This window comes from Poecilia reticulata, chromosome 3, assembly GCF_904066995.2.
Source record: "Poecilia reticulata chromosome 3, P_reticulata-male-v2, whole genome shotgun sequence".
Taxonomy (NCBI): Eukaryota; Metazoa; Chordata; class Actinopteri; order Cyprinodontiformes; family Poeciliidae; genus Poecilia; species Poecilia reticulata.
In genome coordinates, this window is record NC_088832.1 from 27,394,095 (window position 1) to 27,453,858 (window position 59,764).

At 38.7% G+C, this 59,764-nt stretch overlaps 2 protein-coding genes and 1 long non-coding RNA gene across 4 annotated transcripts; all 3 read left to right on the forward strand.

Moving 5' to 3' along the window:
• Window positions 1-892: 892 nt before the first annotated feature.
• On the forward strand, window positions 893-8,456 carry nod2 (nucleotide-binding oligomerization domain containing 2). Its single transcript, XM_008405555.3, has 11 exons — window positions 893-1,014; window positions 1,271-1,826; window positions 2,987-3,113; window positions 3,593-5,369; window positions 6,457-6,540; window positions 6,632-6,715; window positions 6,825-6,908; window positions 6,993-7,076; window positions 7,197-7,280; window positions 7,416-7,499; window positions 8,143-8,456. Exons 2-11 carry the CDS (start codon window positions 1,317-1,319, stop codon window positions 8,213-8,215), a joined length of 2,991 nt encoding a protein of 996 aa, XP_008403777.2. The 5' UTR covers window positions 893-1,014; window positions 1,271-1,316; the 3' UTR covers window positions 8,216-8,456.
• A 1,526-nt stretch (window positions 8,457-9,982) lies between these two features.
• On the forward strand, window positions 9,983-33,555 carry cyld (cylindromatosis (turban tumor syndrome)). 2 transcript variants are annotated; one of them, XM_008405556.3, is made up of 17 exons: window positions 9,983-10,338; window positions 11,724-12,260; window positions 14,656-14,958; window positions 17,224-17,329; window positions 17,876-17,971; window positions 18,414-18,530; window positions 22,256-22,638; window positions 23,940-24,105; window positions 24,194-24,335; window positions 24,460-24,582; window positions 25,829-25,920; window positions 26,196-26,262; window positions 28,278-28,410; window positions 28,512-28,620; window positions 28,758-28,876; window positions 29,167-29,383; window positions 30,531-33,555. In XM_008405556.3, the coding sequence occupies exons 2-17, from the start codon at window positions 11,775-11,777 to the stop codon at window positions 30,713-30,715; spliced, it is 2,844 nt and encodes a 947-aa protein (XP_008403778.1). In that variant the 5' UTR covers window positions 9,983-10,338; window positions 11,724-11,774; the 3' UTR covers window positions 30,716-33,555. The 2 variants fall into 2 exon arrangements, with proteins under 2 accessions (XP_008403778.1, XP_008403780.1); XM_008405558.3 differs by lacking the exon at window positions 18,414-18,530 and having other exon boundaries at window positions 9,984-10,338.
• Window positions 33,556-38,253: 4,698 nt separating this feature from the next.
• Window positions 38,254-59,124, forward strand: LOC103462650 (uncharacterized). The gene is made up of 3 exons (XR_533366.2): window positions 38,254-39,695; window positions 51,352-51,496; window positions 54,633-59,124. It is a non-coding gene; the product is annotated as an uncharacterized LOC103462650 (long non-coding RNA).
• The last annotated feature ends 640 nt before the right edge of the window (window positions 59,125-59,764 follow it).

Consider the following 59,764-nt stretch of genomic DNA (forward strand, 5'->3'; position numbering starts at 1 on the left):
ATGTTGATGGGACGGTTGAAGGAGATAAATTAACAGACCAATAAACCATCATGTAGGTGATTTTTTTTGGCAGAGACAGTTGACCTCTTTTCCCCTTTCCGCTTTGTAAATGTGTACATTGCGTTGATCAATGGGAAAAAAAAAAAGAGAAACTAAGGTTTGTGTTTTCAGCGTAACAAGTTGTGGAAAGGTCTAGTTATCTTGCAGTGCTTCGTAAACAGAGCAATGTGAATTGAAGTCTCTGTTTCCTCATCAGTGTCATCACTGTTGGTGTTTTTGTGATGACATTTTACTCAAACATGCTTAATTTAGTCATCTTAACATAAATTAAACTATTTCTTTTATAGTGTTTGCAGGATCTACCACATCATGTGAATACAGTCTGAATGTGTATGCACAAACAGGCAGAAAGGAAATCACATAATTGAAAATAGAAACAAGGAAATGTAAAAAGAGGAATTAACAATAAAAGCGCCCAAGATTCTGAGTGTTTCCTTCTTATGCAACACTTCCATCATGTGGCTCCAACTCTAAACTACAACTAGTGTGTATCTCAGACATTCAGTCTGCTCATTTTCTATTTTGGACAAATGTAAACATCTAGTGTTTCCCCTTCAGCTCCTCCTAAATTACTTCACGATAATTGTGCTGCAATTACAGTGAACATCTGCAAGAGGATACTAAAATGTCACTACATTGTAACAAAGGGCTTTACCAGGTGGCAAACTTCCTCTAAATATTACGTAGTACTAGCTTCTAAAATCATTAGACAAGTGACATAATCGTGTTGCCTTTCCAGTGAATCTGACTGTTTCAGGGGGTGTTTTAGGGGATATTTTAGATGCTGTGTTTCGCTTGTAACCAGTAGTTACTTTTGTTCCACTTGACAGACATGGCATCAGAGTCTGTTTCGCTTTCACATGTGGAATGAGGAAGGGGCAGGTCTTAAGCTCTTAAATGTATCTGCCTAAATAACAGATGGAGAGAAAAGAGGTCAGTTGTTGAGACCTTACAGTGAGTACTATTCCGTTTTTACCAGCTTCGTTGTGTTTTTAAAGTCTTGAAAGGCAAATTTTGTTCATTTCTTGTTAAGAGTTTTGTATATTTGTATGATAAAATCGAATGGGATGCAGCCAGTGTGTGTCCCAACAAAACAGAACAAAAAAAAACCCGTTCTTGTTTGTGTGTGAAAGTCATCTGATGGGAAAGTAAATCTTTAAGGAGAAATTCTCGGTGTAGATTGAAACCACAATTATGCTTGCTGCGACAGGATGTGACTCCAGAGGCAGCAGAGGATCAAACTGACTGCCACAGGCATGGGAGCTGACATTATGAAGGCATGCTTGCCCCAGGAACTTATACTGAAACGACGTGCAGAAATTCTCCACGCCCTCTGCAGCAGCGGGTCTGCCGAACATCTAGAAAGGGTCATGGACATGCTGCTCGCCCAAGGGGAGCTCGGATGGGAGGACTGCCAGAATGTACTGGTACCAGGAAGGGCTCTGTACAGCAACGCAAGGCAACTGCTCGACTTGGTTTATACAAAAGGTGCAGACAGCTGTGAGCTCTTCTTCAGTGCAGTCAAACAGGTCTTGCCAGAAGCTCTGGGAGATGTGTTCTTCTTGTCAGGATGTCATTCCACTTTAGATTACACAGAAAAGCCTCAGAGAACGTCCACTGAGGAACTCTTGAGTCAAAGGCCGGACCTCGTCCTCAAGCTCCAAGGCTGTATTGATGGTGCTCTGAGAGCGCTTGTTGAATCAGGCCACTTTTCCTCCACAGACTGTGATGGAATTCAGCTGCCTATTTACACGCCCTCTCAACAGGTATAGTGAGAAAACACAGCAGTCTGAAAATATGTGCTATGAAAAATTATTTGTATTATTTGCTCTCTTTTTTTGGTTAATCTTACATGTTTCATATTATCAAACAAAAATTTCAATGAAAAATCATATTATGATTTTATTTATTAAGGGAAAAAATCTGTCCAAACCAAACCAACCTACAAATAAAGTAACCAACCCTTCTTGTTAATCTTGAGTTAAATAAAATGAAAACAGTGTGATTGACTTCTATTGTTGTTTAATAGATTTATTTCAAATGCTCAGTGACTCCAGCTAATTACCGTGAGAGTTAGTATCTCCAGAAAAGGAAAACATGAAAAGTAATGAAGCACCCTAAGAGTGGCAGACCCTCTCAACACCACAGCACATTGGTGTTGGGAGAGTAGAGAGTAGAGGGGTCACAAAAGAACCAAGAACACAATCGAAAGCATCATAGGTCTCATTTTAACTAAGGTCAAAAGGAAAGAGCACGAGTCTGAGGACAGTTCCAAAGCAAAAGCCACAGCTTGTCAAAATGAAAGCCAAGGCTTAAATTTTGCATTTGTCACAAAAGATATGATTATCCCCAACACTTTGGGAAAATTAGACTTTTGAGTGACAAGACAAAAGTGGCAGCTTTTGGACAGTATGGGTCCTTCTACATCAGGTGTAAAAGAATGACAGTATTTCAGAAAGAGAACATCTTCTACTGTCTGAAGTGGTGGTGGTGTGGGGCTGAGGTGCTGCTGCAGGCCAAGGCCTATGAAATATGAAAAATTAATAAACTGTCTTGTCTGACCTGCCAGCAATAACACTTTTCTTGTCTACATCTATGGCTAAAATACATCAACACATGCATTCAAAAAATACCTATTACTGTTATGATGTACATATGTGCCTGTCCCTTTTGCAGTAAATCTCAAACTGGTATCTGGAATTGGTATTTCCTTCAAAATTTTAGAGATATGACGTGTGACCTAAATGAATCAAAGATCACTAAAAGTGATTCTTGGCTCACTTTCAAAGGATATTTTTGTACATTTCACCATGTGACCATCTTTCTATTTTAAAGTGTTCACATGACACCTCAGAAACGTTTGTGGTTTTATCTATTTAAGTCAAATTCTTCCCCAAATGTTAAGCTGTTTCTGTTGTTTTCACAGGCAAGACGTCTACTTGACCTTGTCAGATCCAAAGGAGAGTCGGCGTCGTTGGTAGTCCTGCAGTTTGTTCAGCAAAGTCTAGAATCTGAATCAAGCCTGGAGCAGACAAACCCAAACCTAACTAAAGGTATGTTGACTACAGTGGTTAGATTTTCAGGTGTGGTTCCTTTTTAAAAATGTGTCAATAAAGTATTGTAAAGAAAATAACTCAATAAAATGGTAGCAGAGATAGTTTGAGTAACTTTATGGACTTTACAGTTCAATACATAAAGAAATCAGGTGAAATGTGAAGCAACTAATGGTCCACTCATATTGCTTCAATCTGTTTCTATTAGTGAAATAATGTACTGCGACAAAACACTTCATCAGATCCCATAACATGTGAGCAGAAATTAAAGTCATTGCTCCTGAGTGCATTTGTAAACTACAATCTGACCTTTTGTGTAATTGTTGGCGTTTTTGCTTCCATCTTGCAGATTGGTCTTTGAGCTTATGTCAGTTCAGAATGTTCCCTGCAGAAAATGAAACTCTTATCAGTACAAATACAAAACTCACTGGGGTTTACTATGTTTCTCATTTTGTGCATCTCTCCTTCTTTTCCCTCAGAATTTGTGAAATACCAGAAGAAATTGAGAAGCTCTGTGTCGGCACAGTCACGCTTCCTTAGTACTTATGGAGGGACCAGCCACATGCCCTTAGACGACATCTACACTGAAGTCCAGATGGAGCTACCAAACAACAGTGCTAATAACTACAAATCTATGGGATTCGAGGAAATAATTGGACCTGTGGGGACGGTTAATGATGATGCAGACACAGTGCTGGCATCCGGGGAAGCAGGAAGTGGAAAGAGCACCTGGCTTCAGAGGCTACACCTTGTCTGGGCTCAAGAGAAGGCCCTTCAGGACTTTCTCCTCCTGTTTCCATTCAGCTGTCGCAGGTTGAACTCGGAGCAAAGGGATCTGTCAGTACAAGAGCTGCTGTTTCAACACTGCTGTTGGCCGGACAGGGGGCAGGAGGAGATCTTCCAGTTCATTCTGGACCACCCTCATCTTGTCCTTTTCACCTTTGATGGTCTAGATGAGCTCAAACAAAGCTTTGCGGACGAACAAAGGATTTGCTGCCCCAGCCAGCGTGCACCTGTTCATGTACTATTATTTAACTTAATCCAGGGTTCTCTTATGAAAGGAGTGAGAAAGGTTGTCACCAGTCGTCCAGAGGCGGTGGGTCCTGCTTTGAAGAAGCACTTACACAAAGAGATCCATCTGAAAGGCTTTTCCCCATCTGGCATTGACTGCTTTGTGAGAAAACATCACAGTGATCCAAATGAGGCTGCCAAAGTCTTAGAATCACTACAGGCAAACACAGCTTTGCTTGGACTCTGCCACAGTCCAGTCCTCTGTTGGATAGTCTCACAGTGCCACAAGGAGCTGCTTGGATGTGGAGAGGGAAGCCTGCAAACAATCACTGATGTTTACCTGATGATCTTACAACATTTTTTCCAGCACCACAGCACCGTTAAGAGTCCCATGGGAGTGAATTGGGTGCAGGAGAACCTTGGGACAGTCTTGCATCTTGGACAGCTTGCCTTTGAGGGGATATCAAACTCCAGTTATATCTTTTCAGTCACAGACATGGAGACATGCGGTGTTACTGAATCAGATATCTGCATGGGCTTTCTCATTCAAAGCAAGGATATGTCCCTGGCCAACAGTAAATGCTATGAGTTCCTACATATTACATTGCAATGCTTCTTAGCTGCTCTCTTTGCCATTTTGTCAAGAAACACTGGTTGCTCAGCTATCTCTAAACTCTTTGAGCTGCAGGAAATGAAGAAGAAGAGGCTTAGAGGAACATGCTTTGGAGCTTGTCTGAATTCAACTAATACACCGAACATTGCTGAGGAACATTCTACATGGCCAGAAACACCAAATCTGCAGATCACAGCCACCTTTGTGTCTGGACTTCTGTCCCATCGCTATCAAAAGCTCTGGTTTCAGTGCTGCTCTAGTGTTCTGATGGAGAAGAAGACTAAACATGCAGAAAAATGTCTTTCAAAAGGCATGCAGCAACATTTCAGGTCAATTCCTCAACCTGTGCAGGGAGAGAAGAAGAGCATGCATGCAATGCCAGAATTTGTTTGGCTCATCAAGTGCATCTATGAAATGCAGAATAGCAGACTTGCTAAAGACGCCATGAGTAAGCTAGAGGCTGAGCACCTGAAACTGACATACTGTAACATCGGCCCTGTGGAATGCACTGCACTTGCTTATGTGCTCCAACACCTAAAGAATCCTGTTGGCATCCAGCTGGACAACAATTCAGTTGGCGACGTTGGAGTGGAGCAGCTTCTACCCTGCATGCACATTTGTAGCTCTCTATAGTGAGTCCAATGTTTAATTTTTCTTAACTTAAAAGGTTTGATTATTTAATCAAACAGGGTCAATCTCAGCCGTTTTTTTCTTTTTTTTTTTTTTTTTTACTTATTCAGATATTTATTTCAATTACTTGAAATTATTGGGGATGGAAAGAGGGTGTGATTAAAATCAACCCACCAATATTAAGCTTTTGATTCACCTTGAGAGGTAGTTGAGGCTCATAAGGAGTGTGACGTTGTTTAAGGATAAGTAAAACAGAACAGCGCAATGATGTGATTTATTAAATGGCAAAAAATACAAGCTGTAAAAAAAAAGTCTAATTACAGCTGAGGTTGCCAAAATTTGCCCTATACATGCTGTAAAATTCTGGCACCCACAAAATTTACTGTTTTTATACTGTAAAATGCTGTGAACCACAGCTGCTGGTACTTTACTGTAAATTAGAGACACTATTTTTTTTTAAGTGCAGTGTTCAGCCAACAGTGAAATAACTTATACATACCTTCATAAGGAGACTTGTGGTTTTGTGTTTACTGTGAAAAAAAATCCATGACAAAGCCAAGCGGCTTGTAGAATTGGCCCTATTCCAAAAGTGGAAATTAGACATCAAGAATCTAAAATATCTCAAACATAAACTTTGTTACTGTAGTTTAAGTAGATTATGTGTTATTATTAAGCAATATTTTGATTTCAGGTTGTGATGAAGACTGCATGAAACAAGTACAATGCACCATACATGAGCCATATTTAATGAAAATAACGATTTGAAGTAAAATTGTATTACAATGAAATTTTATAAAATAGCAAGCCTTTGCCTGTTTATAAAATTCTCAACCTTTTGTTGCTTTAGATGGCCAAAATTTGCTCTGTAATTGCTCATGTTCTCACTAGTTATTGTCAGTAGAAATTGATTTTTCAAACTGAGACTGTTCTATCTTTTTTCTGTTATCACACTAGTTTTCCTTTTTGACCATATCGGTCAGTTTATTAAGTTTATTGAAGTTTGATTGTTTGAACTAAGACAGTAAACAAATGCAACATATTAATGTAAGCTTTCATAGTTAACATAGATGCATGTTGTTTGCCTAACAGCCTCAGGAATAACAACATTACAGACGAGGGCATCCGCAAACTGATCGACAAAGTCATCCACCTTCAAAACTTCCAAAAAATTGCGTAAGTATATCAAGAACAGTTACCAACTTAAATATAAATCTAAAAGTGAAATGTTATCAGTTTGTATAATCACTTTGTTTATTTTGTCCAGTCTTTTCAACAACAGGCTAACTGATGCTTGCACAAAGCATTTTTCTTGCCTGCTAAAGACCAGACAAAATTTCCTGTCCTTAAGGTCAGCTCATGCCATCATCAAAAGTGAAACCAGACCACAGATTAAATTTGCAGTATTCACAATGTCTGTGTAATGTGATAGAATAATGACAGTATATTTTGTCTTTCAGGCTAGGTAACAATAACATTACAGCAAAAGGAGCAAAGCAGCTGGCAGAGGGACTGAAATTCAACCATTCGCTGCAGTTTTTAGGGTAAGAAAATGCTTGTGCAAAGTGTCATGCATTCTGTTTTTCAGTTATTATAAGGTACTTAAGAGTATTTCTTTGTATTCAAAGGCTATGGGGCAATAAGATAGGCGATGAAGGAGCAGAGGCCCTTGCAAATGCTTTACAGAATAGCGAGTCCATTGTGTGGCTCAGGTAATATTTGCTTCAAACATTCATAAACACTTTGTAAGCTCTAACAGTTCATTGTATTTCCACTTGCTTTTTCCAAAATAAAAGAATACAAAAACTAACAGTACAATAATGCTCTGGCAGTCTTGTAGGCAATGGTGTTGGAAGTGCAGGGGCTTGTGCCATGTCTAACATCATCAGGAACAGCACATCACTGGAGGATCTCTGGTAAGTCTTAGCAAAATGTTTTGATCCATTTAACAAGTGCAGAGGTCATATGCATGAGCTAACTGTCTGGTTTGCTATTTTGGCAAATTGTGCAGCAGTGCTTAAATGACTGTGCATTGTTATTTCCTTTAAAAGGTTGACTGAGAACTGCATAACCAGAACAGGGGTGGAGTCTCTGACTCAAGCCTTAAAACACAATCATCATGTCAAGTCAGTATGGTAGGTGATGCAAAACCATACGCATACACACAGTCTTGCAATACCGCTTCAACAACAGGCTAACTGTTGCTTGCACAGAGCATTTTGTTGCATTACAACCACAGGTTCGAATCTACTAAATTCTACTGAATATTTGCTGGTCTTCCTTCACATCAATTTTAACTTGTATAGAAGTTTGCTTTACAGTGTGCAAGCTGAAATATTTTTAATGATGAAGCAGGTAATTTTAGACATTTTCCACAAAGCACTTTTTCTAGGTCTAGCACTGATTTGGGGCAAGAAGGCTTGATTTTATCATCTGCATTCTGAACTGAAAATATGAAATCTCATTATCCGAGAGTGTTTGTGTGCAAAAATATACAGCCAACATGTTTTGTACAGCCCATAGACATATCCTATCCAGTGTCACTAAGTGCATTATGATGCTGGAATAGAATGGGGACATTAACAAACTGTTCTCACAAAATTAGGATAGTAAAATTATCCCAAATGTCGTGGAATGCTAACAAGTTGAAGGTTGAGACCACAGGTTGGTTGTGATGCAAAAGTCAAAAACACCAGCCTTTTTTTTTCTTTCAATCACCTGACATAACATCATGCTTTTTGATGATGAATACTTTCAGTTTATTCCTTTTCTTTCCAGGTTGAAAAATAATGACCTCACTTCAGCAGAGATTGAAGAAATGCAGCAGACTGAGTCACGGCTTGTTTTCTGATTTGGTGTGATGTCATTCAGAAGTTATGTTTTGGAATATTCCCATTATTGTCATATAATTGTTGATGGGTTCATGTGTACAGCATGTATCATAATTTGTACAGTGTGCAAAGTGAAATGTTTTTAATGACTTTTTATTCTAATTTATTTTTATTTTAGTGTTTTTGTTTTTACTGTTGCAACTTGATGTCAGTGTCATTTTGTGCCTAATGTGCAATAACTATAAAGATTTTTATATTCAACTCTTTTGTGTCATAACTCAGTCATAACTCATTGAAAATCCCAGAACTAAAAATAGATCAAAAGGGTTTTTTTTTTTTTTTTTTTTTTTTTAGAAAATGAGGAACCTGGTTAAACAAAGAACCAAGCTATTGGTGTTTCAACTGTATGTGTATTTTTTCCTGTAATAGGTCAGTTTGAGAGATTTAATATTTCCTATCAACTGCTAATGATTTAACAAAATTTTAATTCTCAATGGTGTAAAATATAATCTTTTATATTGGCATAGTTTCATGCATGGCACGGAAACTATGCCACGCTGATCTTTGTAAATCCTTGTCACTGGATGAAAAGCAGCTAGTAAAATCACATTCATGCCTTCACAACTATTATTTGGTTCAGATATGATTACAGTCTTATGGAGGCCAGAAGGAGGAGCTGGCCGTTTTGTCGGGGTCTGGGGTGGGTTACCCTACCGTGGTGTCAGTTCTCGGACCTGGGAGTATAGTTTATCTTTCAAGTCAGCTAGATTTCCCCTTCCCCCTGAATATCTCAGGCCCCCACCAAATGTGGGGCCTATTTCCTTCTGTAACACTCCCTGTGAGTGGCTGGTGCCACTACCCACTGGGACATTGGTGGTTCTTGGCGTCTGGGGATGGGTGTTCAGGTGTGTGCTGGTTCTCTCCTAGTAGCTACTTGGTGGGCCTGGGCTCCCTGACTTTATTGGACCACTGCTGCAGGGCACGCCAGTTGTCTGGGTCCCAGCTAAATCTTCTGCAAGGGGTGGTCACTGCAATTTCCAAGTCTTTCAAGAATTTTTGAATTAGATTTAGGTCTGAACTTTGATTACGCAATTTTAGCAAATAAATATACTTCGATTTTAATCCTCTACTGAAGCTCCAGCTGTATGTTTAATTGTGTTGGAAGGGAATCTTCTGCAGGGGTCTTAAATATTTTGTTGTCTCTAACAGGGTGTTACATTGTCCTGATTACCCTGTATGTATTCCCGTCCACCTTGTCTGCAACTCTAATAACCAGCTTCTATATACATCCCCACAGAATGAGGTTGCCACCACCATATCACACTGGGCATAGTGTGTTCCAGGTGGTCAACCAAGCCATTTTGATACTGCTTTATGCATGTGTCTAATTTGATTTTGATAGAGTGACTCAGAAAATCTGTAACATCTTGAATTCACTGTGAATTCACTCCTGTTGGGGTGAGAAAATAAGGAATTATGGCAAAATACTGGGAATGTATTAATAATAAAATAAATATTAAGTAAACCCAAATTATTGTTTGCAAAGTTTGAAGACCTGCTTTATGACAATGTAGCCAATTTAATTAAGATTTAAAGATTTATATTGCTGAATATCACTGAAAAATGCCTTCAGTGTGTAAGTGTATGTGTATGTACTTCAACCTAACTATGTTTTCCTGACATAGTGGGAAAATCCCTCATACTAGGACTTCCTTAAGCACACAGAATTAACCAATCACAGGTCAAGTAAAAAGATAGCTGGCCAATGTCTATGAGACAACGCAGTGACGTCACGCCATACCAACGGTGAGGTCGTCTCCTGTAAATAATAAATGTAGTCTATGTATGCTGCGTTATAGCGTATTATTTGAAGTTTTTTTATATATAGAACCAATATCTAAATGCTTTTAGTTAATTTTAATTGGTGGCAGTCCTCTGCCCGCATCCTTACCAGCTTTCACGGCTAACTTTAGCCTGACACTCAGCTGTTTTGAACGCTAGCGTTAGCTAGCTAGCGGCTGAGCTAGCAGAGGTTATAGGAGAAGGAATTTATCATGCTTTAGAAAGCGCTTTCTATCTGATGGATGTATGAAATGATCTGTCAATCACCCACAGCCTCCGAGTAACCTGCCTTGTCTCGAAGGTAAGCCGTCTGCCTCGCTTGCATTGGTTATGAATGACAGTTTGGTTCATTTTAGCCATTTCCTTCAAAAAGGGGGCATTGACTGGCTGTTTCTGCCTGGTGATACAATCCTTTATTAGTTGTCAAGGAAAACGTTAAATAACAACCTGTACAAAATTTGTCATGTGGAGCTTTTCTGATAGACAACATAAATAAATGTCATAGAACAACTGCTTCCCCGTTTCAGGTTGAAAATAGGCTACGCTGGTACAACGACGTCTTTTATTGCTGTCCAACTCTATCCGTAACAATAGTGAGTTAACGATTTGTCCAGATGCTGTGTCAGTTCTTGTAAGCAAAAATATGTGAAGTAAACTAGTGTTTTAAATATATGTTTTTGCTGTCATTCTTTCAACAAATGACGGATGCGGTGCAGGAGATATGCTTAACACCATCATATCTGAGACGTGATCAGGGGAAATCCACCATGCTGTTGTTAGTCCTACCATGCGTAGCAAAAAAAAAAAAAAAAATCCACTGTCTGCTTCCCGGCTATTTTTAGTATTTTCAAACGTGTATATTTGAGTAACAAGAGGTGCTTCTGAAAACAGAGGTGTCTTACAGGGATGAATCGGCTGCATTGATGGACTACCTCAGAAAATAAACTGAATATCAGATCTATCAAATATACACTCACCAACCACTTTATATAGCGCTGGGTTGGAGCCCCTCTTGCCTTCAGAGTCATTTTAATTCTTTATAGGATAGGATGGGCAAGGCATTGCACATTTCTCAGAGACATTGGTCCAACTTGACATATTACTCAGGTGCTGCATCAGCTCCACATGTATGATGTGGAATTCTCCTTCCACCATCTTCCAAAAACTATTTTGGTTTTACTGTATTGAGTTGTTGTGACTGTAGGCCTTGGAGAACAGTTAACCTCAGTGTGATGGTTAAACATAAAACAGTTTCAAAGGAATTCATGTTGGCTGATTCGCTATTTGTATTAACAACCAATTAAGTGGTTGTAATAAAAGGCTGGTGGGTGTAGTATTTTGACCAATCAAAAAGCAATATTTCTGACTTTCTGATTTCTGAAAACTGAAATAACATCTCCACTTTATTTTGCATGTGCTTTTGCTTTATTTAATGAGCTAAATCTTTGAGTCTTTCTGGTATCTGTAAATCCTTTGTTTTGTAACGCTACACATAGCAAAATGCTGCACCCATGCATATGGGACATTCACTCATCCGGTCTTACCGCTTTTAGTCATGGCAAAGATTACAGATAACGTCTTTTCTTGTGTGATGTGTTGGATTAGATTTATTTTTAGCTTCTTCCAAACATTTTAATTTTATTCTTATGGACTGCTCCTGTGATACTATTTTACTATTAATTTCAGACCGCCAGTCAAGCTTGTCTTGGCGCTGGGCCCCCAGTCTGCCATGCAGCCATGAGCTCTGCCCTGTGGGAGAAGCCTAGTGGGGGCTTCAGGGAGGACTGGCGCTTCTACATGGTCGTGAAGGAATGCACTGTGGAGAAGCCCACCCAAAAGACCCTGAGGATTCCCCGCGGAAGCCTCGGCCAAGCCTGCCAGGAGCGCAACAGCCTGGGGCGGACGCTGCCCCCGTGTAAGGGCAAGAAGAGCCTCCGCATCCTGGACCAGACCAACGTGGTGCTGAGCCTGGATGAGCGGGATGTGGTGGAGCTGGATGAGAAGCTGGCTGAGCTGCTGTTCCCTATCACTAACTGTGAGGAGCGATGCAACTTGCTCTGCGACGAAGACCGGCTCGAACGGGTCCGAGACATCGACTGCGGCTCCAAGGTGCGCGTGCAGCTGCGCTCAGGGGATGAACCTCTGCCCGGAGTGGTCCGCTTCAAAGGCTCACTGCTTCCTGACAGAGCCCTGTCTGGAATCTGGTTTGGAGTGGAGCTCCTGGTAAGAACTAGATTGTTAATTTTTCTTTTATAATAGATTAAATACTAATAAAGAAAAAAAAATAATTCAAGTCAGTTTTAAATAATACATTTATAAAGAAGGGAAAATAACATTCAATTTAAAAATATTCTGATAACTTAAGGTACATGCAAAATAAATATGAAAATGTCTGCTAGAACCACAGACTGCACTGCACAGATGTTGAACAAAATTAGGTTAAATGAGAACTGCACCTCATCAGTAGGAAAGAGTTTGTGGTTTTGCAACTTAGTGTTTTATTTTAAGATTTGTGAAAGTAGGAACCTGACTTATAACGTAGGAACCTAGCTTATTTCAAATGATCTCACACTACTATGTTACTTTTTTTTCTTAAAGTCAAAAGCTATACAGTTAGTTAACCTTATAAGTTCCTGTCAACAAAGGAATGAATAATAAGGGCTACCATATTGCTTAATTGTGAAATTATTAGTTTATTTTGGTAATACTTCTCTAAATTATTGTTTGTTAGAAAATATTATATGACTAATAAAAAAAAACCCCAACAAAGATTAAGTATTCATAGAATAAACTCTGGATCAAGCCATATGTGACCTACAAGTTACCATTTTTAAAGCTAAATTATTGAACTAAATGAACTTTTCAGTGATCTTCTAATTATTGAGCTGCACATGCAAGTGGGTAGTTCAGATTTAGAAAGTCAAGTTTATGTGAAGTTCGCATTTGCAACAGACAAATGCCAAGTCACAGTGAGTTGGCGGAAAACAAAAGACATTCTTAGAGTCGTAAGTGGCTAAAGGTGCATTTTTTTTGTACTCAGAAGTCAGGTTTTCCCAGTTCCCACTGAATTGAAACTAGTAATTGTGACCTGGAAAGTCAGAGGTAACCGAGCAGTCCCACTTTCAGTATCGAGTATGGCTGCCATGCTCAATATAATATATTGAAAGTTGTAGGAATAAAGAATTTGTATTTCTGGCAGTTTGTATCTCATTAAACTAAACATACATTTACTGCTGTATTTGTGAGCATGTTCCTTTAGTGCTGAATGCATAAAATGGACGTAATGTTTTTATCAACTAACTTTGCTAAAAGTAGTTAACTAAGAAACGAATTGACAAATCATAAAAATGTCCGTTCTTTCTTCCAAAGTCTACTCAACTAGGGTGGGACGTTATTCCCAAATTAATCCGATCTCCAACTTCCATATCTAATTTATCAAACTCTATCAATCAATAGGTTGGCCCCATTAGAGGATATTAAATGTGACAAGATAATGTTGTTAAGTTTGTCATGGTCTTTTCTGGTTGTGTTATGATATGAACCTACTCTGGCAGAGGCTACTGGTCGTATCAGTGACTCTGACCTGCTGCTGTAATCCTCAAACATTACAAGACCTAAAAAAAACACAAGCATGTACATTTTTGATGCCATTGTACAAATGTCAGCATGTCACAAAACCTAAACATTTACTTTACTAGTCTAAGCCAGACTGCTGAATCGAAGTAGATCAGGCAAATTAATGCATCCAGCCAACATTATAAGACAACAACAAACTTATGATTTGTTAGCAACAATCTTGAAAGTGTCAAGATTTAATCTCCAGTAAAATTGTGTTTTCTTTTGTGTTCTGAAAATGTTCCTTTTTTTTTGGTTATTATTATTATTTCAAAAATCAGATTTGACACTATGGAAAAGGAAAAGAAATTCTGATTAAAACTTTACAGAACCTCACTCGAAAACAATCTGAACTATACCTTTAAAGCAAACAAATGAAAAGCATTGTAAACATGATGGATGTTTAAAGTTGTTTATACAGAGCGCTGAACTGCAGAGATTAAACTTGCAGCTATTTTTAGTAAACATGTCAAATGTCTTTTCATTTTCATACATCAAATCTGTGTTTTCGACATCAGAAAGCAGTTCATTTTTGGCTTTTTTTTAATTTGGATTCTTTTTTTAAATTAGTTGACTATTTAAATATAAAGATTTTTTCCTTTTTGTCCTATTGGTGTTACATTAATTTAGTGTTTTGACTGAAATAGATGTAAGCAAACAATGCATCATGGCAATTGTTTTTTTGTATAATCTTGGTAGTAAATCTAAATCCCTGATGTGATGCAATTTGTTCTGGACCATATGTACAGCAGCAAGGTACAATGGGTTGCCTATTGTAGCACAATGTTGTTTTTATTCTGCTCCAGTGTTTATGAGGGGGCTGAGACACATAATGCATTCAAGCGCTACCTCCCTAAAATGCCATAAAAGAGTGCATGTAAGAAGACATTTTGGGTAAGAATTGTTAAACCATGCAGGGTGAACAATGCATTGATCTCCCGCTTTCAGCTTTGTCCCGTCTCTCTCTGAATTAAGTTTGATATTCTCTCCTTTCTTGTCCCAGGAGGAGGGTCGGGGTCAGGGCTTCACGGAGGGCTCCTACCAGGGTCGGCAGCTCTTCCGTTGTGAGGAGGAGTGTGGCGTATTTGTGGCGTTGGACAAGCTTGAACTCTGGGAGGATGAGGATGACGAAGGTTTGGGACAGCTGGAGGAGAACCAGGTTAGACTGGAGGACGACCAGGACTATGCTCCGCTGGAGATCAACTCCAGGGTGGTGCTGAGAGAGGAGCCCGAGAGAGGAACCGTCATTTTTTGTGACCTGCTGCCAGGGAACGAGAGCCTGGGTTACTATGTGGGAGTTGACATGGTAAGTATGGCTCCAGTTAAATAGGATGCTGTACCTGCTATTTTAAATCCAGACAGAAGTGGGATGGAACATGAAAATGGGATACTTTTAAACATATATGGCTAAAATAGTTGTTTTAATTGTAAACTGCTTGTACAGCGAAGTATACGGTCAGCACCACAAATGCTGATGGGGTGACCTATAAGTCAAACCTCTGTCACGTCAGAGGAAAAGAAGACAGTGGCTGATTTTTAGACAAACATGGAACTGTGCATTATGCCTAAATGTTTCGACTTTGGTCAGTTTTATCTTAAGGAAGGAGAGATTGAAATAAACTTTTTCTTTCTAACTACTGTTCCCAAAGTTTAAAATACCGAGCAGTCCCACTTTCAGTATCGAGTATGGCTGCCATGCTCAATATAATATATTGAAAGTTGTAGGAATAAAGAATTAGTATTTCTGGCAGTTTTTATCTCATTAAACTAAACATACATATACTGCTGTATTTGTGAGCATGTTCCTTTAGTGCTGAATGCATAAAATGGACGTAATTTTTTTATCGACTAACTTTGCTAAAAGTAGTTAACTAAGAAACAAATTGACGAATCATAAAAATGTCCGTTCTTTCTTCCAAAGTCTACTCAACAAGGGTGGGACGTTATTCCCAAATTGATCCGATCTCCAACTTCCATATCTAATTGATCAAACTCTATCAATCAATAAGTTGGCCCCATTAGAGGATAAGTATGATAAGAAAACGTACTTCGAAACGTTTTCTTTCTAAGTATGCTACTGTTCCCAAAGTTTAAAATATCTTCAATGAGATACTGGAGAAGTGCTAGAGAGTGCTAACGCTCTTGCTAATGCTATTGATGAGATTAATGGTGTGCAGTTGAGGTGATGCAGTGGTTAACCAATCAGATATTGGGGTTTATCTGTTGATTCATAGTGACAGTTTAAATTATGCCGCGATGGACTTTAGCAGGGGAAATATATGTAACATTTATTTTCCTAAACTTGCAACACCATTTCAAACCACCGACATTGTCCTTGCTTCAGTTTAACCTGTATTGCATCACTATCACAGTCACAGGACCAAACAAATGCCACATGGCCAATTTTGGCCCAGTTTTACTTATTAAACAGATACTGATGTTGATGCTGATATACTGTGCATCCCTGCTGGTTATGTTTGTGTTTCTCTATTAAGTGCAAAATGGCAGAAAGGTGTAACATTCTGTGCAATATAAACTTTTAAGAAAATTTCTAAATTTAGTCTGTCTTTATACATTGTTTTTGTTAGAATAGCATAAAAATAATATGTTATAGATGGTGTTATTGCTGTAATATTTTACAGCATATTCGTTTTAGAAGATTAATTTTTGCTTTTTGATTTGTTTTCGTTTTTTTTTTTTTTAAATACAAGAATTATGATATTTTGTTATCACACCTGACCTGTACTCAGTCTCTGCTCTGACTGATAAAGAAAGTTACACTTAGTCAGTGACATACCAGTTAAGGCTGTTGTACTTTCCTCACTTTATGATGTCTTTGTACTAAGTTAGTCATTCCATGCCATGAAAAAAGACTACATATTGTGGTATTGGGTAATACGTTGACAAATAAGTATGTAATATATTGACTCGTTTGTCTTAGTTTTTGTCCTTCAATGACTGTTCCTTTCATTTAGTATCCATGGTTACTGTGGCGTTGTACTCATAGTGAGATTGAAGCATTTGACTACAGATTGCTAGCAGCAGCCGCAGCGGCAGCAGCCCACTCAGTGCATCTGAGCCTCCCACACAAAGGCAAGGCAGTCACGCGGGGAGTGAGGTAAAGACTTGGAGCTGTATGACCCAACAGCGTGGCAAAGGGCCAACTGGGAGCTGAGGAGAGCCCACTGCTCTGCCTCACTGTTCGCCCAGCCTCGCCCTGCCTTCTCTTGCTAGTCGCTCTGGTCTCAACCTTATTCCACATAGCCCTCTGGAGCACAAGCCTAAATTTGAACCTGAGGAGGAGGTATAGCAAGCTTCTGCTTGGAGCTTTCAAAAGAAACAAACTGAGTTGGAAGATCTTCTATTTAGGTAGTCAAGAGGAGTTGCAGAGTTTGGAGTGGTAGTATGCAGGATCAAGCTAAAGCACATCCTTTAGGTTGTGCAACAAGACAACTGGCCTCACTAATCATCAGAATCGAGGGGATTTAATATTTGGGCCACCAGCACAAAGGCATCAAATGATAAGGAGCATCTGAGACCTTGTCAACTTGTTCATGTCCGACTCTTTTAGGACAATCCTATCGGAGACTGGGATGGCATGATTGAAGGGAAGCTGGTGTGTGATTTTGCCAGTTTGGAGCACACTCGACTTGTTCCCATTGGTGACGTAATGCCAGGTGAGTCACCACATCTGTGTTGACGTTTTTACTCCACGTTTGCGTTGCTGGAACTTTTAGTTTCTGGAAACGTCCCTCCCTCGGACGAGCACTGCGCTCCTTCTGAGCAGTCTGAGTTTGTGTTTGGTTTGCAGCGGGAACAGAGAGCCTTTTGTAGTGATGGCTCTCTTGCTTTTGAAAGTCAAGTGAGATACTCTGGCTCTTTGTTCTCCACAGTGGCATATTGATTTGCTTATGCATGTTTCTGCCATCTCTCTTGAGAAAAACACAGATCTATAAATACTGACATTGTAATTTATTACGTTTCTTCATTTTCTTTAAAACTCTGGAACTCCACATTTAGTCCACATTTAATCTTGAGTATATATAGAATGCTTCCCTGAACTAATTTTGAGTTAAACATTTTAAATATTTCATTGCGTAGCCAAGAAAATGATAGATTTTTTTTAAGCTTTCTTTGGATTTTAACATAGGAAAAATGTGAAAATTCCTAGTTTCACTTTCTTTGCAGTGTTGTGCCTCTAATTTTAATTTCTTTCTGTGCAGAATATTCCATGCAGGACCAAAGGCTGCCGAAGCACAGTTTTGCCCCCAGAGGCAGCGACAAATCATCCTCTGGTCAAAGCAAACCAAAGAGCAAAGGTACAGCACTGGTGTTATGATGCTAAGCTACCTAACATTTCTACAACTTAACCAGTGATTCTAACTTTTAAAAAGGCCTCTCACCCCAGAATATATTTTTTATTGTATAAATGAACAGCCACCTGCTTTTCTCATGTTTTAGAGGGTCTCACAGACTTCTGTGTAGTTGCAAACCACACTTAACAATAACTTTTTACTATTTTAGATAACATCTGATGGGGAGTTTTGCTAAAATAAGGATATGAGGTGTGAGTTGATGTGAATACTGCTCTTCTTTGCTGTGATTTCCTTGAGGTGGTAGTTGTTTAATGAATCTTTTTTTGTTGGATTTTATTTCCCATTGCTGTTGACACAACTTCAGATTCATACTAATCAGCTGTGCACCGTGCACATTAAACCCTTCTCTTGTTTTTCCCTCCTCATGTATTTGCGTTACTTGCAGGATTAGCTCATCAGTGTGGCGGTAGAAGCAAGTCTGACTTTTACTATACTTTAAATGGGAGCTCTCTTGATCCCCCAGCCCAGCCCAAATCCAAAAGCACATGGTACATTGATGAAGGTAAAACTCATAAGATGTTGGTCGTCTGATTGGCAAGCTCCTGTTCACCACAAGCTGCGTACTGATTGGTCCAATAAATGGGTTCTGCCCAACTGCTGAGCTACCTCTACTCTATAATGACACATTCAGTCTGGAACAGTTGGCTTTTCTAATAAAGGTTTCCTTGAATATGACCTCAACCCTGTTAGTATAGGATCTTAACAGTTTTACATGGTTTGATATGAATAGAAAATTAAATATTAGTTCAAACCCATCCAGCATGCAGCAGACTCAAGTTTACTCTCTTTTCACTGTAATTAATATAAGATATAGTCAGCTAAGATATACTTTCCTTGCAAAAATCTTTGCAGCCCCTGAATTTTAAAAAATTTGTCACTTAGGCCAAGACAGTGTTGTGGAATATAAGCCAAAAATCCAAGCAAAAAATTCAAAGCAAAAATACCATAATAACACATTTTATCACAGGTGCGTATTGTATTTTCAGTAGGTTACGTAAAAGATTGATTAATTATACATGTGCAGAATAAGCCACCATTATTGTATATAACATAAAAATGTATATTCCAAAAATGTTGATTTTTATTACATTGTTTTTGTAAAATGCTATATGTAAAATATTTTTGATGTGACTGCTTCCAGGTTAGTGTCTAAATTGCTTGTGGAGCGGCACATTTCTAGAAACAGACACATATATTGGAGAGCGATGACATGAAGCGATTTCAGACCACAGAAACAGAATGAATGTGTCCTAAAATTCTCTGATGAAGCAAAAAATACAAATATTAGCTCATAATTTTTCTTTCTTTAACCATTTAAAGTAATTTAAGTAATTGAAGGATTTGATTTTTTTCTGCATCGGTTTATATTTATTTGGCATTTAATAGAATAAAATGACTGACGCTTTATTGCAGCAGTATTAATGTAAACGCAATAGACTTGAAGTAAATGTGTCCAATTAATTGTGTTGACAGTGAAGAAATCTAGATAGTAGGTCGATACAGGAGCTTGCTATGCAGACTTTTCCACTCGTCTTGTCCTTCATCATTTCAGCGTTGTTTTGTTTCATGTTGGGTTAATGGGTGTTACTAAAGACTTTTAATAATACTCAGCCTTGCAACAGACTCTCATATGCCTTATTTTTATTTTGACTACAGTTGCTGATAATAGATTCAGTGTGTTTGTGTTGCTGTTTGCATGCCTGAGTATTTATAAAAGCTTTTGTCACTGAGATCATAATTGATTCATATTTTTTCAACAACACATCTCATTGTTTTATTTTTTTTATTGTTAAAGTGGTGTCAGCACTCAATCTAGATCCTTTTGTTGTTGTGTTTGAACTGGTCGGTTCATGTTGTTACCAGTATCTTCCAGTTGTGAATAAGCTTTTCATTTCAACACCTACTGAGATTTGATTTTTTTTTTTTTTTTTTTTACATGAGACTATTTATTTTTCTTCATACTGAAGAGAAAAAAAAATGCATGTGTTATAAAATGTTAAATGAACCCTAAAACTCTGACTGGGTGAACAGATACGGTAGAAATAAAAGGCTGTAGTGTTTCCATTTGGCATGACAGCAGTAAAAATGCAAGGCAGTGTAAAAGTGTTTTAGCTCTACGCTGTAATATCTCTCTGTGCGTTGCGGAAATGAGAAGGTCATTCATAAATGCTGAAATGCTGTTTTTACAACTGCTTACTCATCCTGTAAAATGCTCATGTGCTCATTTACATCTTGCAAAGGATCGCTTTTGGGGCAGTATTGTCTTATGGTTTAGATGCTTGTAGTTTTTATCATGAATTAAGTGGAAGAAGCTACTGACTTGCATTTTTTCTTACTGACGGAATATTTCTGCTGTGTATAAAAAACAGCCTAATGTTACTCACTCGCAGGCGTTTAGTTAGTGTTTTTAACAGATTTTGTCACATTACAACCACAAACTTAAGTGAATTTCATTGAGATTCTATGTGAAAGTTCCTCTCAACCTAATGCAAAATTGTGAAGACTCACTGACTCTTTTTTTCCCCTGAATATTACAGCAGCCTTTTTTCAAGGTATATCAGCACCAAATTTGGACATATGAAGATGAACCTTTTTGCTCATTCTACTTTATGCATTGCCTCATGCTTTGGGAAGTATATCAGCATAAATTTCAAGTCTTGCCACAGATTGTCAACTAGATTTCAGCTCAACTTTGACTGCGCTATAATCTAACACGTGGATATGGTTTGATCTAATAGATTAGGTTGTAGCTCTACATGTTTACTAGTATTCCAACTTCACCTCAATGTCAAGGCTTCAACTTCCTCTAGAAGCTTTTCTTGGAAAATGTGTTGCGTGTTTCTCCTTCTGAACAACTTTAACCAGCTTCCCTGCCATTGCTGAAGAAGAATCACCTGACAGCCTGATGCAACCTGCATATTTTTGTGGTGTGGTTAGTGTGTTGAGGTTGCTTTGCAGTGTACATTTTCTGCAACTGTTAGCTTTTTTGTATTTGGGTAAAATAATTTTGCTTGGACCCCACCAAATGTTGCTTCTTATTGATTTCTGTTTGGCTTTCTTTTTGCTTCCATTTCATGAAGGCTAGATTTATGGAGTGTATTGCTAATAATTCCAGTGTTGACAGGTCCTGCCACCCAGCCCTGGATCTCTGCAGCTCCTCCAAAGTCACCATAGATCTCTTGCGTCTTTGATTAATACACCAAAGTTTTTGGTTATAATGTGACAAAATATCAAAAGGTGCAAAGGGTTTAAATACTTTCGCAAGGCAGCTTATGTGCATGTACTGCTGTAGTTGACAGATTTTTTTCATGTATGATTAAACTAGGGCAGATGCAATTTGTCACGGTCATCAGCAATGGATATGTCAATATTAATTGTCGGTACATAATTTGTATGAGTTAAAATTGTATATTTTTGGGTGGAGAAAGTTACGAAGTTTAAATCCAAACTGCTGTGGCTGCAGTGTGTCCCCTCCCTTAAAGCTGCGGCAGCAACTTTATATGTCTGTGCCTTTAATTCGGTGAGGACTTTGGCTCCTGTCATTGGCTGTCTCTGTCTACACCTCTTAATCAACCCAAATAAGATAAATGAAGTGTGTCATTACTCCCCAATGAGCCAACTCTTTAAACATTTTCAAGAGATTATGGTAAATCACAAAAATATATTTTAAGTATGTTATTTTACTTTAAGACCTGTGTGATACAGGCACATTTTAGCCTCAAACAAATCTGCAGCCACATCTAAAAAGAAGTTATGTATAAATTTATGACAATACTTTTTCTGTGTTTGTTACTATCGCGTAAATTTCAATTTAATAGCAGAATCCATCTCAATACAGTAGACTGTGTAGATTATAGAAATTTGAATATTGGAGACAAAACATCACTAAAGTGGAAACAAAAGATCTAGTGGGAGACTTAAAGATCAGCTCAAAGTGGGTGAAACTGAAAAAATATCAAATGCAAAAGGTTGAGATAAGTAGCAACTTCCACAGGCGCACCATACTATGTCAAATGATTTTCAAACTGGGTGAAAGATACTGGCTTGTTTTCTCATGTGTTGAGATACTGTAGCTGTAATTGAGCATTAGTGAAAAAGTTTCTGAAACCATCCTGTCATCAAAGCATTGGTTTTCACTTTCCTCCATACGACATCTCTAAGATGGTAAAGATCGCCATCGCATCTCCACCAAATGGTAAATTTTGCTCTTTGGGTTTTCCTCGGCAGTTGGAGAGGACCCCGCCAAGTCGCTCACCGACACCCCTCCAGAATTCAGTCAGTCCTCTCCCCCCTCCAGAGCCCCGCCCTCTTCTTCGCTGTCAAGTGACAACAAGTTCCACTCACTGCCCTTCAGCCTGAACCGCAAGACCCCCGAGAACATAAGCCAGGGACCCATCTCTCTCTCCGTCGGGTCTGTAATGGGCGAGCAGCCCGAGCCCCCATCGCCCGCTGCCCCTCCGTCTCCACGACCTCCGACGCCTCCAAGAGGACAGCCAGGTCTTGAGGTGGGGTCTCTGGTGGAGGTGAAGGAGAACCCCCCTCTGTGTGGCGTAATACGCTGGGTGGGCCTGCCGCCTGGTCTGCTGGAGCCTTTGGCTGGACTGGAGTTGGTGAGACACAACTTTTTGTTTATAATTTGACAAATAGTAGTTATAGTTTAACAACCAGCAACAAGTAAGCAGCTCCACCACAGCTTCATGCATCTGATATGCATCTTTTAGGGAATACCTGGGATCGCATGAAATCCTTGAAAATGCTTGGATTTTAGTTGGGTGTTTTTGAAGTTTTGGGAAGTGCTTGATTCTGTATAAAGTCCTCGAAAGTGCTTGATATTCAAACTGCACAGTATTGTAATAAAGTGCAATATAAAGTTTAATTGAAAACCTAAATTTGGAAAACATTTACAATCTAAGCCAGATATTTTCAAACACTTAATAAAAAGACAGAAACTTTTTCTTGATGTCTGAAGTTAAATCAGACTAAACTTTTCTTATTTTGGGTTAGTTAGAATTACCAAAATTATTTCTATTTGCTAAATGTCAGAAAAAATTTTTTTAGGGATATTTTTGTAATTTGTTCTGTACGTTGTGTTTAAACATTTAGTTTGAGGAGAAAGGTCTTTAACCTTACATGATTTGTTTTGGCTATTTCAGTGTAATGAATATTTATTATTCCTAATTTCTCAGTAACTAATTGGTCTGGTTAACTGACATAAAGATTGGCTTACAACTTTATTAAAAATGATTTTTGTTTTTGCTAAATTAGTGTTTTGTTCTCGGAGCAGTCAAGTGCATAAGGTGACTGGTGTAAGGTTGTAGAATACTATCATAAAACAATGACAACAGTAATAAATGATTTCATATAATTGTGAATTGAAATGCATTTGAATTGTTTTTATCTCCCAAGTGTGGTGCTGGAAAAGCTTGAAAACTTACCTAAAAAAATGCTTGTAAATGCATAAATATTTACTGTGGGAAAAGTGCATGAACACTGGAAGACATCACAAATAACTTCCTGTAAAAGGTAAAAATGGAGGAACAAAATAAGACAATTTGTGGTTTCATAGGGGGTTTTGTCTCAGTAATTTTAATCTAGCCGATCTCATTGACTTCCCGGTTTTGCTTGTGGTTGCTTGGCAACTTTATGATGATGGGTAGACTTGAGGAAGTCACAGCACCCAAAAAAAAAAAGCGAACAAGCAAATTTCACAAAAGGCTGGGTTAGCCAGCCTTTTAACTCATCGTAGTACTCTAGTAATATTTTTCCTCTCATTGTTTTGGGGCAAATGTGAACTTCCTTTAGAAAGCATTAGCATTATGTGGAAATTGCTTAACATCTGTTAGAGAAAACCTGTGCTTTCTGCAGCCCACACTTAAAGTAATCCCTCCCACTGATGACATTTCTCTCTCAGGAAGAAGAGTGTCCTGGATGCACCGATGGCACCTTCAAGGGGACTCGCTACTTCACCTGCCCACCGAAAAAAGCTTTGTTTGTAAAGCTGAAATGTTGCCGGCCTGACTCCCGCTTCCCCTCCTTACACCATTCCTCCAACCCCATAGAGCGGTGCAACTCTATCGGTGAGCCAGTCAGAGGACAGACTCAACATGATCAAATGTAACTTTTGTCTTCTCAAAACTTTACGGCTACTTTTTGTTACTTTTGTAGCATTTGGGGGCTATTTGAGTGAGGTAGTGCACGAGAACACACCCCCACGTACTGAGAATGATGGTCTGGATATCATGGTGGGGAAGAAAAAAGGCATTCAAGGCCACTACAATTCCTGCTACCTGGATTCAACCCTCTTCTGGTCAGTGGTCCTTCACCGTTACAGTAAACTTTAATTTGAATGGTCATATTCGTCAAATGTGCAGATGCCCACCAGCCAGTAATGTTGATTTATGGTGTAAATATTTCTGGGCTCTGCTGTGCAGTCTCTTCTCCTTCAGCTCTGTACTAGACACGGTTCTGCTGAGGCCACGATCAAAGACTGACGTGGAATATTACAGAGAGACTCAGGAGCTGCTACGCACAGAGATAGTCAATCCACTGCGCATGTAAGTGTTTGTACTCCGGGTATATAACAGTAACTGCCTGTCATAGTTTTAGACACAGAAGACTTTCTATTTTTAGGTTGTATTTACATAAGAAAGATTAAATACTTTCAAATATTGTGCCTTGCAAAAGTAATTGTGCTTCTTTAACTTTACAACCACAAGCTGTAGAGTATTTTACCTATAAGACCAATTCAAAATAGGGTACGACTGTCACAGGAAAACATGTTAAATTATTTTATATTTTTTTAACATATAGAAATTGCAAAAAGTGGAGTGTGCATTTGTGTTCAGTTCCATTTTCACTGATCCACTTAAAATCCTGTGCAGACAATTATCTTCAAAAAAATAACTTTATTGGTGGTCAATATGTTTGTACTATAAATCCAGCTCTGTTCCGCAAAAGCCTCAGAGGTTTGAGAGACTGTAGGTAAACAAACAACATCATAAAGACCAAGGAACACTGCTACAAAGTTACTGAGAGGTTTAAAATGCTAAATGTGTCAGATAACTAAATGTGCATCGTTCTGAACACATTGCCCTGTATTTTGCTCCATACATCATTCAGTCAACTCTGATTCTCCTTCCTATTCTTGCTGTAGAAAAGCATCCCAATTTATTACTGATTACATAATCTGTGGAAGTAAATACAGGTTATTTTGGAAAACAAGCCTCTTAGAAGCTGAAAAATACTTTAGAGTTGGACGCAGGTTTACCTTCTAGCAGTCCAGTGAGCCTGAACATACAGGCAGTGCTACAACAGAATGGTTTATGGCTTTGTATATTCATGTTTTCACATGACTGGGTAAATATGTTCACAAGAGGCTCAGACTGATTAAACTTGACCTATTTTGCAAAAGCAAAATGTTCATCTTCTAGATGTAAAAATGTGGTTGAAAGCTTTCCCCAAAAGATGTGACAATGTGAATACATCTAACAATGGTTCTGATAAGTTTTAAATAAGTGACACAGTATATAAATGCTCTCACAATTTTAAGATTTTATTTGTAAAAAAAGAAAAACTGTTGTAGACTGTATATAAGCTTATGTATGCTTCCATCACCAGGTAAGTTTGAGGTTTTAGCAGGTGTGAGCAATTTTTAGATTACTAGGGACATGAATACTTTTGCAGGGCATTGTCACAACCCAATTGAAAGAACTGAGTAATTTATCTTTTCACTATGTTATCAAACCTGAAATGCCCTTGTGACTGAACCTTGACCTTAGCACTGTCGCTGTCGTTCTCCAGACACGGGTACGTTTGTGCTACAAAAGTGATGAAGCTCAGGAGGATCCTCGAAAAAGTAGAAGCTGCCTCGGGATTCACTTCTGAAGAAAAAGGTTGAGTTTTCCCCTGAGATACCCTGAATGCAAAAATGTTGAAAAAAATATAAATATATAATTTTTATGGCCATCTAAATTTTTGAGTTGGCTGTTTTTAAGTTTAGACTGAGATTTTTTTACGTTTAAAGTTTTTGGGATTTATCCAATAAAAAAAAAATTTAAATTTAAAAAAAATTTTATTACCAACTCTTGAAGCAAACATTTTCTGTGTCAACAGTAGATGGTAGCATTTAATAATACCAAACCTAAGTGAAGCACTTTTTGCTCTACAGATCCTGAGGAGTTCCTTAATATCCTTTTCCATCACATATTGAGGGTGGATCCACTGCTGAAGCTGAGGTAAGGGGAAAAATTTGAAGTCTTTGACGTTACATGCAGTACTAGATTATTAACGACAATAATATTGTTATTACAGAAAGAACCAGTTACAAGTAACATTGAAGCCATATAGAGACTTTCTCAATGTGTATTTAATCTGAGAAGTCAGTCTTCAGATATTATTCCTCGTGTATATTTCTGTTATTGGTGGCAAAGAGTTTTTTCCATTTCTAGAATTTAGTAATAGTTTAGCTATATATATACTTTAATAGCCAGTTTATGCTTTTATATTCTAAATAATTACATGGAACAGGAAGAGCAAGTTGCTCAACTTATACAAACATGGAACAGTGGGAAGAAATAAAACCATTTTGCAACATTTAGGGTAATTGTGACTGCTGGAAAAGGTTCCTTCTGGTTTTAAAGATAGTAATCTGCTTATTCTATATATTCTCACATTGAGAGTGACAAGTTTATGTTTTAGAAATTACTCATATCGATTTTACAGGTGCTTTGCAATAAGTCAAATATCATTAAAAGGTAAATTCATTTCATAACCTGTATTATATATTCATGACACATTTGGGGATTTATGTCAGTTTCTTTATATGTATGCCCCACACATTCATGCAGCTACATCAGCAGACGTTAAGTATAGTGACATTAGTACCTTCAACCAGATGTTAAGCCACTGAATGTTAAAGCTGTAGAGGCTGACTGTTCGAAGTACAGCAGCTAAGCATGTAATAATGGAATATTGAGTGGAAGGAAAATAGTACATACTCAACAATGCTCGCCACCAATTTAAGACTTTGAATGAGGCCAGCATAAAAGAAAATATGTTTTTTAATGCAAAAATATTAGTATGCTGTACTAAAATAGTACGTCCATGGTATTGTACAATATATACACTCAGTACGTGGTTGGGGCTCCTTTTACATTAATTACTGTGATGAGCCTGTGGCACTGGTGAGGTTTTAAATTTCCATTAGTTGAGACAAGCTTTCAGGCCAACCAAGTACAATGTTACCATCTTCATTAGACCAGGTATTGGTACTTATTGCACTGTGAGCAGGTTCCAAAAATATCAAATCAGCATCTCCATAAAGCTTGTCAGGAGAGGGAAACATAAAGTCCTCTACAATTTCCTGGTTTATTACTATGCTGGCTTTGGAAAGATGACCTGACTTGGCTCGCCAAATTATTGCTGGCTGTGGAAACTTAACACCGGACTCCAAGCATTTAGGAATCTGTGCCTCGCCGCTCTTCCGTTAGAACCAGGGGCCTTTATATCCAAATAAAACACAAACATGACTGTAATATGAAAACAGGATGTAGCCCAGGTGAGAGACTTCTGGTGTTTTTTGGGGGTTTTTTGTCTCAGAAGTGGTTTAACACATGGAATTTGTCGTGTCCTGGAAATAGCTGCATTTCCGTTGACCATATAATTGTGGAATTAAGAAAATAAATTTGCTTAATGAAAACACTCCAATTTTGAGACAACTCACATCTTTCAATAGAAGCTTTTAGCGTTAGGAGGAGGTGGTTTATCGAAGCTGGTGTACTCCACATAACTGCAATGGAAACACTTTTTGTTCTCATCACATGATCCACGTGATCAACAACCAGACGCTACTACTGGCAGAAAAGATGAAGAAGACGACAGGAAGTGGGAGGAATGCTGTGGCGTGTTTTTAATGACTTGTCGTACAACCAAACGTATTTATGTGTGATTTTAATTGCGTTTCATATTTAATGGAAACACCAGAATTTTGAAATTGTGTTTTTTCGACATTGGCAGAATATCGACAGAGTTTTCCGAACATTTGGAATGGAAATGCAGCTGCTAACTCCAATTGGCGGCCACACCGTGTGAATCTCAATTTAATTACAACCAACAAATTAACCTTTCAATGATTTTTAGTCAATTCCGATGCATCTGTAAACCTTTGTGAACAATTGCTGATATCTGTAACCTTAGCGATAAGTATGCAAAAAAGATGTAACTTCTGATGGCATTTTGATTCATCTTCCAGGTCTGCAGGTCAGAAAGTCCAAGACTGTTATTTTTACCAAATCTTTATGGAAAAGAAAGACAAGGTTGGAGTTCCAACCAGCCAGCAGCTGCTGGAGTGGTCCTTCATAACCAGTGACTTGAAATTTGCAGAGGTAAGTAGAACTATGTTTTTAGGAATGTTTATATTTTCTGCAAAGTGTAAAATCAATTTCAACTCTGATTGGTCATAATTTTTTCTTTCCCCCTCCTGTAGGCTCCCTCTTGCCTTATCATCCAGATGCCACGCTTTGGCAAGGACTTCAAAATGTTCAACAAGATTTTTCCCTCCTTAGAGTTAGACATCACAGACCTTCTTGAAGACAGTGAGTTGTATTTATTTCCTAGTCTGGAGAGGTGATTCACACCTCTGTGGCATTTGGTATTTAAAGAAGCATTTTTTTTTCTTTCTTAAAGAAGGGTGTGTTTGACAATGAAGGCTTGTGTTTTGTCGTTCATTCAGCTCCTAGGGAGTGTCGCATCTGTGCAGGCCTGGCTCTCTACGAATGCAGAGACTGTTATGAGGACGGGGATATCACTGCTGGCAAGATTAAGCAGTTCTGTGAAAAGTGCAATACGCAGGTAAGCAACAGAGAATAGTTCTGCGACATCAGTTTAAATCATCCTTGTCCAGTTGGTGGCGCCAAATCCAAAGAAACCACATTCTCTTGAACACGGATTATATCCGCAAAGAGGACACGTTTCCACATTAGACTGCGATAGCTTTTACTTATTATAATATTCTAATAGAACATATTGCATAAAGTACTTTATTCCTTTAAGGTTTTACTCTAAATCTTTTCTTAAAAAACAAATTTGGCATCTTTTATTTCTCCACAATAATGACAGTGCCTCTGCTGTTACTGATTTAGGTTCATCTCCACCCGAAAAGGAAAGCCCATCGACACAACAAACTGTCCGTCCCAAAGGAGCTCCAGGAAGGCCAGGGACGTCAGGGCGGCTTTCCCCGCCAGCGGATGGAGCTGTTCGCTGTGCTGTGCATCGAAACCAGTCACTACGTGGCCTTCGTCAAGTACGGCAGCGCCGACTCTGCCTGGCTCTTCTTCGACAGCATGGCGGACCGTGATGGTGGGTGTGACCGCCGTACAACACTTTGTTCTGAAGTAAAGTAACTAAACTCAGGTCTAAACAATTTATTTATTGTTCACATGTTGGATGTCTTCTTAGGCAACATGTAATATCAACATCTAAAAAATGTATAAAATAAATTTTTTAATAAGCTATAATGGTTATATTGGGAAAAAAGTTACACAATAATCGGAACAAAATAGTTGCATATCACACAGAAGTTTAGATTGCTTTTTTTATTTTATCCTTGCTCATACTGATTCATACTTAGTATTTTTATACGTATATTTATATAAAGAAACATATTTCAACCTTCCCATTGTTTTGCTTGATTTTAGGATATCATTGAATCTATTCCCTAAATTAACTCCTCTAATTTGGGAGAGCAATTATCATATCGTTTATCAATTATCATGATAAATTCCTTGCGAAGAGTATTTTGATTTGTGTTTGTCACAACAAATTCAAATTAATGTTGTTACACTCTCCAAAAAACTGTCATTTGGGATTGTAAGTTTTATTAATTTTCTTTTATATATATATATATATATATATATATATATACAATCTTCTCCACTGTATTTTTTTCAATTAGAGCATCAGTACATGTGAAAATATGATTAAATTCAGTTACTGTGTGTAGCTTAGTGATACAAATCACTTTTCTTTATGTGACTGGCGTCCTAACACTGGTGTGTTACCACTGGGTATGTTTCTGAGGAGCAGCATTTGTGCCTGTGGGGCTATTGTTGCTGTGCCATGCAGTCACAGTCATACGGTTACCTAAAAAATTAATAAATATTTCTTATTGTCACTTTTGTCGTTATCTCTATAGCAGCACAAAATATTTCGTTTTAATTCCATATCACCCACCCTACACTTACAGAGACACAGTGCTGTTTCACATTTTTACTGCACGATTTTTTAACATTAATTATCCTCATCCTTCCAACCTCCCATAGAGCGTTGGGATGTTTTAAAACCTACCGCGTCCTGAAAGTTTAATGTAAATAATTTAAGAAAAGGTTCATCATCTTAACCAGTCTTGCTTTTTAAATGCATAGCTTTATAAGTAGTTATATACATGATACTGATCAGTTCTCGAAGCGTCTAAATTTAACAGAGACTGTTAAATCTTGTGTTGCAGGAGGCCAGAATGGTTTCAACATACCGCAGGTGTCTCCCTGTCCTGAAGTGGAAGCCTACCTGAAAATGACCCCAGAGGAGCTGCACACCTTAGACCCCAAGAGCATCCAGGGTCAGGCGCGACGTCTGCTCTGCGACGCCTACATGTGCATGTATCAGAGCCCAACCATGAGCCTTTACAAGTAGATTCCTCTCCCTAAAGCCTCCGCCTTTCATCCTCTGCCGCTCCATCTCCACTCCTTCAGGCCTGGCGGTTCAGAAAAAGATCAGAACTTTCATGGCCGAACTAATAGAAGAGAAGCTGTTTGCCAGCAGGGGGCGCTATCTGGCGCAATCCTCTCCCTCAAAGCTGGCTCATTTCTGGAAGTTAGGGAGATGGACGAAAGAAGGGAGAAGCCTATTTGCACTGTGCGTTAATTTAAAGTATTGTGTTCCTTATGTAGTCCTATGTAGCTTTCATGTGTCTCACAGCTGAGCATCGGCAGTGGTTAATGAAGCGAAAGTAGGCATTATGAGGATTCACTCCCTGTTGAGGGAGGATGGAGACGACGGGCTGTGGGGCGCGTTGCGTCGCAGTGGCTGACTAAACATGTGCAACAAAAACAAATCGAGCCTGTGGGAGGACCTTGCTCACCTCATTTACCTTAAGAAAAGAGGAGTCCTGCTATTCTTAATCACTGTAATACATGGGAGCTTTCCATATCGCACATTAAGGAAGCAACACAGTGTGGAAAACCTCACCCAGCCTCTACGTGCTGTTCTACAAACCTTGTGCAAAATCTCTTAGTAGCATAGATTTCTCCGGGTAGTAACAGTATAGATGTCAACTCGGTGTGCAGTCGCATTATGATCATGCTCTTTGTGAACTGGTTTACATATCTCCATATCATCTGTAGAAATGTCCTTCAGTGTATGATTTTCAAAATAAGACGCAGCCTTTGTAAAAGTCTCGCTCTTTGCCACAAACTTCAGCACCTTTCCGCCATTTCCAAGTGGACCTATCAGGAAACGTTTACGTTTTTTTTTTTTTTTTTTCGTACACTCTCCCGTTTGAAAACCCGAGTGCTAATTTGTTGGTAAGGAGACATCAGCGTTTTGTTACGGAATACAAATTTGCTCCTCTGCTGTTGCTCTAAAGAATGGCCTGCATTGCTAATGCAGAGTAGGTGGTAGATAAATGCATGAAAGGAGACTTGTACAATGGCTTCTATTGTAAAGCTGCTTGGTGGACCACTCTGTGCATTCATAGGGTCAATGAGGTGAAAAACTGGAGAAGTCTGGCTGTTTTTCCTCCAAGTCGACAGTGTGCGGTGTGAAGAAATGCAGTGTCTCGCTCTTTGTGTTAACGAGGAAGTCTGAATTATGTTTTATGTTTACAAAGCCTTTCTCCCCTCTCCTGCCTGTCCTGGCAGGCCTGATTTCCAACAGAAGCAAAGTATTGACTCTTGCTGCCTTTAATGAAAGTGTGACGTGTGATACTTCCAGCCTGGCCCAAGATAACAGAACTGATCTGATCAAATATTATTTATTAAACTCTAATCCTAACAAAATCAGAAAACAAATGAAACAGGGTTGATGATGTTGGGTACTTTTTGGCCTCTTTCACTGTATATTTAAGTGAGTGTTTGTACTTTATGTTGTCTGATAGCAACTACTGATTGTTAACAGGGACTCAATTGTCAGTTAACAAAGGACGAGAAATGAAGAGGCACAATGGGTGTAACCTTTGAACACCATGTATCTGTGTATTTAAATAAGACATTTTATTAAAGAAATAAAACTGACAAATATTGCTTTGATTATGTTGCACTTGCAGAAAACTGAATTTAGATTCTAAGCGGTCAACTGTTTTGTACCACACACAGAAATCGGCAAACTACAGACATCAGCATCGGATAAAAACAGCTGAATTCAGATTTTACACTGAATAAAACCTTTTTTCTTTACTATGAAGACAATAAATGAGGTCAGTTTGGGTTACAGTAAGTATTTCTATTTGCTAATGCTTAAAATAAGTCGGTTTTTGTAAGCTTAAATTTAGCTATTATGTTGCTTTTGGACTAATGGCTTCTTCATGGCTGCATGGCATTTGAGCCTATTTAAGGAAAGTAACTTGTTTCACTTTGGATAACAACACTCTGCCCAACTTCAGCCAGTTAATTTCAGTCTTTTGCTTTTAGGTTGATGCACATATTCCACCCAAACACCTTCATCTCTTGGACACAGAACTTGTCTCTCCCCTGAAAAATATGGTCACTCGTTACTGTGTTACTGTGTTCCTTATTGCGTATTATTATTTGAGCCCATAAACGTGACACCGTCTGGCATCTGGAAATTGTACCCAAGGAAGCACCAGACATGTGGAGGTCTACAATTATCTTCCAGAGCTCTTGGCTGATGTCATACACGTCTTGGCAGATGTGTGTGCTTGAGTGTGTTGCCTTAAAATACATCCACAGGTGTGCCTTGCAAAGCCATGACATCATCGGAGCTTCCCTAAATAGCTTAAGGGCATAGACGCTTTAGTTTATGTCATCTTCTGAGTTTGAAGAAAGTAATAAAAAATAATGCCGTTATTTTTGGCCTTTAGCATATAGAAATAATTTAGGTAATCCTTGCTGACCTAATAATGGGAAAGTTTAGGAGACTTTACTGTCATACGTTTTATACTATATGTGAATATTTGGCTTCAGCTACACATGTTTGGATATTTTTCTTAACCTAATCATGTCTTAATCATGGATTTAAGAGTATAAAGTCAAAAGGAGGTTGAAAAATAACCGATCTGTTTGGCTCTGTGGTCTCGTCTGCTGTCGCAGGGATCCTGACAGAACAAACTTCCTGCACTGCTGGAGCTCGTTGCTGATTGGCTCCTTATTCACTGGCAGGGACCTCAGAGTAGAGGTTGGGGTTTTTAATGTTTTTTTATGTTACGTCTGTACAGTGTGACACATGTAACGAGTGGAAGCTTTATGTCAGTGATGTTCCTGTAAATGTTAACCAAATAAAGCCCATTTTGACGGGTATGCTGAATGTTGTAAATACATTAAGGACTTCTTTAGCGACAATTCACCTTCGATGAAAGGAAACTTTTGCCTTCAAGTTTAGCTACTTGTGGCTTTTATTGCAGTTAGCTTTATTGAATTGATAAATTATGAATCATCTGGCAAATAAGTTAAATGCCACATATGTTAAAATATATATTTATAGCAGCAGACTGCCTGGTGTTGAACAGAAAAAGAGATAAAATTTATTTGCTAAAGAATCCCAAAGGAAATGGAAGTGGATTTCACTTTATCCACAAATAAAAATCTGAAAAGTTAGTTAAGATTTTGTATTTACCCCCCTTTATTCTAATGGCTGTTAAAAATCCAATGAAGAAGGCACATTTGAGCAAATGTGTGTAAAACCAGCTGCTCTGTGAAGGCCTCACAGGTTTGTCAGAACATTTGTGGTCAAACAGTCACGAACTCAGCAGGCGATTTACTGAAAGTATTAAAACAAATTTAATGCACTTAAAATTGAACTTTTTGGCCTGCATGCAAAACAGGATGTGATTGTGAAATACTAACACTTCGAACATATTATTCACTCTTTGAAACAAGATGGTGGCAGCAACATTTTCCAGCAGAGGCAGAAATGTTTAAAACTGGTATAGAAAGGCAGAAAAAGTTAATTGATGAGCAATCCTGAAAAAAAAAAATCTATTGTGGTCCATCTTTACCTTCCAAAAACAACAATGTAATAATTTGGATGAAAGCATTTTCAGTCGAAGTCCAGTCCAAACGGGACAGGTTTGAGAATCTGTCCTGTTCCCAAATGATCTCTATACAGCTTCAGCTGTTTTCAAAGAAAAACTGACAAAGTGTATCTGTCAATAACTATTGTTTGAACTGTACTTCCTCTTTTCCATTAGGCATCGTTTTGTCTTAATCTTTCATATACAGTTCAGAATTAATACTTCTGCAGAGTAATATTAGCTATTATTTAGAATGTGTGTGTGTGAATCCTCCTAAACCTCTTGTACGTCTTTATTTCTCTCTATAGAGATCAGATTACGACAATAGAGCCTACTTTAGGTCTTTGGATGAAGATCATCCACTGAGCTGTAAACACAATAACAATATGATCACAATCTGTTTTTCTAACTGGAGGATAACAAAGATTAGATGTTGTCTGTTTTGCCCACTTGGCGGGCTTCAGTCGACTATCTGCCCTGTATGTTCAGATTAAATCTTCATCCAGTGACCCAATTCCCCAGACGGTCTCTGACAAAATGATACCCAGGGATAAATCAGCATGTATTACACACACTCTTCACCGCCCCTCCCTTCCCTTCCCCTCAGGAACCCTTTCTAACACCTTACCCTGTTTAGTTTGGAGTCAAACTTGAAACCAGCTCAGCAAGCTGAGTTCAGAAGTGCCAGATAAGTATTTGTCAACAGAACAGCTGGCGCACAATGCCCTCTTGTAGCTTTATGCCACAACATATGCCAGCCGCTCGTAGTGTGCGGTAATTTAGCCGGGGCTGGTTTCTACAGGAACAGATGGGCTCGAGTATTGTTATTCTCACTCCAGCTCAGGGTCCCTGGGGGGAATCACTAAATAAAATCAAAGCAGATGGACCTCTCTGGGCTAGGCTGTGTTTATGATAAACAGCCACCACAACCGGTGTCCGTCCAGCGCCTCAGCCCCGCCCTCCTCCCAAGCCGGCGACAAACGGCGGCACTGCGGTCTGACCTCACCTGCTCTGAGCTTCGCCCAAACAACCGCCAAACCCAAACAGGCAGATTTGAAACGGGAGGAAATGCATTATGATTGTCCATGAACTGAGGAAGGTTCCAGTAATTTCAATTTCAACAAATCTTTCTTGACCTTAAACTGTAAAATTCTCTCAAAACAGAAACTCTTATTTTGGTGCAGATTTAGAAATGTTCCCTGTTATTTCTCACTGACAGAGGACTGTTTTGTTCTCTTTTAACCTAATCTAAAAATTTCATTGCTGCAGCTCTCACTTCCATACCATCAGACACAGGCCTTGGTGGCAGTGTGGTCAAAGCAAACGGCATTTCTTAAGGCTCTTTGGTGTCCCAAGTTGTTATACAGTACATGGGAATGCAGGGCACTTCACACTTAGCATTGAACTCTACATCTGCTTTCATTCCCATGGGAAAAGACAGCAATAAACAGAGGAATCCTATCAGCACAGGAGGAAGGTAAATGTTTAAGGCCACTCAGACAACAGGAAAGCAGTGATTTCCACCGCTGAAGATGAAAAAGAGTGCAGCATGAATGTTTTTAAGCGAATCAGTCCTAACCCAATATACCACTTCGATGTTTCAACTCCATCACAGTAACTGGTTTTATTTAGTGTCTTCAAAGGTCAGTTTCTGATGAAGTCAAAGTGGTGTAATCAACCTAAATGTTTATTGCCAAAAGTATTAACTCTGCACTTACTCGGTCACTTCAAGCTGTCTAAAAATCTGAGCTTTAGATGTTTTTCTTTTCCTTCAGGCCGCAGAGGACGGTTATTTTTCACCATTATCCTGATCGGTTTCTTTTCCACAGACACATGCCTCCTCCAAAATTACGCCCAGGCATTAGGCAGATCTATCCATTTGATCCATCAGCAGAAGGACCCCGCTGCCTCTGGCCTCTGTGTTGTCAGGACACAAAATGAACATTTTTGTCACCACCCCTTCTCACCTGTCTTCTAGTACTATCGGTTCTACATGCGAAACAGATTATGTGCTAATAATCCCCTTTGTATCCAATTATGGTTTGAGAAATGTTACAATAAATCTTGCGTATTTATGAAAAGTAAAAATAGGATCTTCCAGGTTTTTATGCAAGTTGTAAAAATACGATGATTCAGACAAAAATGTGGCTATCTCCAGTGCAAAGTAAAAAAAAATCAACTTTTTTGTTGGGCAGTTAAAGTTATCCAATCAATAAGATGTAATTTAAACATCTGCTGGTTATTTTATATAAGAAGCACCCTAAAAATAAATTGGTCTAATTATTTTTTGGGAGCTCTGTTAAAGATGTGGGAAAAGTCAATGGGCAGCCATGACACACATGGTCCAGTCACCGTGTTGGTCACCGTGGTGGGTGAGAGAAGCACCAAGATCACGACAGAGAAAAACTTTGTCCGTGAAACACGATGGTGGTGATGTCATGGTTTGTGCTCAGTTTGCTCATCTGTTATTGGATATCATTTAGGCACACTTTGTTTTGAAATACAATATACTTACAGATTTTGTTTTTGTTAAGGTTAATGTTTCATCAAACAAATTTTAAAATTAGGCAAAGAGAGTAAATTCAAGAGCTATTTTTTAAATGAGGGTTTTATTAAGGGATCAGTTAGATTTTTGGCCTTTATGTTTGTAACTCTTTTTAGATTTATACATGTCAATGACTTTGATTTTCATCTATTCTTGAATTTCTTTAGAATGGATGATGATTTGTTGCTTTCTAAGATCTTTTACTTTAGATTTCAAGTTTCCAAAAAATGTGGTTAAACACATTTAAAATGTGATTTAACAAGAGAAAACAATAACTTTTTCATATTACGCCAGTTTGATTTGGATGACTTGATTTCCTTAATAAAGAAAATAGACATTTGACTTTTTAGATCCTCTAGTCTAAATCATGACGTTGATGGAGGATTTAATGAAAAAAAAAAAAAAAAGGTGAAAAACTTTTTCAGGTTTAATGTTTGTCCATGCAAAATACCTTGTATAGCCAATCTGTGCAGAAAATGAGGTTAACAGTCTTCCAAGCAACTAGATGTGCAAAAAGGTATTGTAGTAATTAATGCAAAAGTAGGTCACATATACAACAGTATACAGTTTGTGTAGAAGAAAGTGAAACTAAAAAAAACAAAAAAAAACATTATTTTGGTTTGTGTTGTATTTTAAGATGTTTTTGTTCTGTTTACTTACTTTTCTAGTTCATCTGTATTCATGTGTTTGTCCAAACACCACTAGTAAAGAAAAAATGAACTTTTTATGGAGGGTCACTGCATGACTGAACCTTAAGTTTTTGCAAACACATACAAACTATTGCACCAGACAATTGACCCTTTGAATGTATTTTATGGTTTTTACCTGACTACTCTGCGAAACTTGAGCTCATCTAAGTGAATCATAAGTCATTCTTCCACATTTTCAGAAAGGACCTGTACACTTGGATGAAGAATTAATTGCCCCTAAAGCAACAGCTACCAGATGTTGTTGCTCCTGAGAGCCAGGTGTGGATAAATTGCATATGCAGAATGTGTGTAAAATATTTAAAGTCGTATCTTTCACTTAAGGTGGGAAGTGTTTTTATTGCCCATCACTGCTTTGAGTACGATGAGCGGAGAGGCCGGCGGCCCCCCCTGTAGGGCCTGCAGCGGTGGTGCTCAGCACCTGTGGTGTTAAGAATATGGATGGTGAGGCTGAAAGTGAGACTTGGCATGAAGCTGTGTTGCTGTGGGGTTGGTGTTGGGGTGGGGGTCCCTCCACCTGCTCACCTTCTAATTCCTGCCTGGCTGCCACCTTTAACACTGCATTATTTACAGGTGCCTCTGGATGAGGACAGAAGCCACTGTCTTCTTTAAACATGAACCGCTGTGTGGATGTGTGTGTGTGTGTGTGTGTGTGTGTGTGTGTGTGTGTGTGTGTGTGTGTGTGTGTGTGTGCGTGTGTGTGCGTGTGTGTGTGCGTGCGTGTGTGCGTGCACAGGATCTATTGGAAAGTGAACACCTTTCTGTCTTACAAGCAGGTCTCAAACAAATGATTTACTAAGTTTATATTACAACTAGCAGGAGCTTACATTTATATGAATTATATGTGATAAAGCAGCACAATGTAGATCATAATTATGAAGTGCAAGAAAGATGATTCTACATTTTTCTGCAGCGAGTCTATTGGAAATGTCTCTAGAAACTGGAGATTTTGCCTGTTCTTCTTAGGAAAGTAGCTGAAGTTTTGTCACATTGGAGCAAAAGCATCTTTGGAGATCAATTGTCACGTTTAGCCACAAATTTTCAATTGGATATAAATGTGGACATTAACGGGGGCAATTAAAATAACTTGATCTAAAACATACGATTGTAGTTCTTGGTAAATGTTTAGGGTCGTTATCCAGTGGATATGTTGACCACCACCTGATGCTCAGGCTGGTGTGTCTTACAGGTTCTCTTATAAGACTGGACCAGTGACGTGCGGTCAGGGGAGGCATCATTTTCCTGTCATCATGGAAAAATAATATTTTATAAAGATATTTTCACCCTGTGGTTTGTACTATAAAATACCTATTTTTTTCATTTAATTTAACCAAATCTGATTAATTTTTTCTTCAAAATCGTTGAATTTTCGCATTTTCCCATTCAAATGCTTGGAAGCGAAGCAGGTGAGGCAGCAGCGAGCTGAGCCTCACCTGGGACTGTGCAGCCTCTCGCTAACTGCACCGGTTGCCATTCTATGAGAGCATGCTCCTCCTGTTTGTACGTCGCCAATAAAATGGTTAAAAACATTTAATGTATGAACAGATTTTCCATAATTTAGCTTATGTATTTAATGTACTGTGTTTTTATTGTCACCAACTGTGTGTGTATCGTGTTTTGTGTGCTGAGGAGCGATCATAAACGGCAGAGAACAGATTCGAGGTGAGGCAGGCAGTTTTCGTGCCTCATCGCTGGGGGCGCTCATGATCCCAGACATTGTGACTCCACAACTGCAGAGTAAGAGACAGTAACGGCGAGCTAGCCATACAGTAGCTGCGCTGATACGGAGAGCGAGAAAGACGTGGTATTGAGTTGCACTTTAACGGTTTCTCCCTTTGCTGTTAAGCACAGCACGAAATTAATAATATCTACATGTCTAAGTTTGATTGAGATAACGGAATTATTCTGCGGCGCGGCTAAGCATCACGTTAAAGAATAGTCGTTTTGCCCTCCAGCATTGTACGCATGCGCGAAATTTCCTTACGTAAACAATAACATGCGGGGGTCTAGATTTGTAAATCCGATTATAATTAAATCGGTGCCTCACCAGCTATGAACCTCACCCCACGTCACTGGACTGGACCATTCGTCTTCACATAAACTCGGGCCAACTTTCCCCTCCCTGGTGAAGAAAGGCATCCCCACATCGTGATACAGCCACCACCATGTTCCACTGTGAGTATGGTGTGTTTAAGATGATGTGCAGTGTAACCAGAACACACTTTCCACATGCCTACTGTGTTCTCTTGGTATCCACATTTTTCTTGTTCTATTCCAAAAATCTGGTCTTTCACATGGATATTTTTACTTAGGTATTGTTTAACTTTTTTAAATTTTATCTTGGAGATCAGAGCTGGGAAGGACTTCATAGCATCCTAGTTACCAGTGGGAAGAAAGTTGGATTTGCTATTTGTTTTGGTGTTAGTAGCACAAGCTGATAGCAGTCATTCATTTTATGTGTTCAAACATCAAAATAGTTCAAACATCAAAATAATATATATACTAATAGATATTTTATAACACTTAGAACTCCTCTATCTTAATGAGATACAAACCATGAGAAGCACAAATAAATAGCTAATAATGGCAGTTTTCACTACATTCTGAATGCATGGCAGCCATACTGGATACTCTGGGTTCCTCAGCGATCTCCGACTTTCACTGTCGGAATTTCAACTTCTTGTTTTATTTTACAGCTTGAAACCTGGATAATCTGACTAAGTATAAAAAGAACACAAAATTAAACTAAGAGACAGTATGTTCCCTCATTACGCAGTCGTGTGTTTTCATTGTCTGCATATATTTGTTATTAAAACAGAATGCCCCCCTGGTTAGACTCTTAAGAGTAGAACAGGACTTTATGTTCATTAGTAGCATAGCTGTAATATGTAGAAAGCTGCTGATGTTTCTATGCAGTTAAAAGATATTGATTTTAAGATAATAAAGCTGAAATGAGGTGAATAATTCCTTTCAAAAGGTTATCCACACCCTTTATATCTCATGTGAAGACAATGAACAATCCACGTCTTTTGGCCAGAGAACAGTGAACTAAACGGTGAGCTTCTTTCTTTTTTTCTTTCTTTTTGAAATTATACATACTTTTATCCACTTGGTCATCCATGCTAAATTGAATGAAGTGAACTATGTCCTGCTCTCCTTATCAATGACCTTTGCTAATCACTCTCTTTACTCTTAGAAAATGAAGTAACAGTGGCAGATCAGGCAAATTTAATCAACGACACTTTTGATTGTCAAATGCGGTCACATGTGGATCAAAGTACAATTGAATTATTGTATTGTTCTGAGGGCGTGTCATTACTCTCAGCAATGGAAGATTCCTGTTTTGTCACTATAAGACCAACATTAATGCCAATAATTAAAAGAACTACAATTTTTAAAATTAATTTAGCTTAACTTCCAGGCTGTTAAATTACTCTTCAAAAAAAAAAAGTAAACACAAGCTGCCTATTTCCATACAACTGTATGTTATATAATTTAATTTCTTTTTACCATGAGTCCCAGTTGGCACAGTCTCTGTCTTGCCCAGGAAAACGACCGCTTGCTGGATGGACGAGGTGCTCCCTGTACAGATAAATGCATAAACACTCCTTGTACCCAAACAAAGGCATCAAGCAGGCATTTCATTAGACCATTGTGTGATATGGCAGGCCGCTGCTGTGAATGTATTTATTAGTTTGCGATACATGCCTTTTCCTGTTGTTCCCGGGGCAGTGGATAATGCTGGTTTTGTTCTCGGCCCAGTGTGAGCGGCGCCTCAGCTGCCAGCTGTCAGGGGCGATACCGTCTCATTTGGATTCCCAGCCTGCTCGCTGAATGGCTAATTAGATTTGCCATTTTCAATCCACTGATTGCTATACATAATGGGACAAAGGAGGTGACAGCATGTAGCATTCAGATTCAACTGTAACAATTAATAACTGCGGTAATTAACATGTGTGTTGGACACCATTGATTGTGACATTACCTGCAGTAAGGATGGCCCCGGCCCCTGCCGTTTCATTACAGAGCACAGATATAGATTGTTATTAATAAACTGCTCGCTGCAGCTCAGAGAAGGTTATTAATTACACAAATTAGCAAGAGCAGGGGTAATCAAGTTAAAGCGGTTTCATTCCCAATAATTGATCTAATTTTTACTGACCACTCCTGTTCCACGGTGTCACACAGAGCCATGTGAAGAGAAATCACCTCATTAACAAAAGTTTAATCCTAATCATAGTTCTTTGGTCTGCCAGGCTTTAAGGTCATATCTGAATGTCAGAACCATTTGAAATTGATTGCTGCTAAATTGAATCAATGTCATGTTTGGAGAAAACAATAACCCTTAATGGATGAGTCAGGCTTGCGCAAAACAAACAAGAGTTGCTTGGAGGTGTGGATGAGTGGGCACAGGGAGTTTGGGTCGGTTCTGACACTTTCATAATTCATTCTGTCCATTGTTAGAGATCTGTCAGGATTGTGGGCAATTAGCAGCAGCTGCAGGGACCTGTTGGTGTCGATACAGAAAGGGGAGCAGACCGGGAACAAATGAAGATAATGGTACTGACTCTAGCTGATAAACTTTGCGTTCACACTTTTTTGCATAGTTATTTTTTAAAATCTATTTCTGGTACCATACTTTTGACATTAATTTTTCTTCTAAAAAACAGTATTTTAGGAGCACTAAATGTTGGTACTTTGCCCAAACCTAGTGGTTACTTAATAGACAGGTACCATACTTACCAGCACTTATTATGCATTTGTCTGAGAACCTAGAGGGAACCTACCTGTTACTTTCCAGATCTTACAAGGTGCTTTTGCACTAAATGTTATGCACTTTTCCAGATACTTTTCCTGAACTTACTATATACTTTATTAGAATTTTTTTGTGATCTTATAGGGAACAGTCTTTGAATTCTAATGGAACTTGTTAGTTACTTAGATTTATAATACTGTGCATTTACGGGTCATTTCATTTATTTTCAATTTATTTTCTTGGACCTAGCACAATGCCAATGCCATAGGTCTGAACTCCTGCAACTCATCTATAGTCAAATCACATCTGGCATAAAAGCAACATTTCATTCATACAGTGACACCAATGTTTCTCCATGCTACACCCAATTTAACCAACCAGTTTAAAACTGTCTGCTCTCTGGGAAACGTATCTCTGATTTAATAAACATCTATAAAAAAATTATATCTTGCAAGAAATAAGAAAAATAAAACAAAGCTGAAATAAATAAAACCAGAGCAAACTCATGAGGTAAAGTTGTGCAAATTACTTTAAACAAATTACCCTAATACCACAAAATATTGTAAAACCAATAAACTTTTCTTTAGAAACTGATTACTTTCTTTACCTGCATAAAGATCCCTACTCCGTAGTTTAGTAATCACTTTTTCCTTAATATTTTAAAAACTTCTTTAGATCCATGTTGTAAAAGACAGAGGTGGGCCAAACAGAGACCCCCCCCCCAAAGCTTGTGCATATTAGCTTAATATGTCTATCTTTACAGCACAAAGGCCAATTATTCACTTTGCATTGGCATTTTAGCAATCTATAGCAGTAAGTTAGACATGTTAACTATTGCTAAATAATAATCTAATGGAACATTATTCAATGTTGATTTTTTTCTTTATGCTGTCACAGTTTTGCTGTGTCTTGTGTTGGAGGGAGTAAGCAGGCTTTTTCTTTTCACTAGAATGATGTTTATATATCAGAAAACTGTTTGAGTATATCCCGGGACGGCAGAATAACAGCATTTCCATTCTCCAGGCTGACTCAAGATATAGATTTTTAAAAAAGTGCAACTCCAGAGCCCTCTTCACATTGCCACTATGCCACTACCTCTTTGTAACAAAACAAACCCCCCCACATCAGATTTCTTTCCCCACCACCACCTGGCAAAACAGCAGCCATTTCCATCATCCGGAGTGTGTGAAAATTCACGCTCATTTTTCTCAACACATTCTTTAATATGTGCTGTTCTTCCCCCCCAGCCCCCCCTCCTACTTCCTCTCTCCTCCTGCATATGAAATCCTTCCATTCTTTGCTGCCAGCACCCAAAAGATGCATCCAATCATCTCCAAGCGATGGCAGTTACAATTTTCTGTGAACAATTTGCTCCCTTAAGAGGAAAATTGCTTTCAATATAAGCTCCCTTTGAAAGACAACAACAATAAAAAGATACAACTGTAATACCGCTGTCTCTGTCAGCACTTGTCCGGGACGGCTTCAGTGGGAACGTATGACTGGGGGATGAGGTGCTTACAAGTCAGCCTTGTAATATCAGCATCTGTGTGAAGCAGGGTTGGCAAATGAATCCCACTTTGAACATAACAGCTTGGCATCACATGAAAATGACTGCCATGAGCAGTGGCTGTCAGATATGCTCCTGCCACGGTGCCGGGGAATTGTCATTTATTATATGTTGTGCCTGCCTCTGTCAGCTCGCGTTGAGTGCGTGTATTGATTTGCAAGAGCAAAAGGGTGCAGAGGTCACTTTGATCAACACTCTGCAACACACAGGAATCACACAGAGCTGACATTCCATTATCTGAGACAAAAGGGATCCAGAGCAAAGAATATGTTAAGGAACAGTGGACTTCAATACAGCAATATGACTATAATTAACAGAGAAATGGACTGCTTGTGTTGGCGCTGTCTGCTCCTCGACACAATCGGGGTGTCCCTTTGATATTACACGCTCAACCTTCTGGCTCAGCAAGTCTTCAGTTGGCCTTGTTGCTTTGTCAAGTAAAATAAGCTTCTTTTATGCACATTAAGATCACTTGGTAGACCAAAGGGGACAATGACTAAAGGCATTTGTCTAAATTTTTTAATTGATAGCGTACCGGTATATTAACGTTTTTTTTCTTTAGTTAAAGAAAGAACATAGTTAGGCATTCACGTTGATGCTGGGTTACAACAACTGACAGCACAGAGTTACACTGGAAGACCTTGGAGGCTCGCAAGTTAAAAAAAAACTCTTATCAGTTGTAATTCCTTGAAAGAGCCTACAAGTTCTCAAGTAAAGAACATAAATGTCTTAAGCTAATAAATAAAACTCAGAACACAGAATATGCACATTACTTGTCAGAGCAGTTTTCGATGACACATGTAGTGAGTGGGTTTCATCTCTAATTACATGAGAAATGTTTTGTTTTTGAACTCAAGTCGACAGACATCATGTCTGAGGGTGCATTCACAGCAGCCCAGTTCAGTCTGCTTTAATCAAACTCTAGTCTGTCTAGAAAGACCGGTTTGCTTGGGGAGGTGTAAATGCGCAATCAAACTCTGACGCAGATTAAAACAGTGAACTGGTCTGCCTAAAAACTAAAGTCTCGATTCCATTAAAGTGAACTCTGGTGTGGTTCGAATGCATATGTGAATGAAAGCGGACCGAATGCCAGTGGACCGTAGTGTGCAAATACAACCAAAACAAACTCACTAGTGTAGCACTAGTGAGAGAAATGGTTGTGGTCTTTTAACAAAGTCGAAAGAAAAATCCTGCGACCAGTAAAATCTGATGCTATTCTATTTTTGTTAACATTTTGTAACGAAGGAAGTTGCGCACAATGTCTTCTTCAAAGGTTTTGGTGTCGTTACCATCTGTGGTTCTTGGTGCAGCGCGGAAGGGGAAGAGGTAGCTCAAAGGGTTTGATTTGTTTGACACATTGCAGTGTGAAAGCGACTTGCAGCAGCTGAAAATGTAATAAATATTGCATTTTTGGTCCCCATTCATATCTAGTCTTCCTGACTGTCAGGTAGGAAAAGTAAACACAGTCAACTCTTGGGCTTTTACAACATTTGGGCTACGGTTCCCCACCAGAGTTGTTGTACTTTAACCCATTTCTGGTTGGAATTCAATTCTCAAGGTGCTCTAAAGCTGAGTGGGAAAACTTTAAATTGTAAGTGAAGTGAAAGGTTTGTTATTGATGCCAGTAATACACTATGACATGGTGGAAAAAGCATTGCTTAAATCATGTTTTCTCCACAAGGGACTCTTTGAAAGGTAACAAACCTCCCTGAACAGACAGCAACAATATGCTTTTCTTTATTAACAGGTCACTGGCAATAATTAGGGAGATGATTTCAGGCGTAGGTGGTCGCTTTGATTGTGCTCTTACACATGAAAAGTGTCTCATTGCTTTTCTTTGAGCCTGCTTGACTGGCGTTATTGCATGGGCAGGCCTTGCTGCTGTCTTTTCCTGCCTGTCAAAGTCATGAGAGGATCACTTTATCATCGTTTGTCTGCTGTGTCTGACACTATTGAGTAGGAGGGAGCCCTTAGGGAAATGGGCCAGGCTGCTGTATTTGCTGTATGCTCTTTCTCCTTTTTTAACTTAGTTGCTAGCCTGGCTTTATCAGGATTGTTATTTCATTCTGTCAAATTGCTTGGAAAGGCTTGTCGCGCGACTCGCAATGACCAGCCAGACTATCCTAATGTGGTACAACTCAATATGATAGCTTGTCAAATCCACAGTGGCACAACGCTGCTCTGCGAGACCTTGCTGTGTTTACAGCCAAATGATTTTCGTCACTTTGTCGTGTTTATTTTCTTCTTATTGCAAGTTTTTATTTATTTCACTCAAAATTCTAAACTATATTTACTGCTTTGAAAAGAAAAGTCTGAATCTAGATGGGCTATTTATAGCAACATTAGTATTAACGGCACATTTAGTCTTCGAATGTGAAATGTAACCATGCTGTTTGCAAACTTTTATTAACTGTTCTTGCATTGGTCCAAAATGTCTGATTTTACCCCAGTGTTTAACATAAACCCTTGACTTTCATTTCCAATCAAAATAATACCATGTACTTTGATAAGATTAGCTTTCTTCAGAGTCATCCTTACTCCCCACATAACTAAAACCTGGTTACATTTAATCTTGCTTCAGTATTTTAATCTAATTTTTAAGCAAGAGATGCTGAAGTAAATTAGCATTAGATCATTCTTCTGTTCTCTGGAAAACAAAGCAGTTTAAAGAAGACTGGACAGCGCATGTGTGACTATGGAGATAAAGCTTAATGATATCATATAATGGTACAGCCAGTTCCCAGTTATCAGAAGTTTGACTGGAGGAGCGTTTGCATGCATCTGTCCTAGCACAGGCGCATCATATATTACACACTGCTCTGGGCCAACGCACAATGCAAAATTGATTAATATTTGCTTTCAAAATGACACAGCTTGATGCATGGGGGCTCTCCACATGGAAATGAACACTTTAAAGGAGATGAATAGCCTCAACGGAGGATTGTAAAGTTCAAGCAGTGGATTTGCATATTTATATTACAGGTTGCTGATAATAAGCAAGGTAGAAGGAAGTAAATGCAATCCGTTTGTCAATGTACAATTCTTACATTAAAAAAATAGGTCTTATTAGCCTCTGGGTGCTGATAAGCTGGATTACTTGCTGCACTGATGATGTATTGGACTGCATTTTGCCTTCATAATGCAATTTAGATGAAGATGAGCACAAGACAATTGATGATTCGGGTAGAAAGGTTAAGGGAATTCAGTCACATTATCATGGTTGTCATATAATAGCATATTATATGTTTATGTGACTTCCAGTGGTGTCTGGTGTCTCCTTTCGTCCAAGTGTTATGCCAGTAAGTCCAGTAATTTTCCCCCTCCACAGCAACAGTGGAGGTTGTGTGCATCGACTCCACAACAATGCTGCAAGAGCCAAGAAGTTTTATATTTTAGTTTGAGGCACTTATACCATGATGTCACATATTAAACACAAAATGACTGTTTCATCAAGACTTGATAGTTTCATAAAAGTTTAGATAATTCTCCTGATGTCAATGGCAAGTTTATTAATGTGGCACATTTAAAACCATGATCCAAATGCTTCACATCGAGTTTAGATTGCTAAAAACTATTTAGCTTCTTATATACGCTCAGTCATAGCCAGGGAAAAAGAGACACAGTTTTAGTAGACTTTATAGTTAAGATGGGGCTAAACTATTTAAAACTTTCAAAGTAAGCGATAAATGTGTATATGGGATCATGGTGACGGACCAGAGATGGTTTGTCACTGAATCAAAGCATTTGTAAGATTTGTATTTCATTTTCAGTTTGAATTTTGGAAGAAAAAAAGTGTTTAGAAAAAAACTGTTTAATACATGGCAGCTTTTGAAGACGGTTCATTTTAAACAGCAACATTTCAGACACACTCACAGTCTAAATGAAAAAAGGTAGAGTGAACTGCAAATGTATTCAATATGGATCAATTTAAGTAAATAACATGCTGACATATAGTTGAATCATACTATGAGAATGTGTTACAAAACAGGTTAAAAAAGCAAAGTTTTAAAAACTATTGATCTGTTTTAACTGCACGTTTCTGTCTAGAACAATTTGTCTAATTGTTAAAATATTGGAAGAAATCAGATTTTCATGATAACCTCCCTCATGAGGTTGTGAAACAACCAACATACCAAAGAATTCAGATTTTTTTTTATCTACTTGCCCTGGGGTTATTATTCCATATTTGAATAAATGTTTTTCACATAGTTAGGTTCAGTTTAACTTTTCACAAACCAGTAAATGCCTTTGAAATAATAAGTTTACAGTTTTGTTATTGCATACCTGAAAAGGATAGAAGGCGACTGCTATTAAATAAAAAGTTACATGTAGAAGCTTACAAAATTCAGGTGAATTTACAAAAGCAAACAGTGGTGGCTCAAGTGGCCGTCTCTGACTGTTGACTTATTTAACTGCTAAATAAATGCATATTTGAGTCACACTTCTTTCTTCTTTATTCTCAGATCAAGTGTTGCATTTTGAAGATAAGAAGCGCTGAAAGTATCAGAAACCAGATATTCCTCAATAGCTGGTGCGATATGAGTAATGAGGAAGGACATATGTTGCATGAAGCTTCTGTGTGAGAAAGATGACACCGCCCAAACAAAACACAATATATGTGTAATCTAATATGTGCCATATGTTGACCATACATATGAGACCTCCCATCTTTTTGCTAAAGTGAAAAATGAAATCAAATATCACCAATGAGGAGGGCCAATAAAATTACGATTAACAGGAGTGCAGCACACGCCTTTTGTTTGAATGGGGACATTTTTATGTTTTCCTCAGTCGTTTTTTTTCCCCCCTTAAGCTCCTTAGCAGCTCATTATGGCGTGGTCCATGCTAAAGGACTTGGCCAGGAGTACAGGTGTTAAAATGCTTTTGGCTCTAGCAAACAGCCCAGAAGCAGCAGGAGAGTGGGTCTCCTCCTCTGCTGCACCACTGTTTCAGGAAACTGCAGATATATGTGAGCTGCACACTTACTTCCAAATGGGTATGCATTTTATGTTCTGCAATACAACTTGGCATCATTTAACACGTCCTTTCTGTAAATGCTAACTGTAAACAGTTACTCTCACACATGAAGCAGAAGTCAAGAAGTGATTTAGACGCACAAAGAGAAAGTTTCACAAAGTGGACACATCCTTCACGTGTTATCCACCATTCATATCTAATAGGAATGTTATTTTTTCCAATTAAATTGGCATAAAATCTCCCAGAAGAGTAATGGAGATTTAATTTAATTTTCTACAAGTGCTGTAACAATTGTCGAGTCAAACAGTTTTTGTTGGCATACTTAGGGATCGGATCCCAGCGAGGACAAGAGAGCGGTTGAGGCCCCTGTGCATCAGTTGAGCCATAAATCTCCATCATTTTAACAAGAACAGACAGGAACCAATTTGTGAGATTTATGTTTTTTTTTCTCGCTTTTTTTCCCTCTTGTTCTCTCAAATATGAATGAAGAACAGACATATCTGTGAGGCAGTGATGAGTGCGCTAAATCCAATCAGAGTGGAAAATGAATTTTAACGGGCTTGTCGTTACAGTTTAAGCCTCATAAGGAGCTACTCCTTCTGTCATGTTAATTCAATTCCCCATCACGATGAACTCGGCAGAATGCAGAAAACTTCTCAGCCATAAAACGGCTTTAAGGGCAAGCGTTGCATGTTTGAGAAGGAAAGATATGTCCTCTAATTGAATAATAAACAATGTCTAAATTGCATTATAGTCCTTCAGGGTAATTGGATTAGGAGGAGGGGAAAACTGCAAGCAAACCTCATAATAATAGCATATAAAGAAATGGATTGGGAGCGGTACGCTGGTCATTGATGGGACAGGAAGAGTCTGTGCTGCGCTGTGGCCTTGTGAATGCGGCGCTTTCACCATGCCTTGTCTGCAGTCGAGCTTTCACAGTTCCGCAAACGAGCGCAGACAAGCTCGCCCGCACTCGGGTGCAAACACTCGAACTGTGAATCAAAACATGCAAAGTTAAGTGTCAGGTATTTTATGTGGAAAAACTCCCTGTTTTCTAAGGTTCCTGCTCCAGTTTTAGCTAATATTATTACAACATGATCTCTGAAATATTCATTCCTTCAAGGTTCAGAAAATTATATTAAAGATGAAAGCGTTTCTGGCCTAATTATTTAAACCCATCTCTCATGACAGAGGTTGTGTTTTTATTTTGTTTTTATTTATTTATTTTTTTTTCTCTCTCTTCCAAAGGAAAAAAAGGGAAATTACAAAACCATTAAACAATGTTAACATATTGAGGTGGAAGAAAATGTGAAGTGCTCAATCCGATCATTACGCTTGGGGAGTCGTATAAATGTGGTGGAAATAAATCAATGAAGGGAATGCACCAACTTTAATTTCAGCAAACCTACTAATTTACTCGAGTCAAACAAAGTCTGCTGTGAGGATATTATCACGCCTTCAGATGGAAGGTGGTTTTGCAATCATCCTGCCTTCTAACCACTATAATATGCATAAGTGAAAACAAGTCGAGACATCCTGTAGTGAGCACTCACACACTCCTTCTAAACACTACTTTTCTTCAAAACCCTTTAAAATCTCATTGACTGACATTATAGATTTAGCCACAACTACAGCAGAATATTAAGGATATTTTTATGACCTCGAAGGGAAGCTTAGAAAAGAAGTGTTGCATGAAAAAGTTGACTAACGCCAGGAGACACAGCCACATCACTCCTGTACTTTTTTCCCTCCGCTGACGCAGTGCATCCTAGAGTTGATTTTAAACTTTTAATGTTTGTTTTCAAAGTTGTTAATGGCATTGCACCTTCCTGTTTATGTGATCTTTTACAAGCACATAAGCTGGAGCTCTTTGGTCTGTTGATCAACATCTTCTGGAAGTTTCCAGGTCAAAGTCAAACACCGAGTTGTCCGTTCGTTTGCTGCATCTGGTCCAAAGCTATGAAATTCATAACCACCAATAATCTACATTTGTTTAAAGCTGAGCTTAAAAACTAATTTTTAGAACTGCTTTAAGCAGATAGTTGCACTCAGGCTTTTATTTTTCAACCAATTTATCTGTTTTTATTCTAGTCTGTGTTTTTTATGACTGCACTGATGGAAAGCACTTTGGTTTAGTAGTGATTGTTTTGGAGTGCTGTGCAGTTAAAATTTGATCGACTGTTTGAGAATATCTTATTTTTTTCAAAAGTCAAACATTAGTAATTAAGCTTCCCCTTTTAATCAATAGGACATGAATCTAATAAATGATGAAAGAACAATAGCATCTATTTTATCGTAATGTGTGTGTTTAGTGCGCCGTTGCTGCAAGTTTCTGAAAGTTTGCCTTTGATTGGTTGATCATGCCCTGATGATGGCTCCTTCCCTGGGAAGCAGCTGATTTCTAAGACTTACACAAAACCAGGTTCATCTATCAGATTGTTTTGCAGCAAATGTTTTTGTTTGGTGTGTGCACTTTGCTGTTTTAATCTAGTTTAGTGTAAAACTCCTGCTATATGTTTTGTATTTTCCAGTTTAACCCAGTTCTGAATTGAAAGTGAACCACTGCCTGGACATCCAACAAGCAAAGCCAGAACCAACAGTCTGTGCTGCCGGAGTCACTCTTGGAAGCTGACAATCCCACCGGATGACATAATCCCAGAACTCAAAGAAACTCAGGTTAGTTCTGAGAAATTATGTGTTTCCACAACCTTGAATTCCTCTATTTTTACATTTCCCAAACATCTGCATCTGAAATTTACAGAAGACAATAGAACTAAAAATTCAAGTCCATTAAACTTCCGTCTTTAAACTCCAGAAAGACTAGTAAACTTTTGATAAAAGTCAGACCTTTAATCAGTTTGAGGAATGCTCTGAATGTTAAGCTTCCTATAAATAAAGTTCCCCCTTAGCTGTTGCACTACTTAATTAAATCTTCAGAAAGTGGACCTTGGGTTAATCAATAATAAAATCAAGTCATTGATTACATTAATTATTAGTGTTTACCCCAAAATATTCCTTGACTGCAGTGTATTCATCATAGTGATGTTGGAAAGATCTTAATCTAAGAGATATAGGAGTCTCCCTGTATCTGTAAAATTGTGATAAAGGTCCAGATTATTACATTACAGATACAACTTAACTGCTACAATATCTTGAGACTATAAATCTTCTTGCGCTTCAGAATTTATGCTTTGTCTCATAAAAGCAGAAGCTCTGATGTTACAACAAAATGCATCTTGACCGCAGAGTTTCCATTTCCCAGCGGAGGAGTTGAGTCAGACGTCCTGACAGAGCGAATGCCTCAGCTCTACTCAGCTGCCATGCCGTGTCGTGCATGCCGTAATCTGATAATATCAATCATAATTGTGTTAGATGTAATCCATCAGACTTTCAGTTTGTCAGGGTCAGGGTAGGAAGCAAGGCCCCACTTGCCATCAATTATCAGACATAAGAGAGTAAGAGGATGGAGCTCTCCTCTATAAATAATATGGTGTGGCCCCGGCCCTGCCGATCGATGCCGTACAGTTCCACTGTCATGGCTTTAATGGCAGCTGGCTTTCTTGGCTACGTGGATCAATAGCGTGTCTCCTCGGGGCTCAGTCTGGGTCCAGGTCACGCCTGGTGATGGGGGCGTAAATGACACCTCTGTTGTGATTGGAAAAATGCGAACCTTTTGGGTTATTTAGTGCTACCACTGGGTGTTTTTGTTGTTTTGTTTTTTTTTCTGGCAGAGCCTGTGGGGGGACACCTGTTGGGATGAGTCAAACATTTCTCTTATGATCCGCTGCAGCTCATAGTAAACATCTTTTATTTTTGAGTGTGTCATTATAAAGATTTATGCGACTCTTTAGTTTTTAGCTTTTCCAATGGTCTTGGGTTATATAAACAGGGACGACTGGCTGTTTAAATTCTAAACAGGCTGGTTTGAAGTGATGTCTAATTGAAAAACATGAAGAACCACAGCGGCTCAGTTTGAATGTCAATGGATGCAAGAATGACAGGCAGCACAGCAGACAACCAGGCCGGGGTAGCTGGACCAAAACTTACGAGACACATAAACAAACACAAACACACAACACACAGCCTCACAGAGACACAGATCAAAACTAAGTGGGATTATGTACAAAACAGCAGCATACACATAAAACCAAAAATGACAGAGGTAGATGGTAAAAATGCTCTGCCCTCAAAGAAACAAAAGCAGACACATGGAAATCAAGATGTTTGCAATAAGAGTGCAGTTCTGGTTGCATGAAAATATCTATAACAGTTCGTTAACTTTTAAGAGCCTCTCCTTCAAAACAAACAGAAATAATTCATTAGTGGGAAGGTTCAAAAAGGGGGGGCTGAGAATAAAAAAAAAAAAAAAACTATCATTACAACAACCGGTTCTCAAATGTCATGTGAAAATACTGCAGCAGTTTCTCATGGGGGGTGAAATGAGAGCAGCAAGACACGAGTTGCTGGTGTCATGGAGAGGCCACAGAGCTGACACAAGTCTGTCCGCTTTCCTGGCGGTGGTGGCCTGCCTGAAAGAGCTGCTGTGTGAGAAGTAAGAAAGATATTGATCAGAAGGCAACTGAGAGTCAACCCAGTTCTATGAACTTTCTGACTAAAGCCAGACAACATAAAAAAATGAGAGAGGCCATCTTTAATGTGTAATGTCATTCTGCATTGTGTCTTTCAGGTGGTGCTGAATGACAATTAATTGAATCTTGAAAGATTTTCTACTGTGTTTTAGCTAGACAGACATTCTGATATGAGTGAATCAGTTCATAGTGATAACTCACTCTCTATCGTGTTGCTGGCAGTTTGGGCAAACAGAATGGTGGGCCTGGTAACCTTGCAGTGTCGAAACAAATTTGCTCTGTAAAATGGGGGGCAGCGCTGAACATCATGCATGTTGCATAGTAAACTTTATTCAATTAAATAAATGATAAATATCTGCTTCAGGTGTAAAAGTGGACAGGGCCTGAGACATGTAAAGAGTCAAAGATGATGTGGACAGAGAGAAAAGAAACAGAGAACAATGAAAACAATGACAATCACAACAAATTAAAAGAAAAAAAACCCAATATGTACTCAGCAATATACCAATTTCTCAGGTACAATAGTTTAGTTGCTTGTCGTCTCTACTATCAACATAGCCATTCACATAGCCCATCTCAGTGCTATAGGTGTGGTGAAGATAACTGTCTGCAGTTCAAACTAAGCACCAAAACGGTGAATAAAGTGGATTCCAGGGACTTTCAATGGTGTAGAGGACCGAATATTTTGAAGATGACCGTGAGCTAACTGTGCCCCAAAGATTTTCACTGGACTTCAACCCAGTAGATCAGCTTTAGGATGTGATGGAAGGGGAGAATCACATCCTGGATGTCAAACAACTGCCTGCCGTCATGCAAGTAGGTCTTAGGTTTCAGGACCTTGTTAAATCTCTAACATGAGGTGATCGGCCTGGTACTAGCAGGTTGTGCTTTATGATATATATAAACATGTGCTGTGAAAGATATAAAAGCAGAAACGTTGTACCTGAAAGTCCACACTAGCCTGGCGTAGAATGCAGTGTGGTTTGTCCACCTTTAAAGTAAGACATCCAGGTCTAAATTCAGTCTAGAAATGGTTACAGTGAATGAGTAAAAAAAACTGTGTAAATCAAGTTTAAATCCTTGCTCCAGAAGCTGCATTCATTTTCCATTGACCTCTTTCATTAAGAAGTAATTGAGAGGAGGGTCTGCTGCTGTGCTGCTACCATCAGCCTGGTTCTGTCCTGGAACTAATGGAGCTTCCTCTGGGCTGCTTTTCCCCTCAGATGGGCACAGCTGGTGGGAGATCCGCCACCTACTGTGGGGTCACCCCCACCCTCCCTGCCACCTGCACAGTTTCAGCCACATCTTGACTTGCACCTTCATTGTGCTGCGCAGATCTCAATCCTGACAGAACAACAGGAGTGCAGTGGAGTTCCAGGCACTGGAGGACCACCACAGAAAGCTCTGTCGGCCCTTCAGAGAAATGTTGTCAGACTCTTTTTTTCATTTTTTTTTCTTTTTAATTTTTTTCTTTTTAATTGTTCTCCCATAAAAGCCATGGCGACAGACTGGTTTGAATAATATGACCATCCAACAAAACAATGAGATTACCTTTGCAGGCTTTGGGTCTGAGGGTGGTCGGCTCCACCTTGCTAACATTTTACATGACCTGCGAGACGAGTTCTGGAAAAAATGGACTCAGGTCATAAAAACATTACAAGAGGAACTGTGAAGCAGGCACAAAGAACTATTTAAATGTTTTGTTCAACGCAAAAAAGACCCTCTTTCTGTTTGTTTTTTTCACAGTACCGCTGCTCAATCAAACCTGAAGTTGTAACTAACCAAAATGTGTGGTGCAAGAACTTTGAACAAATATAAATGTTAAACTAATTTAGAATTATATAATAAATAATTTTTAAAATGTGCAATATTTTGTAAGACTATCACAGAACCAACCGATGTGAGAAGCACCATACCTCTGCAGTAACAACCTTTTGCCAAGAAGACAAAGGAACTAGAAAGGGGCTACTTTCCACTTTGCCCACAGCGGAAAGTCTGTGTGTGTGAGAAGGTTATAAAAAAAAGCGCACCTTCACACGGTGCAACTTGTAAAACATGGCAAAGGCTACACCCTTTGCAGCCACACAGCAGGATCCAATTAGGTCTCTTATCTTGTAATTATGTCTCTTACACATCTGCATTCCAGAGTTTTTCAAAAAAAAAAACCTGCTGTCCTTTTTCTTTCTAACAAGCTCTCAAATTAATTAGAATGCTCTGTAATTGAACCTCTTCATGGGTCCCTTGGCAGGCAAAATATGCTAAGCTAAATCTGTATTAGCAGAGCATCAATCATAGCTGATCAACTGATAAACTGTTGATGACAGCAGGCGCTAAGTGGTTGCACCTTCATGTAAATGCAGTGTCCACCTTGCAGCAGATGCAGTTTAGATCAGAGGTGGAGGAAATGTGTCCCAGGGCTGGCCACTGTGGGGCACTGCGCTACAGATCACTGAATGTCACCACACCAGAGTCCACAGGACAACATAAACATGTTCAAAACGGACATGACTGTGTGCTTAAAGGAAGCGCACACAGAAAAGTTTCTGTTCTCTCACACAGTGCTAGATATCTATCTTAGTGTGTCCCAACATGTACATCCAATTCAGATAGTCACTTAAATAATTAAAACATTTATCTAAATACAGCATTTTAAAAGTTGTTTTTAATATAAATTGCTTCACATGTCTCCTTAACAATTGCTGATGTTACAGAATATGTATCATTACTTGTGCAATGAAACTAAAGGCAGCAGAAGGCTGATATTGTGCAAATGCCTGTTTGTGCCTTATAGCATGAAAGTGATCACAGGTTAAACAAAGTCACAAGTTCCAGTATGACAAAAAAAAAAATGATCAGGTTCATTCAATTTCCACAAACATGCTTTCCATGAATGTCAATTAAATCAAACAGACCTTGCATAACCTGACCTCTGTGTGCAGATCACAAATGGTTTGAACTTGTACAAAGATCTAAAGGTTACACACAGCTGGATAGATAATTTCCTAAAAGGAAAAATAGTGAACATATTTGAATAACAACTTACAATACTGCTTACTTATGTTTTTAGTTTACTTTGTTGCGTTAATTTAATTTAGAAAACGATTTTGTTTTTGAAAAAAAAAAAAAACAACAACCTCTTATGGTAAAAACAAGCATGGAGTAAAGCATGCCTGGAGGGCTTTTTCTTTGTCTGAGTGCACAGTCGAGGAGTCAAGTGTTCTCACAGTTTAACAGGTTCTTGAGCCTTAAGAGGGGGAGACGTCCTTATGTTGTGAAAGTTGTCCCAGTTATGCAGAGTGGAGTTCAGTTGATCAGAATAGGAAAAGAAAAAAATAAGAGAGCTTAGCCAGAGACTCAGAGGTCTATGGTCACTATGAAGGAGCAACAGAAACTCACGGCCCAGGTGAGACAACATATTGACATTGTAAATATCCTGTACTTTGATAGTGGTTTATCAAGTCCTGAGGACTCCGAAGCACTTTATTTACACTACATTCAGTCATTCCCCCATTCATAGACTGATGGTGGTAAATGACACAGTCGCCACAGCTGCCCTGTGGCAGACTGACCCAACACTGGGACTCAACACACCTTTTTCAGGTGACACATGCTGAACAACGTTAAAGTCAAGATAGAGGAGTATAATATAAGACAATCTGAGTAGAAAACTTGATAAAAGTTGCAAAAGATAAGAGATTTAAGTTGGAGTTTCATCTTCCTCCAGGACAACAGACTCTCTGTCTGAATCTCAGAGCCTCATTTGACAAAACAAAATGGAGACAAAGCTCAAAAGACATGAAAGTGTGTATCGCAGTCAAGGATATCAGATTTTATTAGTAAAACCGATTTAATTTTTTCACAATTATGCACATAAAATCTGAACAAAAGAAATATTCTGAAGTTTGTTGCAATTTGGCAAAACTTGAAAAACCTTAACATAAGTCAGTATATTTCTTTAGATTTAACAGGCACTGTACATCTGAAACTTACCTTTCATTTCAAAAGGAACCTTTCTCCTTCTTTTCAGCAGCTAGTATCTCGTAGGAACCTGGCGATTAATAATTGTTAATGCATGTGATCTCTAACCTGAAGGTTGTGTCACAGATAGTCACTCATGTTTCACAAAGAGCCGGACAAGCAGGGCAGGGGATCTGAAGGTGACTGCAAGGGGCAGATGCTTTCTTATGAGGCTGAGCTCACTTTATTAGCATTGATTCCCTTTTTTATGTATTTTGTCGCAGCTAATGCTATCGATCAGGCCTGCCACTGGTCATTGCTCCATTAAAAATTAAACAAATACGTTTTTGTGTGTGTGAAACATTTACCTTTTAAAATGAATCTGACATGCCAACAGAATTATATTGTTTAAATAGACGAATTTCAATCATAAACTGCTGTTTTTAGAAATCAGTTTATGTAAAGCTGTCAGGTATTTCTTTGTCAAATCAGCCTCTGATATTCACTTTTCATCGATCAAGCCCCAGCTGTGAGATAAACACAGCTGCTAATTTAACCCTTTAGGAGAAATTATCAAAGAAAAGAAGTTTGCTTTAAAGAGTCATGCTTGGTGTGGATGTCACCTCCCCCTTCACCCACCCCCGCATGGCCCAGCAGGCTGACAATACAGCCTAGGGAAGCAGCTATAGAGATCGAGCGGAGTTGGCTTGTCCCCTCCGTCTCAAACAGGACCCCCACTGTGGAGGAGAATAGTAATTAGCATGCTAAAGGTAGTGCAAATGGAAGACCATCTTTGAATCAGCCCTGAACCAATTTTCCCATTACGAGAGCTACTAATAGGCAGAGCAGCTCCGTGTTTATGCAAGATTATCAAGCATGTGGGACTTAGAGGGCAGATTCAGGAGGCTAACGTGTGTTAATCTGTGGGTCAGAGAGTCAGAAAGGGCCTGAAATGGAACATCAAATGTAGCCACAACAAAGATTTTTACTATAAATATAAAACTGTTAATTGTTTTTTAAGCTAAATTTGATAAAAATCAAAACAAAAGTTGGGAAATTAAAACTTATTTGCACTCAAATATTCTGCTAACCAGTCACTGAGCAATCGTAGCAGGGCTACTCCTATCACATTTGGTTTGGCGCCCTCCATATTTGTAATATCTATAAGCATCTTCAAAACTTAGATCAGCACAAATCTGTTAATATTTTAGTTTTATAAGTTTTTATTTGAATAATATCTGAGCAGCACAGCATTAATAGACATACAAATACAATGTTTTACATTTCATGAACCACTGCTTTTTGGGAGACATTTCATTTTTTACAGATAAAAAACTATAGCTTCCTGTACTCAAGTTGTATTTCTTGTTTTCTGTCTCGCTCTATCCTGGCTCATTTTCTTTTAAATATCACACATAACAGAAATAAATGACTTAGTGAGCAGAAAAGGGAGAATGAGCCAAAAAAAAAGAGAGGAGTAGCCTAGCACTGCTTTAGTCGCAACGACATTTTGATGCTAAATTATCCTTAAATCTATGCTTAACGTACAGATCCTGAGTTTTACTCTAGCTGTACAGAATATAGGTAAAGAACAAATGTTAAGATATACACAGCAAAAAAACTAGAAACATTAAAAATATACAGTAGGACAACACCAAACATTTTCTACTTTAAGCCCATCAGTAAAGTTTAGCTCCACTGTGTAAGATGAAGCGTTCTTATGGCGTCTCTGAGTGACATGCAGATGCAACAGTTGGTTTGTTGCAAGCATATATTTTATTGAATTTAATCATTTCCAAATAAAACAGCAAAACAAATAGAAAAACGAACTGTGGTTCTGATGATTGTTTAATTTACAAAGGGAAAAATTGTTTATAAGCTGAAATTAGTTTCAATCTCTGAATTTCCCAGTTCCCATACAATGCTGGTTTTAAGTCAGATGGGAACACACGGCCGACTGAAAGAAAAGACGTCTGTTGAGATGCAGGAGCTGTGGCGCTGACACAGTCCGAGTCTCTTGTGTGACATCCCGAGCCTTCCTCATCAGCTTATGGTAATGTTGCGAACAGTGTGACTGCTCCAATAGAGAGCCAGCTGACAGCCACTACCATGGCCTGCCTGTCACCTGACACCTGCCAATAGAAAGGGGGAGGCCCACACACATACACACAGCACATATATTACTGCACACACACACACACGTACACGCACCTGATAATCATTGAATTATACACAGTGCGCCTCTTTCACTAACCTCTCCTCTCCTGGGACCCAGCTGTTCATGAAATACCTCCCAGTAAGGCGGTGGGGATGGAGGAAAGGGGCAGCTGGGGGGAGGCAGGAGGGAGGAGATGAGGGAGGAAAGGCATGAAAAAAGGAAAAAAAAAACATCATGCAT

What these genes read in the sequence shown, in the direction of transcription:
- nod2 (XM_008405555.3), top strand. Translation starts at nt 1,317, where the DNA reads ATGGGAGCTGACATTATGAAGGCATGCTTGCCCCAGGAACTTATACTG. An exon ending in GAGTCCATTGTGTGGCTCAG is followed by an intron (nt 7,077 to 7,196) that starts GTAATATTTGCT and finishes ATGCTCTGGCAG; the next exon opens with TCTTGTAGGCAATGGTGTTG. An exon ending in CATCATGTCAAGTCAGTATG is followed by an intron (nt 7,500 to 8,142) that starts GTAGGTGATGCA and finishes TTTTCTTTCCAG; the next exon opens with GTTGAAAAATAATGACCTCA.
- cyld (XM_008405556.3), top strand. Translation starts at nt 11,775, where the DNA reads ATGAGCTCTGCCCTGTGGGAGAAGCCTAGTGGGGGCTTCAGGGAGGAC. An exon ending in CTTTGGCTGGACTGGAGTTG is followed by an intron (nt 22,639 to 23,939) that starts GTGAGACACAAC and finishes TTTCTCTCTCAG; the next exon opens with GAAGAAGAGTGTCCTGGATG. An exon ending in CTGGATTCAACCCTCTTCTG is followed by an intron (nt 24,336 to 24,459) that starts GTCAGTGGTCCT and finishes TCTGCTGTGCAG; the next exon opens with TCTCTTCTCCTTCAGCTCTG.